The 72,089-nt window shown below is 41.2% G+C and overlaps 1 protein-coding gene across 1 annotated transcript; it reads left to right on the top strand.

The window, feature by feature from the left end:
* The first annotated feature begins 20,322 nt into the window (after positions 1-20,322).
* On the top strand, positions 20,323-41,754 carry slitrk6 (SLIT and NTRK-like family, member 6). Its single transcript, XM_085399079.1, has 2 exons — positions 20,323-20,885; positions 37,543-41,754. The coding sequence occupies exon 2, from the start codon at positions 37,558-37,560 to the stop codon at positions 40,093-40,095; it is 2,538 nt and encodes an 845-aa protein (XP_085255205.1). The 5' UTR covers positions 20,323-20,885; positions 37,543-37,557; the 3' UTR covers positions 40,096-41,754.
* The last annotated feature ends 30,335 nt before the right edge of the window (positions 41,755-72,089 follow it).

The raw sequence follows: 72,089 nt of genomic DNA, 5'->3' as shown, positions 1-72,089 counted from the left end.
GCATTTATTTAAGACAGCTCTCTGGAAAAATATCAAGCAAATAATGTTAAGAGACAAGTAATTATTTCATCCCAGACAGATAATTTTCAGATTGTTTGGCAGTTTGAAGGAAAGTGAGGCATTAAAGATGACTGCAAGGTCAATCAATGGTTTGTTGAAATCATGTACGTCTGTATAAACAGAGTTTGCTATGGTTTATGTTCAGGAATAAAAATGTTCCATTGTCATTGCCTGCGCCTGTCTACAGTATTAATTCAACACTGTCTATCCTAGAGACTCACATTATTTTTGCCTTGTTATCCAAGTATAAAATGAGGTTATTTCATTGCTATTTAATGTTATTCAGTGAACTGTTTGAATGTGGTTCAGAATGTGAATTGTCTCATCTGTCATATCTGAACTGGACTGATATTTTGATTTCATGCAAACAAGAGCATAAAATCCTGCAACACATTAGTAATTGCTTTCCAACATTTGCCCTCCGTCCAAACTAAAAGCATGTTATGGCATTTGTGTGCATAGAATGTCCCCTGTTTACAGTTATAGATACAGGATACACTGACTGGTGTGAAAAAGTATTTCCACATTTCTGTTTGTGTGCATTTCTCACACTTACATGTTTCAGATCGTCGAGGAAACTTTAATATTCGAGAAAAATAACTCGATTAAATACAAAACACACTTTTTAAATTATGCTTATGTCAAAAAATCTCACACTGGCCTGCCCCTGGCAAAAGTAAAGAAGTCCTTACTAAATCATTATAAATGATGCCAAACCTGTGGAATCAAGAAATCACTTTAACAGAGCCTGTTTGACACATCATTAACAGAGTGGAGAAAACTGACATCTATCAGATTGGAAAGACTTGACAGTCATTATCCACAAATGCAGAAAACTTCAATGGCAGTGAATCTTCCAAAATTACTGCCAAAAACTACTCCAAGAACATATCAAAGAGTCATCGAGTCATCCAGGAGGTCACAAAATAATGCAGAACAACATCTAAAGGACAACAGGGCTCACTTGTCTCAGTTGAAGTCAGAGTTCATGAGTCAACATTAAGAAAGAGACTGGGTAAAAATGGCATCCATTGGAGAGTTTATGTGCTTTTTGGTCACCAGTGATTATGGCCTTCAAATACTCGTCTCGCATTTACCAAAAAACGTCTTGATCATCCCCAAGACTTTTATAAAATATATTCTGTGAACTCATGAGAAAAAAATCTGAACCTTTTGGAAGGTTTGACCCCCATTACATCTGGTGTAAAACTAACACACCATTTGATAAACAGAAGATCATAGCAATAGACAAACATAGTGGTGGTACTGTGATGGTCTGGGGCTTCTTTGCTGCTTCAGGACGACTACCAGAAAATCCTGAAGGAGAACATTTGGCCATCAGTTCATAACCTGGAATACTGTTATGCAGCAGGGCAATGATCCAGAATTCCTCAGCAAGTCCACCTGCCTCAAAAACTTAACAAATTAAAAAAATAAGGTTTTGGAATGGCAAAAAAAAAGTCTTGGCCAAATTCAGACTTTTTCACAACACTGTAGATAAGACAGATGTAGCCACCTAGCATCAGCCAGTGGTTAGAAACCTGTTTTCATGCCCTGTTTTGGCTGTTGCCACCTATTTTAGCCAGAAGTATCCCTATTTTGGAAAAACAAGTGGAACTCTAACTGATCAGTTAAAGCTAACTTGTTTGGTTCTAGCTAGTTTGGTTAGTAAGCTGCAAGCAAAAACTGTATAGGTACCTTTGCTACCAATTAAACCAATGTCAGTTTTTACAGATATAGTATAAAATGGGTGCACAGATTTACAAAAGCCACCAACAGCAGAAAAAAATCTGAAAGGTTCAGTTTACTGATGACTGTGCTGGGATATAGCTTGACAATTGAAGGCCTTAATAATCGATAACTTGAAACCTAAAAGGCATTTAAACTCGTGACTTTTGAAAAAAAAATGTTCTTGAAGCTCAATCACCCTGCCCTTCTTTTGATTAAATTGCTAGCTCACTACATATCGTTGGAATCTCAGCCCAACTATTTATTTATTTTTCTTGAGACTCCATTTGCTTGAATCACCTTAGTTTCTCTCTCCCATGTTTAAGAAAGTGTAGCCTACTCTAAATGACTCAATGTAAAATGCTTAAATAAGCAGAAGGATTGATGTTAGGCATTTTCCCCAGTAAATAAGAATCAGAATAATAATAAAACCACAATACTGATGTTAACACCTCCTTAACAACAATATTTACCGTGTGCAACAGTGTGTAACCAGAGTTCACTGTACTATAATTACTAGAAATATTTATTATGAAGCAGTATGAAGCCTATAATATAAAGCTGTTGACAGAAGAAATGCAAACAGCCACATCCCTGCCAATTATAACATATTTGTCTCACCCACTCTATATAATAATACCAAGAGTCAAATCACATCCAGCATAACTGTTGACAGACTAAGACTTCACCACAGCATAATTAGCTTTGAGGTGGTGGCTGAAAGTAAACAGATAAACTAATGGAAAGATACACAGCAGCTATAAAGAGCTCATTTCTGACTGATCAGGGTAAAACGGGTGACTCCAATGCTCCCCTCAAACAGAGGTTTCACATTATGTTTTGCTTGCTGGGTAATTAGGTGCCAGATTGTGTGTGTGTGTGTGTGTGTGTGTGTGTTTGAAGTATACAAAGCTTGTCTCCATGTGGATAGCCTTGTCTTCTGTGCATGGTTCTGCATGTGTTAAGCTCCATGCTCATCTGTCAGCTTATATGTACCTGTGTGTGTGTGCGTACTTTTGGGCAAATCACCTTCATTATAAATGTGTCTCATTACAGTAATGAGACGATTTCATTATCACTTAAACGACCTTGTCCCTGGTGCTAAACAAGGCCGGCTGTTACAAACCCAGTGGGCTTCTTGAGTTGAAACGCAGCAGGGCGCCAGGCAGGAGGGCGGCTAGGCAGGTGCTGCGAGCTTTAATTTGAACGGAGAGATCTAATTGAGGTGCATGAATGCATGCGCATGTAAGTATGGGTGCATTTAACTGTCATGTTAAAGTTTTTCTGAACAATAAAGAGCAATTGTGAAGTACTATGGTGGCCTTAATGTGCAAAACACAACAAAAAGAATAAGAAATCTTAAAAGCCGACAAATATTTTATTTACTTATTTTAATATGTTTTTAGACTGTTTTCTGAAATAGTGTTAAATACTATTAAACCCCCTAAAATACTAATATTTTAGGGGGTTTTCTTTATTTGTTTTTCTTATCTTTGCACCAGTAAGATACCCTATAAATAAATCTCTTCAATAAATTAAATGATTAATTAGTGCTGATCAGAGAAAAGGGTTAACTTAAACTGTAGCCATGTTCTATATTTACATGTTTCTTAATGAGTAGAGCCAAAAAAAACTGGGAACGTAAGTGGTACCCATTGACTATAGCACAGACAGCTAAATGTTATGCCGGGTTTGTTTACTGTTGTTTTTATGTTGCCATGGTCTTTTTAAATGGTTTTTGTGTTTGTTTGTTTTTTTGCTTAGTCAATGTGGTTTCTGAAATGTCATCATTTAGTGTTGTTTTTTTTTTTTTAATTTGTGTAATTTTTCTGTATTTGGCACCTCCAGGACACCATACTATGATGTTCTTTAGGAATATTTAGATTAGCTCAGTAAGTTACAGTAGATGAAACTATTACATCTAGAAAAATTTGCTTCTCGTGTTTTCTATCATTTTTCCAAAGTTCTCATATTCCAAAGAGAATAGAAAGTAGGTGGTTGGTGGTGGTGGGGCTGGCTACAGTAACAACAACTGAAACATAATGTTTTATAAAATGTTGTAAGGCTTTTAATTGGGTTTTTTTTGTGTTTTGTTTTTGGTGTCGTGTGTGCCTTTTCAGTTATATTTTTTTTGTTGTATTTTGTTTAAACTATTTTTTTCAGCACCTTTGGGACCCCATACTTTTCTGTAGGCTAAGTTACATAAAACCTGAGAGAAAAAAAGTTAACATCCCTTCACTGACTTCTTTATTTTATTCCTTTTTCATTACTAATGCAATAAAATGAAGGAAAGTGCGTTTACCTTGACAGCTGTAGCACAAATAGCTAATTAATGTGTAAAGAGTCTGTCCAGGACTCGGAACACCATGGTTTAAAAAATTTTTAAACTCCTTAAACAAGTCATGACTTTGAGTTTTACAACTTTTATTATAAAATACTGCAGTCTTTGTAGTAGCCAGGTATAAAAAAAAATCCCTATTTATAAACTCATATAAATACATGCACACCGTGGACATACACTTTCTCTTTCCTATGCTCTACCTGGCTCCCACTAAGATCTCCTCTCATCCTTGCTAAGCACTCAATCTGTTTGGTGAGTGACCTTTAGTTGTTGGAGAGCTTATCTCCTGCTTTTAAAGCACCCTGCACCCCTGAACTAATCCTTGGAGCCAAACACTGCCGCCCTAATCCCCAATCCCCGAGGTCCTCATTCACTATTTGCTTTCACTCTAATTGTCTTCAAAGCACTCCAAGACTCATTCAGGTTTGTTTCCCTATCTGTCCGTGTGGGTGTGTTGTATATAAGTAAATTTACTTATCTATGGGTGTATCCTGGCATCATTACCTCATTTGTGTATATCTGTTTTCCAGGTACTAAAAGCTTGGTCCCAGTCATGCTATGTGTGGATCTTGTCTATCCGTGTGTGTGTGTGTACATGTCTTTATGCATTTGACCGGTGACCACGAAGCCATCAGGGTGCATTTAGGAGGATTGTCACTGTGTAGGAAGGGATCAAGACCAGAGTCAGAACCAAAGCTGCACAGGCACAAGCCCAGAATCAGCATTCAGCAGGTTAGTGGTGTGTGTGTGTGTGTGTGTGTGTGTGTGTGTGTGTGCGTGTGTGCGTGTGTGTGTGCGTGTGTGTGCGTGTGTGCCTCAAACCCAAGGGTAACAGTTCCTGGTCACAGTCTGTGGATGAAAGTAATTGCCAGTGGAGGGCAACCTGCAGCTGAGGCCCAGAGATGGTGTGTTGGTGTATGTGTGAATGGAATAGAGCTTTCGTGGAAGCAGAAATGCACAATCATGCAGTGCTTGAATTAGACCACGAACCTGTGTATAGTTCATCCTTACTGCACAGCCAATAATGAACTCAAATATATTTCTGTTTTCAGCATCGAGTTTGATTGCTCACCTTTCAGAAATGCAACACACCTTTGCTGCTGCTACAGTTGGAGTAAAGTTTCTACTCTTGGTAAATGGTAAATGCCATCACAGTGCAGTACTGACAGTTAGACTGACAAGGTCAAAGTGGGCGTGGTGGTTGGTTGGTGGTGGTTTCACGGCTGACTTCATCTCTTCCGTGGACGCCCTGAACATTCCACTTGAAGTCTCTTTTGGTCTTATATTTTAGGGCAAAAATAAAAGGAGTGAGAAAGATTTAAGCTAATATTTTTACAGTAAAAAAACATAGGAATAGGAAAAATAAATATAATATAATAAAAATGAGCAAAATTACATACAAAATAATTGGTTTTCTTACACATATCATTACATTTGTTGTTGTTTTCCGAGCTCAGTAAGCTATAATTAGCAGTGAAATGCAGGCTCCATGCACTTTTTTTTATTTCTTTATTTTTTATGCTCCTCAACACAAAGCAAACAATTCTATTATATTTACTGCAAACATCTGAAAAGTAATTTTAACAGTCCAGACCAGGTTTGACCTCATGCAGAAAAGTATAATGAAACATAGATATATTTATCACAGTATATTGTGATATCAAGAGGAATGAGTGAATACACGTTACATCACGCTCTAAGTTCAAACTAACTTTCATAAACTCTCTCCTGTGTCAGGTCTCTAGTGCACAAATATAATATTTTCCCTTATCTACAAGCAGCTCAGCTCCTTGAGGCTTATCGAAGAACCAAAATACCAGGCACCAGCCAGCAGATAGAAGTTATATGGAAGCTAGTAAATAGTGATAGTGTGCTAAATTGAGGGGCTAAACCTAAGAAATTCCATTACAGGTGTACAATACAAGTGATTGATAACGTTACTTTATTTACATTTTTGTAATCAGGTTTTGGTTTATTTGGGGAATATACGGTTTTCTATTGGCAAATTGGATCCCATTTATGCCTAGATGACAAAACTGTGTTACTTTTGTCACGATACTCATCACACCTAAATGACAGAATTGGTCAATTGGCAGTGATTTCCTACACGTAAGATTTTAGCTGCGTAGCGCTAGTGCTAATAATTTAGTTCAGTTTTATTTATATAGCACAAACTCACAACAGCAATTGCCTCAAGGTGCTTTATGTTACAATCATACAAAGAAGACACCAACAATCACATGACACCCTCCAAGCAAGGACTTGGCAACCGTGGGAAGGAAAAACTCCCTGTTAATAGGAAGAAACCAGGCTCAGGGAAGGGCAGCCATCTGCCATGACTGTTGGGGTGTGAGAGGAAGAGATCATTCACCTTTATAAATGTTCTCTGTGTCTGTCATGTAAAATAATTAACAATAGTTCTAAAAACCCTTAAATGAGGACATAATCAATACAAACTGGAACTTTACACTACACTACAACCTTCCCTTTATTTGGACCATTTTGATATATAAACAAATATCCTTCTATACAGTGTGCATATATAAACTCAGATTACAGAGTGTTACAGTCAGGGCAGCAACTTTATAACATAAGTTATGTGAGTTATGTAAACTGATGTCAATTCCTACTGCATTAGCATGTTTATTATTATTATTATTTTATTGTATTATAAAGACCCTACAATAATACAAAGAAACCCACAAAATCAAAAGTGGGAAGCAAAAAGTCCCTTTTAACAGGAAGAAACATCCGACAGAACCAGTCTCAGGGAGGAGCGGCCATCTGCTGCGACCAGCAGGGTGTGAGGGAGATGAGATGAAAAGAGGATTGACTTTCAACCAGGAGATTTGAGCTTGTCTGCTGTGCAGACCGCTGAAGAAACCCAGTATGTTATAGACATGGCGGTCCACCGTGTCCATGTCACACTTGTATTGCTAGCAGGTGGGGGGTGGTTGGTAGTGAACAAACATACGACGTACATGTTTGTTGATGTGTAAATGTAAATGTGTTGATAATGTCTGTTTAAACACTTTCCCGTGATTTTTTTCATGTTGGCTTGAATAAAATATTTCCTTCTGCTGTTACTGCAACTTACTCCACTTTGACACTAATTTTAACCATATGCAATCAAAATAATCAATAGTATGCTTTATGTAGACAATACCACAATTCCAGAAAAATTCTTACATCTAATGTAGTTCAGATTTTCTCTCTCCCACTCAGCCCTCTCGACTATGTACCTTATTATCAGTCCTCAATTCATGTTCCACTGTCTATGGAACTGGCAGCTGGCACATCTGGAAAGGCTCTATTAGTGCTGATAGGTTTTAGAATAACATAGGTTTTAGCTCCCATTCAGATTTATTCCAGACAAACAATGATGAAACTGCTAAGTTTTATTCCAACAGCATGGTTTTTATAGTCAAGTAATCAAAAGTTCCCACATGTTATAGGAAAAGATGATGCTGCACAGTAGTAAACATGGCCTTATTATAATTTTTTTAAGATACGGTGCTTCCAGAAAATTTAAAACGACCTATTTTTCTATGCTCTATTGTGAATAAAGTATTGCTTTATGAGATTTGAAAATCAATATATTCTGTTTTTATTTACATTGTATAGTTTGTGCACTTCTAGTTATCACAGTAAAGTCAGTAGTAACATGCTGAATAAAACACTGTTGGTGGTTGAGGACCCTAAAGGCTGGATAAATGTCAGTTTCGTTAGCATAGACAGTCACTGAATGCACCACGAATGCTGTTTGCAGTTTTGTTTAAACCTTTCTTTTGGTGTTACTGCTATTGTCTGAACCCTGAAGCCAAGAAGTAGCAGCAGTGCCAGTAGAGTGACTGTGCATGCAAAAAAAAAGAAAAGTCCTGCAGTAAAATGACTGAGCTTGTATTCAAGAGGCCATTACAGACATCAGCAAAGGTCAGGGGTGCTTGTGGAATTTAATTATTTACATTTTGTCATGATTATAGTTTTTCCAGGTTCTGCGAGAGAGACACAAGGACAGTCATAAAAATGTTTTGGGGTGAAAAATGAGCTGCTGCTTTTAATCCACAAAGCAGCGGTGCAAAGCACTGCAGGGTGTGCATAATGCACAGTATCCAAATGAAAAACTGAAATGCATGCACACACATAGCATCGCTACCAAAATATATTGCTTCTGCCAGGACCCACTGCGCTCCTTTTATGTGTTCTTTTTAGTATGTCATCTTTTATATTAAGGTATGCATGCTCTCTTTATCAAACTCCATTTCTCAATAAATATTTCTCTTTTTCTGAGGGGACTGCTTAATGCAATCCATGTAACTTAGCAGTAAGAATTCTGTGCTTTAGAAACGACATGATTTCATAACGTGACAGGACCTCTTTGACTCAAGTGCTGTTATGTGAAATGACCAGCAGAGGGCCACAAAACCCAATAATTGGCAACTCTCATCTCAGATCCCTCCCAGCCTGCAATGGTCTACTGAAGTTTAATTTGGGCTTTTGGGAAACACTGAAAATGAAATTTCTTCCCTCTGAAATGTTCCAGAATCTCAAGACAAAAACACATACCAGCTCATTTTGTCAAAAAATCGCATTCCCCTCATTTTATACCGTCTGAGGTTTGAATCCAGCCATGGGTATCCCGATATATTTCCAATTCTAACCATGTTATACTTTGTGCATCCATGTTTCAGCAATTAATAAAAACACTGCCGCTCACTTTCACCGTCTGCTGCTGAGACCCCTGAACTAAAATGGCCACCAATTACACGTTGACCCAAACTGTCTCTGTGTTGCTTCAGCAGAACATGGGCAGGAATTCAGGACAAGAGCAGACACACACACACACACGCAGAAAGAGACCGAGAGAGCGAGTGTAGAGGGGCAGACATGCAGAGCGACAGGCACCGCGAGCGAAATAAAACAGAAAATCAGAGAGCAATAGACCGAGGGACCATGTGGCAGAAGGCTAGCGCCCCGAGGCTCTTCCAATCTCTCCCAGAGCTACTTCATCAGCAAAACAAGCTGTCCTCTTTCACCAGAACTTACGTCAGCCGCACTCACGGGTCACGACGGGTTCACGGTTTGCTGTGTTACCTGAAAGTGTCTCACAGATCACCAGTCAATAAACGCGAGATGAAGAGTTCTGGACACAAAAAGCAGAGGTGCACCCCGACCCGATCACAAGAGTGCCAGTCCCTTTGTTGAAAACACAAAAGCAGTGTTAGGTTTTAATTAAAAGCTGTCCCAGGTGAACAATAGGCAGGATATTGCCCAGGTAGTCATCTTTTGTTGCAGTTTGTTTGGGGGAGGAGCTGGCGAGGAGGAGGGAGGGGGGTGCACATGAGGATGACTAAAGTAGTGTCAAATGAACATCTCTGGAGAGCAAAACAGGTGTTCAAAGGATGGAAAATTATGAGACCAATGTTATCAGGATCTTTCATATTGCACTCATGACTCAGGCAGGACAGGTAAGAGAGGCATGATGCTAAGGGGAAGGGCACTGGATGACAAATGAGATTGGATTGCTAATAAGATTTTTCTTTTTTTTCTTTTTTTGGCTCAATAATAGATCAATGGGATTCAGGCAGCATGAGTAATGCATGTGGGAGACGAGTTTTCTTGTCTTCCACTCAAGGACAGAAGGTTTCCATGCACAGTGTATTTTATGATGAGGGTGTAGTTGATGTAATTTAAAATGGTTAAACAGATCTAATGGTGGAATGTCGGAGTATGTCGGCTTCATTTAAATTAATCAAATTGTTAGTGCGTGAAGGTTAAAGGGATGTCAAAAACACATCTTATTTGTACCCTGCTGCTGTTTTCAGAAGCTCCACTCACTCCTCCTTCAAATAGATTATGATTTGCTATCATAGCAGGATAGCAAGGACCCCATTAGGCCCCACTGTTGCATTCCCATGTAAATACCATTTTCCTTGTTAAAAAATAAAACAGCTTGGAAGGGATCAAACTGCACAATTGATATGTATCACGGAGATCCTTCTAATTAGTCCTAAATAGCTTACAATCACCTGTTAGCTAGCTAACCAAATGTCACAGAAATGCTAGCTTCCTTTGTGATATACGCTTGCTATAAATTTTAGACTGCAGCAAAGTGCAAACACAAAACTGGAGCAGAGACCTCTTAGAACAGCTGTTAATATAGTTAACCTAATAGCAAGCCCTGTTATTTGTCAGATAAATTGCACCTTAGACTGCGTATATACAGAGTTGTGTTCTCAAAATTGAGATACATCTTTGCAACAGTATAGATATAAACACTGCTGTCTTTCTTTGTCTGATTTTTAACAGCAGCAAAGAACTAAACAGTAATTATGACTGTTAGCCTAGCTGCCATATATGTTAACATTAGCTGTGTAACTTTTAGCAAATACCTAACCACCACATTAGCCATCTAGTAAGTTATTACTAAGTAGCAGCTAGTGGCTAGGCAGCAAATAGTATCAGTCCTGCTCTTCTGTAATGTTAATAGACAGTATTAATTTAACTGTATAACACTATTACTTATGTCTGAAAAGTGCCATGTTGCTTGTAAAATAATACATTCTTATTTTTTTCATTTCCCCTGTGGTATCAAAAATGGCATTGGGTACCAATGTTGGGTACTTGTATCACAATGCTAGTATCGTGACCTTGTCAGCACCCTACTCAAACTGGTTGTTCCAAAACTAAGCAACGCTAACAGAAAGTATATGACTCTATGTTAAAATATCTCTGCAATGTAAAGATATCTACTGAAGTTGATCCAGGGTCACGCTGTAAATTTGTGTAATAAGCCTTTTGAAGACTTGAGGGCAGGGCTTAAAAGATAAGCAGCATACATCCAAAAATATCCCAACACATTTATGAGTGAAAAGCAGACCCCAGGTGTTCAGAGGTTTTGACTAATTATATTAAAAAAAAATATTGAATGGGTAATTAAGCTATATCGTGCAAAACCTCAGTGACAAACCAGTGGGTGATGTAATTTGATTTAGCTACATCCATGTTTTATACCATATATAGTGATCAATATAGAAACTCTAGGTTTTGAACTATAGTGTTGATTTTTTAAGGCAAATAAGAAGGATGTTGTGGCAAAAAAAAAAAAAAAAGCTTCACATGACGTTCGTAGAGGAAATGATGCAACGTGGGTTTCTGTCCTTTCCTGTCAGATCTTTATATTCACCAAGGTAGCCATTGGAACCTGTTTTCTTACACTCTGTCATACATTTGAAGTGTGTCGCCCAAAGGGGAATGGGACCAAATCCAACACCTGCCATGTTTCCTGTCCTGGTATGCCTTTGCATCTGGCTGCCATGCATTCACCTTTGCTCTCTTGTCACAAATGGTGTAAAACTAAAAACTGAAAACAGAGCACCACACATACTCTGAACATATCAAAGTCTTGTCAGAATTAATGATTAAAACTGTCTGAAAGTATATGCTGAAATGAAAGGTTTACACTTGAGCCATGACTTGTAAATCCACCATGCTAGGCTTCCAAACCATCTGTGACATTTAGCATAAGAAGATACAGCGGGAGCTATGATAAAAGTACGAACAACAAAGAGGCTTGAAAATTAACCAAGTGGTTAATTCCTGTTGTGCTCAAAGCAGTTGAGGTTCAATGGCTTGCAGCGCTGCTCTATTATGTCTTTGAAATTCTTTTCTTTTGGACGTGACTCAAGCAAACAATTACAGTATGCAGCAAAGTGTCTCATTATAGACTGTAAGTCATGCTAAACACTTGAAGAGGTAGAAAACAAACTCGTCAGCAACGGTTTAACAATCGCATGCTGAAGGGTGAGGCATGCTTTTTTCAAAAATACATGCTGTGGAACGTAGCAAGTATCGGATGTGGTGAGCATAGTAAACTACTTGGGTCATATCTTAATTAGTGATCTTTGTGACGATGATGATGATGTGAAACAAAAGTGCTATAAGCTGTACATGCAAGCTAATATCTTGGCACATAAATTTTACATGTGCACATTTTTCAAGCCTATTGTACCTCTTTTTACACGCATCATTTGTGGTGCAATTACAGTAAAGCCATAATTTAAAAAAAAACTGCAGGTGGCTTTTCATGATGCATTTAGAATTCCAAGATGGACACCTGCAAGTCAAATGTTTGTGACGAGTAATTTTCAAACTTTTATGCGAATGCAAATTTATGTGCCATTCAAATGAGTCGAAAATTTCAATTGCAAGAGTTTTGACAGTTACGGTGTTATGGTATACACAAAGTATGCGTCAAGCTTTCATAAACATCGGAACAAGTATCTGTATATTCTGTGATAGTTTTGCTTTTTGATGTTTTTCTTCTTTTGTATGATATGGACTAATCTTGTCTGAAACAAAAGTTTATTTCTTTTTTTGCCTTATCGTGTCAATAAAGCTGATTCACCATCAGTGTTAACATACCTTTAATGACTCTATGCAACTCAATTAAATGTTAGCCAACACAAACCCTTGAACTATTGAGATGCTGCAGGGCAAAACTGACTTTTTTATTTTTAGCTTTCATTCACAACATTCTAGTCCGCCATTGCATAACACCACAAAGACAGGTTGGACTGCCAGAGTATAGCAATCAAACATCCTACAAGCCTGGACCTGAGACACATTAGCATGCTCTCCTCTACACGGCACAACATCGTACTTGTTTTTTCAAAAAGGCAGGGTTTGGAACTCGGCAGTATTAGTTTTCGTGACACTGCTAAGTCATTATGCTAACATAAGGCAAAAGTAGCTGAACGGGCACTCAGGTGATGAAAGGGCCTGTCATCAGACAGCTTAAACGCCAGCCTGTGTAAATATAAACCAAGTTTCACAACTTGGCCTCAACTCCATTCTGTTTTCATTTTGATTGATGACCTGTTTATTATGTAATTCATGTAAATATCACTCCAGTTGTTTATGTCCAAACGAAGTCACATTGATTCTTGATTTATCTTCCTTTCTGTCTCTACAATAAGTTTCCATCATCCAACAAGTCTAACCACTAATGAAAAAGTACATGTCTTGCTTTGGTTAGAGGACCATGAACATGAAAGGATACTTTTTAAGGGGATAAGAGCAAAACTCTCAATGTGTTTGTGGGTTCATTGGGCACTCCACGCTCTAATGCTTCAAGCGAACAACAGCTGAGTGATAAGAGACAACCAGCAATATCCAAAGTATAAAGAATGACTTCTTGTCTGGACTGAGGCACCTCATTTCTATTGCACTTCCCCCCCGGGAATCACAGTACAGGATCTTTAACATCAGGACAAGACCATAATAGCGTTTGAGATTATCAAAAGGACTCTTGGCTTTGGGAAGATTCCGGTCGAGTAGTTCTGACAAAGTAGCAATCAGGCTGATAACAAGGACACTTCCGTCGGACTAGCGGCTCTGCAAGTACTCTTGTGGTTAGTCAGAGGGGTACTCTGGGGCACTCAGTTGCCTCACTGATTAAATATGCAACTGTCACCTTAGGGCCTAGGTAACAGTTCAGGCTGTGTAATGAAAATAGGATTGCTTCTGCATCCACAATAAATTATATTTAGCCTCTGTTCTCTCCACGAGGAGAGCAGTCGCAAGACCTGTTGAAGGAACAGAGCAGGCTTAGCTAACTCGCTGCAAGTGTTTTCAATATTGACTTCCTGTTGCCAGTGAAGATTGGCAGTAATGACAACACTATGCAAGCTAGATAAAGACTAACTTATCTTCTGCTTTGCATTACATGCAGCTAGCAAAGCTATTTCCAGTGGATCTTCTGTGAACTACAAACCTTTCGTAACCATGTGCAAGTCAGTCATCACATTGTTTAATCACACAGAACTTATACTTCAAGCATAGAAGAAAAACTACAAACTTCTGTTTGACTACAGGGAGTAGGCCAAACCTGAAGATTATTTTACTGAGTGTAAATATCACCAGGATATTTAAGAAGTGGAAGTGTGGATCAAGATAATGCACAATAGGTAATACTGTCAGAGAGGCTGGAATATGATTATTTCTGTACAAATTTTCTTGGGAAAAAGTATCTGTTTTAATCAAAGGAGAGTGCACAAGACTCTCGAACATAAAAAAGTCCCATTTGTATTTTCTGAAACTTTTAAAATGGATGTTTTGAGCTCCAACAGCATGCGATGTTTACTGACCCTAATCCCACACAGCTCTCGCCTGCAGACTTTCGCTTACATGACCAGTTTTTCACGATTGAAAGCTTGAGGTGAACTACGAAAAAGAGTTGATGGGATTCTGAAGTTTTGGGTTGGAAGGCCTGTTTCTGATGGGTCTCCTTTTTGACAGGAGAAATGGCAAGGAGCAAGACTAAATTTACCCAGTCTGGGCCTGGCAAGACTTTTTTTTCCCTCCTCCTTTTCCTGATGCAGAGCATGTGAGACATCTCAGACTGCAGCACACAATTTGTGCAGCAGAGGACTGTGGGTGGGCCAGCTCCTTGGGCCAAAGCAAAAACACACACAGATGCAAGAGGATCTTCATTATTTGTGGAGAGATTCTCGTTGCAGATAAGCAAAAGCCACTCTGTCTTTGGAATCTCGTCACGCGGCGGGGTTTTTTTTTTTTACTCTTGGCTTCTTGGGTACTGTGGGCCTTCTCTGAGGATGACTAACAGTGACATCAGAAGTACTAAAAGGTATATCCTGCTACAAAATAGATATGCCTTTAGGTCCAAACAAAGCCACGAATTCATCAACCGTATAATATGAGTTTTCTACATTGCAGCAGAAAATATGACCTTGATAGAAAAGAGGTGGGTGGGGGGTAGAGAAAACAAACAGCTGCCGAATACATTGATGATAATTTTGCATTTTGTTACAGAGCTATTATGAAAAAATTATGTAAATTACAAAAAGTGCTGCTCAGCAAAGGAAGGTTTTTCAGAAGACACTCAAGTTTCAGAAAATAGCTCGAGAAAGCTGTGAATTAAGAGCTCTTAAATTATGCAGAAGGACAGTTGTAGCTAAGAAGTGAACACAGCCAAATATTCACTAAATAACTGAATCCCCTTAAAAAAAAAAAACAACCAAAAAAAAACCCGCCACATGTTTATTTAGTTTTCAGCCACATTTTCAACCCACGTCCGATGTGAGGCGAGTCAGATGAAGTCTTGCTTTGCCTTTGGCTAATGCCACCATGCCCTCAAATATCTCCGGGCTGTCTTTCGGCTCACATTCTCTGCTGCTCCATCAGACTAGTGGGAGGTATGTAATTGCATTGATACTATGTTGGATGTGTCCCCCGTCAATGTGGTAGCAGAGACGTAACGGAGACGTAGCTTTGCACTTATTGCTGATGGAGAGCTCGGGGGAGGTGAGGACACAGGAGCCCGCTGTGGATGACAACTATGATGAAGATAGGACAGATGTTTTGCCAGCAGACGCTTCCTTTGCCAGTGCCATCCCAGTTTTCTGTTTGTAAGTTTTTAAAGGATTGTTTCCAGTACACAAGCTGATACACCAGAGTCTGGAGCTCCTTCTACAGCGGGGAAATCTTGGGCAACCCATGTGTGGCGGGGCGTGGCCTGCGATGTCGTGCAGGTGCGTCCGCCCCCTCTGCACTGCACCGCAGGCCACGCCCCGCCACACCGTGGTAAAAACAAACTTTAAAGAAAACCAGTGTTTGGAGAGGGAGAGAAGAACCCTGAAATGGAATTAATTCAGCTGGTGCAACAGTGTTTACAGACAGAAAACACTACTGTACTACCGACTAATTGCCTTCTGTACACTGCTACACACCAAGGAAGTCTGATTGTATAGACGTCTATGTGAAGACAGCCCTCTGCTTCTTTTACTGTGTAACCTCAGTAAACACTTTCCTAATGGGCTTATGAGCTTGATCACTAGATCTAGGTTTTGTTCCAAGTCTTACTGAATAAAGCATGACATTCGTTTTGGCATTAAGTTATGGTACAGAAGGACAAAGCAGAGTATGCTACCTTGTGACTGACAAGTCAGTACCTTAAGAAGATGCAGTGTCCCTCAGCCATATCTACATCACACTCACGACATCTTGTTTTGAAAATTCTAAGATGGCAACAATGAGTCAATTGATGACATCATGGTGGCTGCATCCATCTTTTTTATACAGTCTATGAGCTGCTTGGCAGATTTCCGCAGCAGAAAGGAACTGAAGTATTTTCAGCACCATACTGAAGTGCCATTTACTTTAATTATATTCAAGAGAAGACAGACATCACAGCCAAACTGGCCAACTCGCATCCAAACTAACTATCACTAGCACCACAGTTAAAGTGTTTCACTTATTTTGAGCACTTATTGTTTATAACCTCAAACAAACCCCAACAGCAACACACACAAACTAATGAAATAAGAATTACACCACTGAGTTCAAATGTGAAATTTGTAACACAAGCACGAGGTGTTGTTTGCATTGTAAACTTGGCTTAGTGAATAGTACCGTTGAGTAAATGTATTCATGCACATGTTCTCTCCCTCAGCCTTCTCACATTTCAGTGGAAGTTAGGTGGAAGTTTCGTAAAGAGCATTAATTTTACTCAATGGGGTTTTACATAAAGCGTGCCACCGACTGATGCCCCATCTGCTTGATGGGGCTCGTATTTAATTTGATTATGAACAAAAAGTACCTCATTCTGTGATCAAACAACAGATCAGTGAAACAGAAGTAAATAATTCAACACACAGTGCCCTTGTTTAAATGACAGCTCTGTCAGCACCTAGTCTGGTGTTCCAGTCTCAGTCCACTAATACAAATAAAGATACGCATCTTATCGCGGTTTTTGTTGGATATTATTGCCCATATAATACAGCAGTGGAACTACTTAGGAAGAGTAAAAAAGGAGGTTCTTGGTACAGACACATAGTGGCTTTGTGGCTTAAATTAAAGGTACAGTATTATGATTTACGTATTTTTCCTGTCACTTATGCTATTACAATGATGGATCCTCATATTAAATGCAGTCAGTGTTTTAATTAGAAATAGACATAGAAGAAATCTCTGTGAGCCATAAACTCAGGTTTTAGACTGCTCTAATTTGTTGTGTTTTTTTTTTCATTTTTGGTTCTGTATGACATCACTGACAGGGGATGTTCCTAATATGGTAATATGGTCAACACAGTGATGCAGCTCTGGCTGTAAGTGCTGAAGCCCCACCAACCCAACTTTCTGTTCAAGGGATTTTATTTTCTATTTTTAAAGAGAGTTGGGCTATAAAAGAAAACATAAATGGTTTATATTAGGGCTGTCAACATTAACGCATCATCATGATTAACGCAATTAAAATTTTTTTAACACATTTAATCCATCTGGAGCACAGAGTGGACAAACTTTGGACAAACTGCCCGAAATGCATTGACAGAGACATTTCAGGGATTTAGAGTCATTCTGCGCTCCAGATGGGTTAGTTGCAATAAAAATTTTAATAGTGTTAATCGCGATGACAGATTAATCTGCATTAACATTGACAGCCCTGTTTATATCAGACTGAGGGCAGAATAAGATGCTGTACAACTGAAAATCATACAAAGGTGCACCAACAGATTTCAGCAATAAAAAAAAATGGAGATGAAAACATAATCAGTTAGTAAAAGATGGATGCAGCCATCATGACATCACCTCTTGGTGCTGGACATTTTGAAGCCTCAAATTTAGTCTTCTGGACTCCAGTGCCAACCGCTGGTTGGAGTGCTAAGTTATCAGCTAATGCTAATATAGGAGTCCAGTCCATAGACACATATGTCTGCTAATCAGCTCTAAATAATGTGCTTATTTATTTTTTAAAGTACTTATGTGCTTGAAATAGGACCATGCACAATATTAACATTAGTCTTGACATTTGATAGAATTTCACTCATTAAAACTGGAGCACAGACCTTTTGAAATGTGCTGTACGTAAAGCAGTTCTAATGAAAAATACTTTGAATAGACATTTACACTGGAATTGCTGTACATGCAGTAGTTCCAATGAACTCCAATGAACTCCAATCGGCACAAACAGATCGGTTTAGTGAGCTGTATTAATGCACTTGAGTGGCTGTCCACTGTAGATAGATACATGCATAGATAGATCTATTTATCTACATTCACATGGCTATAGATATGTACATATGACAATAAAAATAGAAACCAGTGCTATCCAGAGGACCAGAATGAAAACTCAACAAAACAAAAAAGCCAGGTGACTTATTTACACGCTCATATTCACATATTTTTTGGTTTGTTTTTATATTTTTTCAGCGAGAAACAGATTTTCATTGGTTCTGTGTTATAATTTCCACAATATTAATCTCTTGACTGTAATGCTGTAATATGTATTATTGGTTCTTACAGCCAGTTTATTAACCATATAGCGTCCTCTCAGTGCTGTTTTTGTCTCACTTGTGATAAATTCTGAATATTTGGGGGGAATGTATGTTGTCATTAAATTTAAGGTCATTAACTTGAAATGTTTACTATACATTTACTACTATATATTTATTATGAAGTGGGTGGTGGGGTGGTGGGGGCACTGTCCAAAATGTCAAGAAAAGGTTTTGTATCAGGTTCTAAACAAGCTTTGTAATGGTCTAAATTTAAGAATTTGATTTTAAGTGAGCGTAAATGATTTTTGCTTTGTTTTTTTGTAGCAGGGCTCTGTGAACAGGACACAGAATATTTACTCTACCAGAATGAAATATTAGGCTGGGGAATTATTTGGAGAGTGACTTTGCATTTTAAGATACACCGTACTCTCTTGTTGTCACTGCCATTAGCGCACTGTTTAATGTTAATTTTGTTTTTGTCTAAATGTGTGAATGTGCTTGCAAGGTATCATTAAGTTGTGTAAATGAATCACACTTTTTTTTCTTCCTGTTTTACATCTCATGATTAAACTCTACATTACAAGTTCTTGGGTAATTTTTTTAAAGGTTGTAATTTGTCACTCCTGCATCTTTAATTCTCTGACCAGGTCCTTTGAGATGATCTGTCTGGGATGGGTCACCGATGAGGTCAAGCAATAGATGACTGCTCCAGTCTGTGATGTTCCAGATGGGAGTAAAATTTTCTCTAATTCCGTGACAAACCCACTTGGCTTTGTGCAGCAGATAGACACAACCGATTGCATTGGGGCGGGGGGCAGCCCATCTGAAAGTGATCAGCGAGTAAGCTGCAGAGAATTACAACCCTGGGTTTGATGCAGATGATCAGTTGGCATTCCAAGGTTATTTTCAGCGGTTTTGATCTGTCTGATTCTTTTTTCATCACACAGGAGCATGATCTGGAATAATAATGATCTTACACCCTATTAGTTCTTGCACCACAGGGAGGTTAAAGGTCAAGCCCAGCCACAACTCATCTGGAAGTGGTAGCACTTCAGTGTCGTGTTCAAGGGCACACACACACACACACACACAACACACACACACACATAAAGACCAGCTTGCAGTTTGCTGTGTGATGAAAGGTGTGTTAGTTTGCCACTGTGCAGATCCCCTCTCTCTCTCTCTCTCTCTCTCTCTCTCTCTCTCACACACACACACACACACACACACACACACACACACACACACACACACACACACACACACAGGAAATTATTTTCTTCTCTCACAAATAAGAATCAACACTATTATGTCAAAAATGCTATACTTGACTTATGTGATTACAAGACCTTTGCATATTTTTATGCTACTATTTTAGTTGCCTTATATGGCTGATATAGGCATTCTTTGGTCTTGGTGCTGCAGCCAGGCTATTTAAAGCCTATCAGTGTAAGAGTTTTTTTTTCTCGGTCTATTGTGAGAATCTCCAAGAGGAGGAGCTCTGTATAGCCGTTTCAGTGCTTTCCCAGTTGCATAAAACTGCCCGATATAGAGACACTAAAGTACCGGAAGTTGCATGATATCCCTTCGTGAATAAACGTTTTTTTTGTTTGTTTGTTTGTTTGTTTTTTTCTGGTTGGCTGGCAGTTGTTGGAAAGAAATGAAAAATATTTGTATGGTCATTTTTTAGAGTGATTAAATTTAAATTATGTTTTGTGATAGATAAAAGTCGTAAAATTGATCAAAACATTAAAGAGGCTTAAATAAAAATAAATAAATGCATTTGATCTACTCCAGGCTTTTATTCTGAAAGTCTGAATGTCTCCGGGAGAGCCGCGTGCTGCGGTCGCCTTGACGCCGCCTTGCCTCCTTGTAGTCCACCTCTACAACATGCAAATTACCGAGCAACTCCAATATATCGCAGATTGGTTAACTACACAGAGCGCGCGGCGCAGCGCGAGAGCAGGGTACGGCACGCGCTGGCATTGTATTTTTATTTTATTTTAAGTTGACCGTAGAAGCATAATTAGAAAAAAGAGAGATTAAAGAATAGCCCCGCTTTAATGGCAACAATGTTTTAACACTGTCGCCTCGAACCTGCAACTTAATCCTAATTGACTGTGGAGAGACTGGAAGGAGGAAGGCTGCGGGCTGCTCATCATCCCGGGACCGGAGTGAAACCTCACCGCAAAGCGTCCTGGTGTATCGGAATAATTAAGCGTGTGAGAGTGTGTGTGTGTGTGAGGAACCGCAAAGGAAAAGGGAGAGGACTGACGGAACCTGTGAAGTTTTGTAGTGTGTCAGCCTGTTTTATAAGGAGCTTCGTGGACTGTAGTGAAACTGTTAGCCTGCGCGTCCCCCCTCTCCTCTTTTTAAAGGTGGTGGGTTACCCGCATTAACTGATGGACCAAGTACAGTGAAATTTGGACTTAAACATCGTCTTTCTTCAACAGTTTTATCCGGTAAGTGTCACTTTACGGTGAATGTAAATATTTTTCTGTCAATGTTCTGTCAGTTATGGATCAGATGTGATTTATGGAAAGTTTATTTCTGTTTCATTGCAATTAAATAACTGCCCCCCCCCCCCCCCCTTTTTTTTTTTTGTTTTGTTTATTGGGGTTAGCTTAAATGATAAGGAATCCGCGTCCATTACGGGCACGTTCTAACTAGCTAAAGAATGTTGCAGTGCCGTAACCATCCAGTTTTATCCCCCCTTAAAAACCTGCTATAAAACAGAGGGTGTAGATTGTCAGAAAGCACAGGCAGAAAACAGCTTTAAAGAAAAAAATAAATAAAAAATAGTGCCTGGACTTGACAGGAACAGAGAAGGAGCTGTGAGTTTTCCTGAGGGGGCTCCATTACTTCGAGCACACCTGGCTGTCTGCCACACACAGTTACTGTATCCTACGGCGCTGTTCTCCCCTATGGAAATTCGGACTGGTGTGCCTGTGCTCTGCTTTGTATTACATACAAGGAAAAATATATTTAAAAAAAAAAAAGACAAAACTTTGGAGTGAGTGGCTCATTTTTAAAAGAGCTCTGCGCGGTAACAGATTGAAGCTGCCTCACACTTCGCTCTTCCCTCCTGGCGTTCGGCCATCACTAATTATATCTGTGGCGTATGAATATTTATTAGTGTTAGTGGTCACAGGTGTCTTTTAATGGGCGCTGCGTCATAAATTCTGACAGAACCGAGCCAATCAGGAAGCAGAGCCAGCCAATTAATCTCATTACGTTTCACACGGCGCTGTTATAGCGTGCATGTTCACACTCTAATCACAGGCAGTTCAATAGATCTGCACTGCATTTGTGCCTTACTTCTAATCAGCTTTCCCCCTTCAATTAGAGGAAGTGCAAGTTAATGGGGAAAGCCCTGTCTGATTATCTTTAAGTTTGCTTAATTGAGTCTGGACCCCAATTTTTTGCTTGGATGAATAATGGTTAATAAGGTAATGCCCCAGTTATAGGCCCTGGATGGCATAACATTTGATTATTTATTTTTTTAATCACAACTTTCCTGTCTGGCTCTCTAGTGTTAAGAGTTTTCTTTTGTTTTTCCCCCCCTCCAGCTTTGTAGCTCCATTGCTATAATACCTAAATAAAAAAAGTCACCCAGGCACAGGGAATTATAGAGAGAGGGGAAACAAGAGCTGATGTTAATCGTGGATATCAGGTGGTGCAGTCGTGGTTAGTCCCCTACAACTGAACAAACTGTTTGCAGTGAAGGGGAAACACAAATATGTTTGAATAGGGTAGGTGTTGTCTGTAATGAGTTGAGTAGCCAAAAGGAAATTGGCCACAGGTGTGAGTGGTCTGCGGATTTCAGAGCCAGCTCTGGGTCGAGGGTAGAGCTTCTGGCCATGGTGAAACTATATTAGTGTGCTGTTTGTCAGATTGAGAAATCCTGCAGTTATGTATCAGAGAGCGGAGATGAAGTAGGCAGCGTGAGCCCACGTAATATTGAATCAGTCAAAAAAAAAAAAAGGAAGAAAAAAAAAAATGCTGGAACAAGGGGCAAGGGAGTTGAACTATCTCATGCCTGTTGAGTGGGTGGATGTCATAATTATCATTTCTCCAGGATTGTGGTGAAGGAGGGCCGCGGGCGCTGGCAGAATCTCTCACTGATATGTGGGTGTAGTGGTGGTGTCGACCCTGTAGGGGCAAGCCGCATCACTTCCAATCCAGAGGAGGAAAGGGACAAGTCCTGGCGTAATTGGTGCCTGGGAACACTGCAGGGGCGCTCGGGGAAAGTTGATAGACGGTCAGAGCGAGCGCAGAAACAAGGCAGCGCAGAAACACATACGCACTCTGAAGCCATGGACTGCTAGGGTGTTTGGGGGTGGGGCTCTAATGTGCTATCCCATGTCGGGCTGAAATGAAACAACCTCTAGCCTGACGCAACAAGTCAACTGTCTCGCATTCTCCGGCCCAAACTCCACCTCATTCTGTTTCAGCCCCCCAGGCTAAAAGCCGCCTGACTTTTAAGTAGTAGACGCACGCAACTGTTGGTGGGAGACCTTCAAGGGAAATGGGGAGAAAAGCCTGGGAGTAAACAAGGCTCTCTTTTCCTTCAGTGGAGAAAGGTTTCTGGCTTTTCGTGGTCGTGTGTCACAGCAGGAAGGTGTAAATTAGCAGGCAGGACTTGTCATAACACGATAAAAAAGTTCTTAAAATACTTTGTAATTGTAAGAGAAAGCAATCAGGAGCAGTTAAAGTGCATGTTTATGGTAGCACATTCCTGAGTAACCACAACATAACAAAGGAGTGACTGAGCACAAACACCTGTAAAATTCACTTCAGTTCAGTTTTATTTATATAGCTCCAAATCAAAGCAATAGTCACCTTTAAGGCACTTTATATTGTAAGTTATTGTCACAGTCTGGCTGAGGCAGACTGTATGTGTTTGCAAGAGAGGACTCAAACGCAGACCAAAAACTGAACGTGACATGGATTTACAAAAAACAAGCCGTTTATTGAGGCTAGGAAACAAGGTACAAACAAAGAGCATAGGTGAAACTAAACAATAACCTAAACTGGGTGAACTAAAACTAAACATGAAAAAACCTTAAACATGGTGAACTGACATGGATACCTGAAGTTGTGACGTGCATGAGCAGGCGACCTGACAAGGAATGACTGAAGACACATGGACTAAATGCACACAGGAGGATAATGAGGGAAACGGAAACACATGGGGAAACAGCTGACACACATGAACATAAGGACATCACAAGAGGAGAGTAAAACTAAAAACATTGAACATAGGAACACAGGACCCCTTCAAAATAAAACAGGAACCATAATGAGACGCAGACATGACAACATGAACTTGACAACATGAGACTCTCAGACATGAAAGGGCAGGGGGGACGTCACAGGGGTTGAAAACACAAGGGGGAACTAATAAGCAAATGAACATAGGAAACCTAATGAGCTTAAACATACTATAAACATCAAAATGAACTAAAAGTCAAAACACTGGGTCATAAGACCAGTGACCAGTTGGGGCTGAGGGAAGGAAGAGAGGGATTTTCTTTCTTTTTTTTTTTAAGTGCTTCTTGCTACACATAGTAAACACATCTGGGTCTTATCTGGGATCTTTTTGGCACTGACAGCTCAGATGTTTGGGCCAGACATGGTATTAATGTGGGTTATAATTAGTGTAGTGTGGACCAGATGTGGCCCAAATGTTGTAACACATTTAATATAAGAATTGTTTAAGGTGGACCAGTGCAGTCAGTCAGCGCCAGATATGGGCAATAAAAAAGTGCATACTTTGGCCACATTTTGGGGAAAACATTAATGTCTAGCAGGGATTAAATTATATTAGAGCATATTTTACGCTCTAAAATATGTTTATATATTTATGAGAACGGAGCTTGGTCCCCATAGATCTCTCGTAGTCTGGCTATTGAGTACTGCATATTTTCAACACACCTCAAAAACCTTTACAAGTTCAGCATTGTTCATTGTCTTGACACCAAACATTATCGCCAGCTGTTGAGCCTTTACCTATCCATCTTTATATTTTGCCAAGCACTTTATGAATATTGTAAAACCTTCTGCTGGAAAAGTAGCACATAGAATTTGATGGGCTGCTGCTAGCATTCTGATGAAATGCTCAGCGAGCAGATTATTTAGGACAATAACACCCCCCCCCCACCTTTGTTTGAAACGCAACACTCCCTTCTGTTGCAGCAGCGTCACGTGTGATGTGTACACATTTCTTGTGGCAGACGTGCAGCGTGTGCTGTGCTGCCTGTATATGCATTTAATCTGCAGTGTCTGTTGTGATTCCGGGAACTTCATTTGGCTCGGAGTAATCCATCTCAAAAACAAACAGGGAATTATGGGTGGCGTTGAGTCTTATATTTGACTTTGAAGCTTTTGTTCTGATAACAGGTTTTAGCAGGAGCTTAGAATGCTGTCCAGCTTCTTTAACTTCCCGCTGTGGCTCTCCCACTTAATTGGTCTTGAAAGGTCTTGTTTAGCTGGACGGCGCAGGTCAGCTCGAGTCTCTGCAGTTAAGTTGTCACACACTCAATTAACTGACAAAAAAAATGCACAGGCTGAAAGCAAGACACCTTGAACTTAATCTGCATTGAATTTGCTGTCTTATGTGTCCAGACAAGAATTATGTAAAAATATACCAGCTTTATCTTCCTTTTAAAAAGACATTACACCTTGGTGTTACTGATGCAGTCAAACAGACATAACATCTATCAATCTTCTCATCTAACCATCCACTCTTGCTCAATGGTGCCAGTCTGAAAATGTTTTTGACTATCGGTCCGTAAGCTCTGCCTCTGTCTGTGTGTACTGCTTAAGTCTGCTGCTGCATCTGATACTGGCAGCTCCAATGAGTCTTCTTATTTCCCTTGACCATAGACTGGATTTCCTTCAGGCAAATTTGCATCAGCCAAAGTGTCAGATAGGGTGGAGTTTTAGCTCTACTGGCTCTGCATCATAAAGCAAGTTATACTGATTCTAGTATGACACAGTAATGAATTATGGAGGCGCCTGGTGAATAAACAGGGAAAGGGCAGAGCAGAGGGAGAATCAGAATTGGTGGTGGGGGTGTGTGTGTGTATGATCCATCTCCATGTTTCCCAAACAGTAAAAGATAAATCTGTGACTTTGTGCTAATCCTATTACCTTCAACGTAGCTAAAAAAGCTGCGCCGCCATCTTTCCATTTCTCCCATGAACACACATGGGCTCAAAGTTTGCACCCATATGTGAAAATGTGCAGTCGCTTATGACAATCATAGTCTAGATCCTGTCAGGTAAATATAAAACACATACAGGCAACGTTTACATATGGCTTGTAGATTTTTCTTCCCTCTTTCTTTGCTTTTAGTAGGCGTCTTGATGAATTGTCACTTGATCACATACCATTCAGCTGTTACTAATGAACAGAGCCACTAACAGATGTGGTCATAAAAAACAGCTTATGACTTTATAATACTTTGTTCAGTTAGTAAACTCGTCATGGTTTTGCTGACGAACAGTAAGCTAGAGTGTAGTACGTAAGGCTGAATATCAAACTGATAAATCAGACTGATTACATCCTACCAAGTGTTGGATAATGTCTTGTTATTTGATACTAAATTTTAGTATATTTGAAGTAAATCTCATCAGTGTTAAAGAGCCAATCAGCAGACAGCATACTAGTGCGAAGATCTAATGATCTCAGTGACTGGCTGTCTAACGTGTAGCAGAGTTATACAGAGAAAATCTATGTTACAAGTACTTATTTGTAAGCTGTGTTTTAAAAAAATAGTTTCATATCTTCTCCGAGTAACTAAAGTCTAATTACCAAATGTGAAGAAACAACTGCTTTGATTCTACATCCAAAAAATGTTTGTTTTGTCCTGATAGGATATCCACTGAAGTTGAACTTGGGCCAGTCTGCACTGTTGTGCAATAAACATTTGCACAATATTTTAACCGGGCAAGTCATTATGAATACATTCATATTTATGGTGGTGGTCAAAAACTGGGAGGTAGCTAAAAAAGTTATATAAAGGTTAAGAACCAAGAGACATCTGAAAACACATACTGATAAACCACTACCCCAGGGGTGGGCAATTCCAGGCGCACATGCATCGATTGTTTTTTTTTTGAAAGGCTTACATCAGATAGCAGGTGGAGAAATTTGTACAAAAATTATTAGATTTGATGCCAATATCATAAAACTGCAATGCATGCATTAAAGAAAAGGCAACTACCAAGGCCGACTGTATGACAGATTTGATGAAACTCTTGAAATAATGGAGCAAAATAAGAGAGCAGGAAGCTGCTCTGTGTTTGACTGTAAGAACAATTAATCAGCCAGGACCGGATTTTCGAAAATCATTTCACATTTCCCAGAAATAGCCACATGCCCAATTTGAGGACGACTGTTAACTAATTGTAACATTACTGCAATGCGTGTGGTGACCCCCTTTAATTCCTGGCTTTTGTGCATTTTTAAATATTTGCATGAATATGTTGTAAAACAGCTCTGAGTTGGATCTCAAACATAAATGCGTAAATGGGTATGTTTTTATGTTCTGAAACTGCTTCTATGTGTAAAATGGTAAAATAACTTTCTTAATGGAGCTTTTCTATCCTAACGATCAATTTTAACAGTGAGGAAAACATATTGTTTAATCCTTGCTTTAAAAATAATCGAAGACTCTAGTTTTTGAATGATACCAGTCATAATTGCACAGTTAGGATATCCAGCGTGATCACAGTACATGACAATCCATCATGTCATATGAAAAATGTACTTACAGCTCGATTGTGTTTGACAATCACTTTATGTATTTGTAGTTTTTTTTGGAAGGAAGTTTCTATAAATTCAAATTGAAAGTTTCAAAATAGACCAGTATTGGTATATTGCAGATATCTAACTAGAATGCATATGAAAATATAAAAATCGTTTTTTGTTGCGAGTTAGTATTTTTAGAGATTTAATATAATTTAAGTTTCTATTTTCAGATTTTCAGGTTGTCTATGAACTTGCCTGCATTTTTGTAGACCACAGAAACCAAGCTGTGATTAACTGACATGACAGAATGTTCTAGGTGGTGCCCTTTCTTTTGTTTATTCTCAGTAGCCAGGCCTGTCTACCTATAATATGTGACTCCTTTGAGAATGAAGTTTTTGTTTTTTTCCAAGTGGCTGATCTACACCTATTTATGGAGCGAATCATAAGACCGTCATTACCATTACCCTGTGGCCCTTTTTTTTATGGAGGGCATGCTTTAAAATCGACATTAGAAACAACTGAAAGGCTGAAAGGACTAAGGATGGTTACACTGGAGATAGAAAGATATGAAACACTCACTGAATATTCTCAAAGAGCTATCTCATAATGATATAACACAACAATCTCTATTAAAACTGTTTTCTACTTTATTTAGAGTATTGGCTTTGCTTTCAGTTGCCTGACTTTCCAGGTAGCACTGAAACTAGATTGAGCATAGTGAACAAATGTATCTACACTTTGCCAGTCCTGCTGGTGAGTCACTCCTGAATAGAAAGTGTCCTTTTTTTTTTTCTTTTTTTTTTTTAAAGCGACAGTAAGGTATACAGAAACATACATCTGTTTGGTGCAGATGGGTCTTTTTACAAAACATACCTTGATCCTACTATACAGTGGCGTAACTCGCCTGCTCATTTCAGGAGAACTAATTACTGCGCATTAGTTAAACAGACCATTGGAAATGCAGGCCTTCTAAATCAAGCTTGCCAGGGGAGCTGAGCCACCCCCTCTTCCCTCCCTATCCCACACTGCCTTTGTGTTTCTATTATTAGTTCTATCATGCATATGTTCTCTATCAGAAATTAAGGCCCACCAGCAGAGAGCAGAAAGTGAGGAAGCTATGCAGTTACACAAGGTAGTGAGTAAGCAAAACTGTGGCGTTAACTGTGTCAGTTAATGGCCATAAAGATGTATTAGGTCTCTATGCATGATGAAGTTCAGTATCTGCTTATGACTTACCATAGGGATGAGCTCCCAGCTGTTAGAACTACTGAACAGCATGAGAAAAGCAGAGAGCCAATCGAATTTCTTTCTTTTCATTTTTTTTTTCATCGGGACACTGATGATGTTTCTAAAGATGCAATCCTTGTAGCAGCCAGCAGAGCGTGTGCTATCAGCCTCGCTCCCCTGATCACCAAGGCTGTGTGCTTCCAACACAGCTAAAAGGATCTTTGTTGGCCTGTTTGAAAGCACAATACTTCCACTAAAACCTCCACCATGCTGAAACAAAGGGCCAGAAAGTTCAGTCAGTGTTAATATATATATTTTATAAAATAGATGTATATAGACCGTTAACAGGTGGATGCACTTTAGTTAACTAAAACTAAAACTAGGAGCTAAAAAAACGTTTTGAACTTTTATTTTTTAAATTAAAATCTAAATCAGTCATACCTACTGCACTTACAAAACTAAAATCCAACTAAATATGTACAGCTGAAATGTCTTTAACATTGGTTTACTGGATTTGTTTTTATGCATGTTTGATTCAAATTTGAATAAATGCAATACAGTCACTTTCACTTGCGCTGGCACATGGAAAGTTTTGATAAACGTTTCAGCACAAGCACCGCAAGCAAAATGAAGCAATAGATCAACAATTCCGTTGGGAAACACATGATATCGCTCCATTCACAGGGACTTGACAGGCAAGAGCTCTGAAACCTGATCCTTGTACATGTGAATCCTCATTAACCATATGCAGAACAATACAATACATGTCAGATGTTGGCTCATATGTTTGAATAAAAGTTGTTTTGTAGAATCCTGATTCTAAACCTGCTTGGATTTCAGTCTCACGGTGCTGGTACAGATTATATTTACATTATTGCTGCGGGTGGTGAACAGGTGGATTAAACTGTCAGAGAACTTCAGACTTCAGTGAATTAAACTCTACTCTTTCAACCACCCTGTTGTCAGGATCCATTAATCATCGCAGCTGCAGGTAGCCTAGCAATGAGGAGGACTAAGGTCATAAAATGCTAAGAACCGAGGTGACTAATGCTTTTAAGAGCAAGTGAAAAGCCAATAATATTGTGAGATATCCACAAGACATCTCCATGATATGTCCAAAACACTAATTTGGAGTGACTTTTATCACTCTTGAGCGAGCTAAGAGAATGGCTCTATCCATCGGGGTGCCACTAGGGATAACAAGTCTTTCATGCTACATCAGGTTGCCTCCTGCAACAGAAGAAGGAATTATGCCTTATGGGCTATTTGTGGCTCTAGCGTGCTTTACTTTGACAGTGACGAGGACAGAACACGACTATGACTGTGTTCATATTATCTAAAAATAATGTTCGGAACTGTCAACCGGATGGTGTGCATTCATACTTAGTACAGTGCAAATCCAGGTCCTTGTTTTGTTGTCATATACTGTATCTATAGTGTGTGTGTCTTTGTCAGTCCACTAGAAACTATGACAAATGTACAGATGGTAAATAAGTGGTGCTGCAGTGTGCTGTCAGGGGCGTAAAGAGTGCAAAAATCAATGGCAAGCAAGGGCACACGAGCTGTTCAGTAAGGATGGCATGCTTAGTATGAACCCTGGCTTTGCAAAGGAATGCCCAATACAGTTGTCATTTTAAAGTTTGTCACAGTCAAGCTGTGATAAAGCCACATTCAGTCCATTCATACTGAAATGCTGTCAGCAGTGAGATGTCTTTGTCAGAATCCATAGCAGTGTGGATTTTTGGTGACTTTTGCAAAGGGACATGCTCCAAGTTTATCAGCAAAGGTCTGCTCAGCTGCATCGCTTTCTCACACTACTTATGTGATACATTAGATTACCAAGTAATGAATTCTGGACTCATCTGCCTGTTCGAAAGTGACTTGTCCTACAGAAATGTTGATAAGAATAAAACTTGATTGCGTTGTTTCTAGGGCTGCGTGATTATGGCAACCATATCATTTAGCTCAATTATTGAAATCTTGATGATTTAACACATTGGTCACCTGATCAAACATGCTGCATGTATTAAACTTTAAAGTTGGAGCAAATTTCATATAAGGAGAGGAATTTTTTAATTTTTTAGGTTCAGTGAGAGTGACGCATGGTTGTCCTCTATGGAGTTAGGCGTACACTAGCGGGTGTTATTGACCCTAAACCCAGTTTCGCAAGGGCAGCCAGACGTCCTGGCTTACAGCCTCCATTGGAGGATGTCTATGGGGGAAACAAGGGGCTGTTGTGTGCTTCAGGGGACCTGTATAGTAGCTATGGGGAAACAATGGAGAACTAAGACCAACAAATAACTGGCACCTCTGCTGAGCGCCACTGAAAGTGGACTGAGAGACCAGCAAAGTGTTTGAGGCAAAGGCAGCTGCAGGCAGACATCAGTGATCATTCCACAGGCTTTTTAAAACTTCCTTTACACTGATTAGAAAGATTACTTAGGGTCAAGATGAAAATGCTCCTGTGTAAAACAAAGGGATACGCTTCATTGATAACACACACAAAAGTGAGTTTCATATTGAAAATGCATGCAAAAAGTTTTTGGATATACTTATCTTTGGTTATTTAAAGTCATTTGGCTGCTTACATCATCTCAGATATCATGCGTGCACTTGTCTGAATGGACACACTAATGAACATATAAAAAGACAACATTTATTTACAGCAGTGCTGTAAAAGTCTGCGTGGAAGATAAGCATTTGTGTATTCATGGCTTTCTGTGTGAGAGTGCTCGCACAGTCACATAGACGAGGCCTTGTCACTCTGACATATTATACCCACGGGGGGCAGTGGACTCACTGTGGGTGTTCCGTGATATTATGGAGTGTTTCACTGCACTGGAACAATACAATTTATAACCGGTCCAGCAGAAGCATTAACAGGGTGTTTATTGGTTTTATAAATGGACAAAGCCTCCTGTGTATGTTCCAGCGATGGTAAAGAACCCGGCCTATGATTAATATTCCATCAACAGACTTTTTCCTCACTTTCTCTCTGATGTCTTACTCTCCTTCGCTCCATGCTGCTTTTCCTTTTTTCTTTTTTTTTCACTCATCTGATTCGATTTTGGGTGATGAGTTGGCTTCGCTCGCATGCATGAGGAGCGATCTCATAGGGCTTCAGTAGATCTCTAATTGAATTGTCTGAACAGCACGAGATGAACATTTGAATGTGTAAAAAAAAAAAAAAGAGAGTGCAGCAGAAGACTGGCACTGGAAGAATGTTTCATCTCCTGCGCCCATCACACCGACTTCCATGCAACATTGATTGCTTGAAAAATGGATCAGTTGAGAGGAGTCTGTTTGAAATCCAGTAGGAAGAGAGCATCAAACTACTGCCGTTCTCTATCTGCTCTCTGCAGTGTTATCATGCAGCACGCGATAACATCTGTTAATAGTCTTTTTTTTTTCCATTTCATATTATCCTACAAGCCATTAGGGTCACAAAGGTGAGCGCCTTGGGTCCCATGACTTCCACCAGACTCCTGAGCAATCAAATGTATATAAATAATAAAAAGGGAAATGCTGCAGTTATTATTCAGCACTAGATTTGGGAGATGTTGTCTGAATATTATCGCTGTCTAAACAATGTAAATTTAATAGGTTTGACGAATGAGATTTTTGTGTCTCATTTTGGTTTGTCACATTATCTTTAATTGCTAAACACGAGTACATAGTCACATTTCTCAATGTTCTGCATAGAAATGCTTGAAAATGATTATTGCTTAACTCCCAGTGATGTCTAACTGTATAAATGTGGAAGTTGTTCACAGCTTAGAAGTTTTGCCAATGTTTGATTTTACATTAATATCTTCTTTTCGTATATGGAATCTGTGAGTATGTCTTTTCAAATACAGACTTTAAAAAGTTGATTCAAATATTTTCTTTCATTCTTGTTGCTTTTTGCAATAAGAATTCAGAAGCGAAAGACTGATTTCTAAAATAAATGCCATGCCTTTCCACATGGACGTGGGGGGGGCAAGCAGCTGGAAAGGTCTAAGGGCAATTCCACCACTCAGAGAAAATTTTGGCTTTGAAAGCTTAAATTTGGTGGCCTATAGCCAATTCTGATACCTCTCTTCCATCACTTTACCTCCTCTTTTAATGAGTTTGCTTAGCCATCTGTAAATATAAATTATTGCAGAGACCATTAAATGATAAATGTCTATTGATTCTTAATCTACGTTTTTATTTATTTAGTGACCGCTTGACTGCAGTGTTTTGAAGACATGCCAACGTGATGTTAATTAGAAACATAAACAGATATATCCATGATTAATCCTTAGCAGGAAATTACATTGACCTGGCAGGTTCAACACAGATATGACACCACATATCCCAAATAGCAAAACAATAACTATTCCTAATAAAGTTCTCCTGTATAAATACATAAAACAGCCAATAAAGGGTGCAGTCCCTTTGGCTGATTTCAGCTTCAAGAGCAGTCTTCTGTCCACCACCTGCTGGACTCTCAAATTCACGCCAATCCATAAAGTCCTTAATTCTTCCTCAGTTTCCCTCCTCCTCACCTCATTTGAGCAAGAATCATAAGAGGTGAAATCATAGAAACCGAGCCAAAGATTATTAAGATCACACTAAGTAAAACTTAGACTGCAGAACACCAGAATGATGTGTTATATTTGGGATTTTATAAACTGCATTCAACTATTACAAAGTTTAAAACTACAACACATTATTCAAATCTATTTGCTTTGTGGATTGTTGGTTGGACAAAAGGGAAATAATAATCTGACATTTTCAATTCTGTACGACATACCGGATAGATGACAGGAACATAAATGCAGAATAGTCTACAGTTTAAAAGACATCATCACTGTTTGAGAGACATTTTCATCCTTTGTGTATCTAAACAGTAGCTCAGTGAGTGATCTATAATGAGCAACTTGTCTTTCTCAAAGAGTGGTTGGTCTCCTTATTGTTGTACTCCTGTCCAGTCAGATTCAGAGCGCCAGATTTCCCTCGAGGCAAGAACATTCAACTAATTATTCCTGTGCATTCTGCCTGATGTTGTGGTGATTCCCTGTAGAAATGAGTAAGGGAGGGGATCACGAGATTATTAGTGCATTCAGGACCAGATTTACTAAGCAGGTCAAATTAACAGGAGACTGTAATCTGAGAACAACAGGAGTTTAAAGGTCTGCTGTTGATCTGCTAACACAGAAACAGACAGTGTATTTTAGTAATATCCAATTCAGAAACTTGTGTAGGGTCACGGACGAGAAGAACAGATGAGGGTGTGAGGAATTGGCTAACGATGCAGGTGCGGTTTGTTACCTGCAATCTGCAATATGTTATTAGCATGGGTTTGAAAGCATTTGTTTCTCTCAGTAATCAGCATGGCAGGGAAGAAGTGAAGAAGAAGCTGTTTTCTGTGGTAGAATCAGAGGTGTTATTGGAGGAATGTAATATCCATCCAGCCATCTTTTCTTTCTCCCCTTCAGGATCTCCCACATGCAACCTGCTCACTAAAGGGACACTTGTAACAGCATTGAGGTGCATACATTAGCAAGAAAGCTTGCTTCATGGAGGAAATTTTTAAAATGACCTGAGGAGAAACGTTTGTGGACTACTACGGTTGTCTCACCTGTATGCCGCTTGGGTTTGGTATATCAAAAATTTCCACTTGTGGCTAACCACTGTTGAGCAGTTGCACTTTTACTATAATTAAAACAACAGAAATCACTCAGTCGCAAAAAAATACCATCAGTTAAAAACTTGACATCGAATATCTGTGTTCGTTAGACTACGTTTTTCTGCTTGGTGGGTTGATGGGGTTTTTTTCACCTCCCTCCCCCAAACGTTGTAAACTTGTCTTTATTAAGCACTGCAGGAATTATAGGTGTTGCAAATTTTCTGTGCCTTTTATTGAATTGTTTTTCTTTTTCCAAAGCAATGTAAGAATACCATTCCTTGGCATTCAGTATATCGCTTTTCCTTTCATTCCCCCCAAAAAAATGAACACATCTTTTCACCGGCACACTTTGTGTTCTGGCCTGCTCACGGTTGCAAGTGTTACAGTAAAGTGTAAAATGCTGCAGCAGAGGACATGCTCAACTACTGTAATAACATTACATTATGTGCTTTAATTTAAATACTTCCCAGGCCAGATTTTGCAGTCTGAAACAGAAACTTGTCTAAATAGATATGCTGTAAAGCTAGCCAAAGAAAAAACTGTCCACACATTTCCTTTTACTACAGCTTCCTTTTTGGCTCTTTGTGCACTTATGAGAGTTGAAGCTGGTGCCATCTGAGTTAGGTAAGAGTTCAGTGACATTACCAGTAATGTATTACTTTGGTAATGTAACGAGTGTCTTAGGGTTTTTATATTTCTTAGAGTTCTCGCTATTCAGTGTTTCCCGGGTCCATGGAGTGAGGAGTGTAAAGTCTCTTATCGGTTATTGCAGGTATGTGGAGAATGACCTTGGGGTATATGCCTGAACCTCAAAGATGTTGAAGATGGAGTTGTCTTGGTTTTCATCAATACTGTTGACTTTGCCCTGTGGCACCAAAAATGCATGGAGGCATGGTGAGGGAGGCAAAAAGTTGAAAGAAGGAAAGAAGAGGCACGGAGAGGGTTGGGGAATAACTTCAGAGATGTTTTAGCTTCATGGAGCTGATATCTTCTCTCTGTTGTCTCCCTGGGTTAGGTGTGTGTTGTGTGAAGATTGCTTGACTTGGTAAACAGAACAATTGTTATATTTATAGTCAGACTGTAGTAAGCATTTAAAATCTGAACGTCTGATGTGTTTCAGAACAGTAATTAAGCTAATTGGTACATGAATGCCTGCTGGTCCCTTGGTCTGTATCTCTAGGCTATATAGAAAATGTAATTTTCTAAAACTTTACAATTAGAGGACAAAAAAAAAATTGAGCATCCAAACTGACACATCAAAAACTTCACATTTTTTTTAAAGTCTTTTTGTTGTTTTCCCCAAAACAGTAGTGTGGTTTTTGATGATGAATTCACAGGGTGTATCTCTAGTCTGCACACCAAAAAAGATATTTTTTTCTATTACTGCTTTAGGGCACAGGCAACTGCAAACACCCCCAGAAAATATGCCCCACATGTCTCTGACTTTGCGTAAAGGGGAGATATTTCCTCAGCTTTGTAAAGAGAGACAGTTGAGTATTATTTCGATAGATATCTTGAGTCATAGCTTTCACTCTCTGACAAACACAGGCTGGATTGGCTTGCCCCGTCTTGCCAGAATGAAGCTTTCCAGTTACTAATCGCATTCGTTAACAAGAACGGCTGTCATCTCTCACGTCTTTCCTCTTTGAAGAATCCCATTCGTTAACAGTGAATATCTAGATGATTCTTGATCTAGGGAAGATGTCTACACTTCTGCACCAGTCCCCCAAGAGTGATTTAGCCTTTGATCCATCGGGATTTTAGTCGACTTAATGTAATAGATTTCAATGTGGTGCGCAGGCTGCTCATCATTAAAATCAGATTTCAGCTTTTCCCTTGTCATTCAACATAAATCCTACTCACAGTTTGATTTGGTTTTCAGTGGACCGAGCTGCCCCTCCACACGCTTCGGTTTATTGCTTTAATATAGTTTGTAAAATAATACAGTCAAGAGTATTTGAAAGAATTCAGATGTATGAATACAGGGTTGGCTCAGATTTAATTCTCTTTGAGTCCAGCCTCATGTGAGTTAGCTGGTTTTGCAATAAAACGGGGTCATTTATTTCACGTTCTAAATGTAGAATGCTTGTTCTAAATGTTGCTTTGACATGGATTGAAGTGACTTCTGCATTTGCATGACTCACACTACGTCTTTGTTCAGACGAGCCTGCATATAAAGGGCAGAGAAATCAGTCAAATGAGTCTCTCTCTCTCTCGCTCTGCCTCTTTTTTTTTTTAAATAATGTACCATTATCCCACTGAGTCACTGGGAAGAGTTGCTGTCTGATCTCAGTCCTCACCCTGTGGAATTTATTTACTCATCGGTAAAATGCAGTGCCCCGGGAGGGAGTCTTAATTCTGAAGTGTTTTATTGGATGAATAGGCGTGCCATTAGCTAGAGATGATGCTACATATACTGAGTAAAGGCAACATAGGTGTAAACATTCAGAAAGAAGAGAATACTTCTTAGAGTTTTCACAGTTGCTAAGACATCTCCACCCCTTTTTGTAAAACTGTTAACGACACCTTACTAAACCTCTGACAATGCTGGCGAAACCAGTCGCATCAAAACAGCTTTGTCAGAGCTCAAAAACCACACAGTGTTTTCAGATCACACACACACTCACAGCCTGCGAAAAATAAGCCCACTGCTGTGCATTCATTACACACTAAAGTGAAAGAAAAAATGATGAGAACATGAAGCTCCAAGATTTTTTTTCCAGTAAAAATAAAGTGTGTGAAGCTGCTTCCAATTCCACTAAAATAACAAAATATGTACCTTTGCTGTGCAGTAGATGTTGGATTTTGTGATGGCCACGGATGATCAACAGAGATCTGGTTGTCCTGTTTGCCTCACAAGTTTGCATGAAATTCATTCATGTATTGTATATCTCATAAGAAATTAATACGATATAATTTACTCACAAAGATGGTCTCTTTCGTATTGCAGCATAGTCATACGTTAAAAAGTCAATAAATCAAGAGAATATTCGCAAATAAATCAGAGTGTGCAAGTATAAATCTAAATATAGGTAAAGCATGCTGACTATAAGAGGGAGTGGGAAATTGTATTAAAACTAATGAGCGTTTCATATAAATTGAACACAATGTGTAGAGAATACTGGACACTGTTAGCATTGTTTTCTAGTCTTATATATTTTTCATGCAATTAAGGCTGTGCAAGGACAGTTCTACACTACATAAAGGCTTTGACCCAAGAACTGTGTTACTCGTCATGCATATGATGCACTCATAAATATAATTTTACACTTTTACACATACATAACATAAACTTGCTGTTGTAACATATGAAACTTAAATGACATTTGGATCACTGACAATGAGACTGAATATAATTTTAATGCTACGTGTAAGTGGCACAGTTATTTAGGACATCGTGTTTGAGTTTGACCTTCTGCAACATAGTTGCTTAACACTTTTCTTTTTCCTCCCCACCCCTTCTGCCCATCCTTTCTTCACAGATTTCTCAGGCCGAAATGCTGCCTTGTGTCATTTTCATCGGCTTGTTTCTCGCTGCGGTCCAATCCCAAGATATCCATCCCTCAGAGGCATCATCCTCCATTAGTGAGTCTTGTGACTCCTTGTGCTCTTGCGAGAGAAAAGACGGCATCTTTCATCTTAACTGCGAGCAGAGAAACATCAGCAAAATCTCCCAAATCAAAGTCCCAGCAGGTGTGCCCTTCCACCTGAACCTTTACAAGAATGACTTGGTTGAGCTCCGTGCTGAGGAAATGGAAGGGCTTAAGAGTGCCCTTTCACTGCACATCGGGGGTAATAGTATACAAGAGCTGGAGCCAGGGGTCTTTAGCACTTTCGGTTCGCTGAAAAAACTCCATATAAATAGCAATTTCCTCGTCACACTGAAAGAGGACACTTTTCAAGGCCTGGTGAATTTGGAATTTCTCCAAGCTGACACAAATTTCATACGGGTCATCGAGCCAGGGGCCTTCAACAAACTGATCCGCCTCAAGGTCCTCATCCTCAATGACAATTCCATCGAGTTTTTACCCAGCAACATTTTCCGATTTGTACCACTCACCCACCTGGACCTGCGTGGCAACAAGCTCCAGACACTGCCCTATGTCGGCTTTTTGGAGCATATTGGGCGCATAATGGAACTCCTCCTAGAAGACAATGACTGGGTCTGTAACTGTGACATTTTACATTTAAAAATCTGGATGGAGAACATGAGAGCCCAATCATCAATCAGCGATGTGATCTGCACCACACCACATGACCTCAAGGGGTCCATTCTGGCAAAGGTGAAGCGGGACATCCTCTGTCCATCCCACGCCAATATTCCCTTGGAGGAGCCGTCAAAGTCACTGGATATGGTTGTTACTCCCTCATCCAAAGTAGCTCAGATTCCCAAGTTGGTCAATGCCAAGGATGACGGCAGAATCCTGACACCATCTCACATTCCCAGCAGTCCTTGTGTGGAGCATTGTTCTTGTCACAATCACCCCGTGGCTGGGTTTTTGATGCATTGTCAAGACCGAGGAATTCAAAAGGTGTCAGATATCGGAATACTTAAGGAAAGCCCAACTAAGCTCGTTATGACGGGAAATATGATTCAGAAACTTCTGAAGTACGACTTTGTAACATATGATAGTTTAGAATTGCTCAACTTGGCAAACAACAGAATCGATTACATTGATAATGAAACTTTCCTCAGCTTAAGCAGCTTGAAAAAGCTCTACTTAAATGGCAACAGAATTGAAAAGCTTTTCTCTACCATGTTTGTAGGACTGCACAACCTTGAATACCTATATCTGGAATACAACCTCATCAAAGAGATTGCACCAGGCACATTTAATCCCCTGCCAAACCTGAAGCTGCTGTCATTAAATAACAACCTGCTCAGCTCTCTTCCAGCGCAGATATTTCGCAACGTGCCTCTCGCCAAATTAAACCTGAGAAAAAACCTGCTTATGCACCTGCCAGTGAGCAACGTGCTCGATCAACTCGACTCGCTGGAGCAGATTTATTTAGAGGACAACCCCTGGGACTGCAGCTGTGACTTGCTCAGCCTCAAACAATGGGTAGAGAAACTGAGAAAGGACACAGTGGTGGGCTCCATTTTGTGTCACATGCCAAAGAAAGTGATGCAGACCGACCTGAGAAGCCTTCATCATGAGGTGCTTTGTCCCGGTTTAGGGACCTACCACCCATTGCCCTCAAATGAAGAGAGTGTGACAGCCACCCTGGGGCCCAACAGCGATGAGAGGAGTCTCCTCATCTCACTCACAGACACTATCCCACTGTCTGTGCTCATTTTAAGCCTTCTTGTTTTTGTCCTCATGGTCATATTCTGCTCGGCTGGGCTGGTGGTGTTCGTCGTGCATCGGCGGCGGCGGAGGGCGAAGAAAAAAGCAGCAGAGGAGCAGCCGCGAGAAAACACCAGCAGTAGCTCCCCCATTCACTTGCATTACAGCATGTATGGGCAGAAAACCACTCACCACACTCTGACACAGAGGACGGGGTCCACCACTCTGTACGAGGACAGGTCGCACAGTCCCATCGTGCAGATCTGCCGCAACCCCACCTACTGCTCTCAGCACAAGGAGCACGACGCCGATATGGATTATAACCTCGACGAGCCCAGCTCCAAGCATCACCTCTGCCGGAGCATCATGGAGAAGGAGAACACGTCGCCCCTCACGGGAAACCCCAGCTCAAAGTTCAGATCCATGCCCGGAGAGTGCCCCGCGGAGTTTGTCACTCTCAGCAACCCCAACTCCTTGTACAGGAACATTCTGGAGAGGGAGAAGGAGCTGCAGCAGCTGGGAATAACAGAATACCTGAGAAAAAATATGCCTCAGCTTCAGCCTGCTGTAGACATGCAGGTCCCAGGGCACCAGGAGGAGGTGAAACTAATGGAGACAATTATGTACTCAAGACCGCACAAGGTCATGCTTGAGCAAACAAAAAACGAGTACTTTGAACTCAAAGCTAACCTGCATACTGAACCAGACTATTTGGAAGTTCTGGAGCATCAAACTGCATTTAACTGAGCTTATGAAGTTATAATAAATATATATACATAAAATGTTTGATCTAAGTGCCTTGTCCTTTTTGCCCTCTTGTACTTGCCACAGTGTAAAATATAAATATAGATATATGATGGGCACATCTCTTAAATTGTAGCACAGAATGTAATTGGTTGATTCTTTTGTTATGTTTCATCTGTTGACAGCCATGTTATGTAGCTGGTAAAAGGTGTCATTATTTATGGCCAAATATAACTTAACCGCTTAATCTCCACAGGACCACTGAGACGTCATTTGAAATATAACATCATCTTCAAAGATTCAGTTTGCTGTGGCCAAAACAAAACCCGAACCTAACGCGAGATGAGCGTGTGCTGTCTAGGGTTGAGTTCAGGATTAGGGTTAAGAGGAACACACCATTCACACACAGACTGTTAGATGAAAACTACAGAGCTTCATTTAAACAGCATCAGCTTCTGCTTTATGAAAATACCCTAAACCCCAACCCTAATACGAACCCTGTTGGATGTTTAAGAGGTTAAAACTCACAGTCTGTTGAACAGACCTGTGTTGAAACCAACTTTTTTTGTTTTTTTTAAATGATTAATTACATCTCTGCTGTGTTACTGCAGCCAAATGAATCGATCCACATAGCACCCTCCCCATCCCCCTCACGCTCCAACATCCCGACGGAATAAAGCAGATGTTTGGGAAGAAGTGAGTGAATTTCAATCATCACTTGACCCAGAAATGCTGTTTAATCAGTTTACCCTGACTCTGGGTATGACCTGATTACATCCTCTGTCAACATAAGCCAGCTGGATTGCCGCAACCAGAATGCTCATTGTGCCGAAGAGTCAGCAAATTGCCAACATGTACATAAAAATATATATATATATATATATAAAAAAAATACAGGGATAGGAGTGCAGTTTGAAAGCTATCCTTCTGTCAGTTAATTGACACGACATAGGAACTTTATTTATTTTTGTACAAGCTACGTCTTTATTTCTTGAGTCAGTAAGTAGAGCACTTCAAGTAAAGTATATACACCACTGTAATGTTGTAAAAATGCATTGCACTAATCAAATGCCATAAGATGGTGCATGACAATCAGAGTCCTGCTGAAATTTGTTTTGTTTTGTTGTTTTTTTTAAGCTTTTGATGAAAAAGCCACTAATGTGGAATATCATTGATCTGTGTGTGTCTGAGTGTCTGTGTGTGAGACGTGTGCCACTATTTTCTGTCTGACAACAGCATTTGGGAACATTGTTCGTTCCTCGTGCTGACATTTATTAACTTCCTGGAATATAACATTGCCCGAAAGCGAGCGAAGGTCCAGTTTTCCACAGACAGCCTGATAGAAAACAGACTCCAGCCGACTTCTCTCTGTTTCCCAGCTCACATTATAAACAGCTGACGAGTTGGCGAGTGACATGTGCAATGTAGACATTGTCGTTATTCTGCATTTATACTGTTTGCTCTTCATACTCTTGGAAACTCAACATTTGGAACGGTTCATGTAAGCACACACTCTGTAGCTTTTCTACTTAACTAGAGTTAATTATTTATTCTGTATATTTTGTATATACTTATGTTCCATTATATCTATTGTTTTTTTGTGTGCCTTCAGTGCTGTACAGACTATAAACAGAACTTGTAATTGAAAGAGGAAATAAAGAATTGCAGTATACATATGGTTTGTAAGTAATTTATGGCTAACTCATGTATACATCCAGCCTGTTTTACCTTCAAGATAAAAGAATTCAAAGCTGCTGCTTCTCAACACCGCACCCTATATGCGCTAATTGCCACACCAGGCACTCGAAAAAGACATTTTCTCTCATTGTGCTATCAGTCCTGCACAGCATACGTGCGAGGATGTACTTGTGTAAACAACATTTGGGTTTTTTTTTTTTCCAGCTATGTGAATAATTTACCCCCCCGCAATGGCTCAGACCTTGTCCTTAATCACACAACAGTGGCGGCAGGCTTTTTGTCCAGCCATGCTCTACTGCATTACTTTTTTTTTTTCTTTCCACTTGGGGAAACAGTGGATCTTCTGTAATTCCTCTACTTTCTATCATAACTGATGTATCCGACACTGCTTTCCAAGAATACACACGTAACACAGACTGCCACTGACATCTAAATACATAAACTCTGTATGCACGCACATCATTTAAGGTATGAAAACTCTCAGAGGCACACACAGACATGCACACAGCAGGGAAGACAAATGATCTTCTGCTGCTTGATCCTATGAGACTCATAAGCAATATGCTCCTCTAAAGGTGAGACATTAGCAAAGTGCAAAACTGTGTGCAGGATGCTTTATTTCAGGGGACGACTTCAAATAAGTGAATCCAGTCATGTGAGTAAAGTTCACCAAGGAACCAGTAACACAATGGAATAGTTAGTAGGCGAGGTAAACAAAACAAAATCTCAAACACATTTTACATTGTAAAATGGTCAGCGAAATTCTTCTTTGTGTCAGTGTAAAGAACTTTAAAAACACATTTAATCCCTGAGATTATTTTAACATAAGAAATAGAAGCGCAATGTCAACAATACAGTTTTTCTATGGGGTAAAGAAATGCTGTTGAAGTCTATCTGTATGATTCTTTGGGCTTAAATTGTAAAAAGTAAATGTGTACAATGACAGAAAAAGTTCTAGTATTTCATTGCCCAGATTGTAAAGCTGCAAAATTTATGACAAAGCAGTTAAAAGCCCAAAATTTATGCCCATCTTCACATTTTCTAAAGCTGCCCAGTGGGCTAGAATGGAGCAGGCTGATCCCGGCCCCCAGGCCTTATGTTTAACACCCCTGTTTTACACTCTACAGGCAGAGTAAAATTAAAGTATTCAAAGTCTTCTGTAATTTACCCAGGACCCAGGATATTGCAGTATACCAAAAACAGTATACCAAAAAAAAAAAGAAACCTAGAAAAATACGGAGTATTTTAAAGAGAACACTGAGCAGAACAACGACTCAGTTTCAAACATTTGTTTCAATAAATGTTTTACGTATCCTGTATAACATAACATCTTCCTCTGAGACTCTGTGCATTCAAGAACAACAATATGTGGAAAACCTTACATCACAAACAGGTTCCTCCCAGTGTAGGTGATGAGAGGACTTTTTGCTGCACTTAGCTGCATAAATTTGCACAATAATGATGAAAATGGTGGTACATTAGGGCTAAGTACCTCTTGCATCAGTATAAGCTAACCTAGCTCTAATGACTGTGGATGTTCATGTTTAGATGGAACGCCTGCGAAGTAACACTGCTGTTCACACACCAAGTGTAATCACATGTAACGCAATTATGTGGAAGCGCAAACAATGAAGCCAGCTGTCGGACTCGGAATAAGGCTGGAAAATGGAACGGGAAGCAGTGGTAAAAGTTAAACATGAAATGCATTATTTACAGGCTTACACACATAAAGCACACATAGGCTAGACTCGTGGAGGCAAACAAACACAGACCTGAACTTGAATAATACACCAGTAACCAGCTGTGACTATTTGCAGTTCATTTTGAACAGTGCATATGTTTGTTTTGCATCACAGCCGGAAAAGAATAACATCTTGTGACCTCAGATGCAGATAATACACCAAATATCACTGTGTGAGTGCAATATTAGTATTTGTGTTCATCCATTAACACAGCTCAGTTAGGTGGTCTTACCGGAGTGTCCAACGTCTCATTTGTAGCGCAGATGATGTATTAGTTTTATTAGCAAAATGTTTCTAAGAGAGGCTTGAAAAATCCATATCATCTCACCCAGTTATTATTTATAAAACGGTCGATCTGTTACTTCGTACCTCCAACCACAAGTCATTAATATTCATATCTGAGAGCACAACAACAGAACATCTCTTCTGGGCAACAATATCGATCGCTCTTCTGCATCCAAGAGATTCACCAGGTTCTTTGTAGTGAACACCAGTCAATTAATGCCTCACATATTACATTATTCATCCTGCAGGGCTTTCTTGCCTTTAATTCCTACTGACATTTAATGAACAGTAAGTGGCAGATATACGGAACTATCACACAGTTGGATATAATTGCTAGAGGACCAAAATGGTTTTAAAAAGCGAGAGGTGAAAGGATATAGGATATAGGAGAAATTAGCTCCTGTTCCTCAGGGGTGGAAAACGTACTGAGAAACTATGCAATAATTCAATGAAGGCACATGCATTTAAATGTTAAATATCAAAATTGAGCATAAATTGTTTTAGGTGCAAAACAACTTATGAATCTGGTTATCATTTAAAGGTAAATGTGAAGATGTTAAGTACTGTATAAAAAAGATTAAAAAAGCAATACAGTGTACAAGTCAAAGACGTGCTTTTTTTAAACAATATAATAGTTTACTGTTCTTTTTAAAATAGAACTTAATACCATAAATAGCAATGCCATTGAGGAAAAAAATTAAAAGCATGCTAATGTGGGAATGTAAATTTATTCGTGAAGGTTATTTCAGTTGATTTGCGATTTGTCTCTGTTGGGGAAAGGCAATTTATTTTGCAGCGCTTGCATGTCTAAGAATTATGTTAAGGTTTAGTTATCAATGGAGCACCATGACTGAGCCTTCTGTAATAAATTAATCACTTTGAGGCAGCATTTATCTTGGGGGTATTTGTTAAAATGTTGAACAAATCAGATGTCTCATAATAGTGCAAGGAGTAGAGCACTGAGACAAAAGCTGGTAGCCTGACATAGTTCATCTGTGCTCTCTCACATCATTGAATACCTTTTCACTATGGCAAATGTCTTTATACTGTATGTGTAAACAATGCCCTTATCTAATTTAAATTACCACATTTAAGTTATTTTGTGTTGTTTTGATCACTTTCCTTAACTTCTATGCACTTTTTTCATAAATGTCTACAATATCAAGTGGAAAAGCCATTCATTTACTAGTATTGTGATTTTTCTATAATTATTTATTGAGACTTTAGCCAAGAACAATGTTTTCACATGCCACTGTGTTGTAGCGATGAGTGACTTTTAGCCACTAATCATTTTTAAGGTTGTTTATAGTGTTTCTATAATTGTGCGGTGTATAGGGCACAAGAACTAACATCTGTCTGTTAACACATCAGGTAACTATGTATCGAGAGAAGTAAACTTAACCTCATCTGCCAAGTTACTGTTGAGTTATTATTGCCAAAACACTTCACATTCCCCATGAGGATTGCTGGAGCAGCTCCTGCACTGAAATGCTGTACTTTCCTACATAGCTCCGCTGGGACTGCAGGTCTTGGTCGGACAGTAGGACAATCAATTTTCCCGATGAAGTAACTATGTATTGAGAGAAGTAATCTTGATATTGTTTGCCATATATAGTAACAATTTCTGTGTATATTTATTGAAAATGTTAATGATTTATTGTTAAAATTATTTATCAAAGAAGTTGTGTTACAGCAGCCAAAACAACTTAAACGACTAAAATAAATACAATATCACAGAATATAGCTAGGTCAAAAAATATACCAAAGAAAGGGTTCATATAAAATCAAAATTATAAATGAAAAAAAGAGCTCAATAAAGTAAAATCTAAATATGATAAATCTAACAAGAGTGTGTGTATTGTGTTAGAAAACATTTTCTGTAAAAAGCATCAGGAATCCGAACAGTGTGCTGATTTTTACTGGATTCTAACATCAACAGCAATGGCAGAGCCCCTCAGTAAGTAATATAGAGATGTTTAGGCAACAAAAATGTTGTTTCACAGTATTGTCTGGGACTACACCACTTTTCAGTCATAGCTATTTACATTCCTCTACATTTTATCTTACCACTCAAGTTAACATCCCAGTCCACTCACACAGTCCTGAAGCTATGCACACTCAAACTGTGGTCCAGGAAGTGCGAGTATGGCAACGTCTTGCTGTGATACTCTATGATGCACTAGACTGTGTTCCCTCTGAGTTTTAATCTGCCTACTCAGTTATTATTGGCCAAACACTTCACATTCCCTATGATGATTGCTGGAACAGCTCCTGCACTGAAACCCTGTCCTTTCCTCAATAGCTCCACTGGGATTGCAGGCCTTGCTCTGGGCAGTAGAACTGTCAGCACAGTCAGCTAGTGAGGATTCTCCATTACCAAGAATATAATGAGAAAAACACCCACTAGTAAATACTATACATGTAAGCAATACATGTAAACAATCCAGCAGGGATAAAGTTATTTTTATGATTTTTTTTATGTTTAAGAAGTTCATGCAATGTGTTACATACTCAAAGTAAATTATTTTAACTCAAGTATTATTTTTATTATTATTTGCTCTTGCCTCTTGAAGGGACCTTTTTTTTATTTAAAATCAACTGGGAAACAGTCTTTCATGAAGTACAGTACATTCAAAGTACAGCCATTATTATTGTGGAAAATCAAGAAAGTTTGTATGGAAATTTAGCTGCCAATACTTTGCTGTGATTTATTGGTGAATTGTTTGAATAGTAAATACACTTGACTTTAGGTGCATTAAAATTCTCCTCATAACGTCTCTATCATTTGGTTTGAGTCCACATGTGGTCTTTTTAATTAATGGCCCAAGATTTAGAATGAAGCCCATGTCTATCGATCCACACAACCATCCATTTTCTGTACCCACTTTTTGCTTGTCAGGGTCGTGACAGGGGGCCAGAGTCTATCCCAGCATGCACTAGGGTAATGGAAGGCAGACGTGCGTGAAATGCACTTGTTTATGTAAAGTGATAGAGACTGAGAATGTTGGAGCAGAAAGATTTGTCCATTAAAATGTCAATTGATGCTGTAATTACTGCCAGGTGATGCATTCAGTATTCAATAAACATTACTGGCACGGCTGAAAAACATATTCAGAAATCAAAAACTCTAAAGTTGAAAAAGCAGATATAAAAGGGAATGCGTTAAATGCACTGCGGTGACATTAATACCAATCAAGTGTCCACATGCTGTATTTAGTAGCCCCAATCATGAATGAAACCCCATAATAAGGGATGACTTTGTCTTTGCAATTCCTGATTGTTCTGTACTCTGTTGCAGAGCTTTTCCCTGGGGGTGATCTTATGATGCTGCCTGCCAAGCAGAGCAGCTTGCTATGAAGCTATGGACATTGAACCACTATCCTGTTGTTCACTTGGCACACAGTTTAAACACTCCGGTGACCCAATTTTGCATGAAGTATTGAGTCATGGGATGCATTGTATTAAATCTTTTGTTGTGGGCAGCCTCTCAGGTAAAGAGGATAAAAATGTATATGAAAAGAGAACTCGCTCAAACCAAACACCAAAACCATACACTGACAATATATTTTCAAATTAACTGGGTCTGTTTTGCTGTTTGTTTGTTGCAGAGGACTGTTTCTTGCTGTGTGGAAACAATGGTTTCCCTACCACCCATAACCTCAATAGAAAGCAATGCAGTGCAGCACTGAAAGACAATAACTTTCAAGGGCCTCATTTCATCCAAACATGGGGGGGAAAGTCTCATAACCTTGTTTCACATTTATTTCTAGTATTTTTCTCGTAATGCAAATGCCAGAGCTGTATATTTTAGCATTTTCTCCAGTATTCTGGGAAATGTAGTCACCATGTCAACTAGTAACCAACAAATCTGAGAGAAAGTAGAGGCCTGAAAAAAGTAAATTGCGACACTTCATCACCTAATAGCTCTTGGAATGTGCTGCACATCCCAGATTGATGATATGTAAGAGTAAACGTATCTAAGGGTGGATTTTCTACTTTTAATGGATTGTGTGCAGGATTTTATTAGGCATCACATAACGCAGCAAAGCAAAATAAAAAAAAAAAAAAAAAACGAGAGAGAGATGGAAAGTAGTAATGGAAGAAAATGTACCGTGTGACCAATTGATGGATTAAATGGTGGGTGACGTTGGGACAAGAACAGAAATATATAGTGTTTTATGAGCATTGATTTGTTCTCTTCTCTTGAAAGGACCTTTTTCATTTTAAATCAATTGGGAAACGGTCTTTCATGAAGTACAGTACATTCAAAGTACAGCCATTATCTCTTATTGATTAGGCTCTGTAAATTCTTACAGATCTTTAAAGAGGTGGTGTAGATTGATTGGACTGTACTGTGTTAGATTCTTAGGCTACAAAAATATCCTTTACTTTATAAATATTTTTTTATTATCATGCTTCTTTTTTATGATACAACTTAAAAGTAGCAGTGAATAAATCAAATACACACTTATTTTTTTACTCATTAAAAATGTACAAATGAATGTTAATTACATTGACTTTTTAATTTGTTTGGGAATGTATCATATATGTGTGGGTGAATGTAAAGAAACTTTATTTTAAATATACACATGTGTTCAAAATTTAAGCTACCTGATAAGTCCCCATTTTTTTCTTTAAGTGTATCCTTTTTGTAACACATTTTACCTTTTGAGGACTTTTGTGCTTTTTGTTGTTTATAAGAAAAAAGCTCAGACAGCAACATTGCAAGCACTATGCCAATATCAAGGATTTTGTAAGGGAACAGAACAGAACAGAACAGAATAGAATAGAACAGAAATATTCTTCATTGTCCCTCATTGGGAAAATTCAGGTGTTCAAGGAGCAAAGTGACAGGCAGATGGAGCATGCAAATTCACACAAAAGTAAAGAATATAAAATAAAAACAAGAAATAAGAGACTGTACAGCGCAAATTTACAACAAAAGAAAAAAAATACAGTTATTAAGAAATGTATTCAAAAAATGTGTTCAGCTGGCAGCAGTCCACAAAGTCCTGAATCTACTGTCTGCACTCCAAGTTTGCCTTACCTTTGATGAGGCTAACTATGGCAGAGACATCAGAGAACTTTTGTAGATGGCATCCTGGGTAGTTGATGGAGAAATCTGCAGTTTTACACTGCATTGGGACAGATGGTGGTCCACTCCTGACGGCTCCAGCTTGTCCCTCCGAAGTCTGGGCTGGATGATATTAAAAGCACTGAAGAAATCAAAGATCACAATCCTCACAGTGCTTTCAGGTTTCTCCAGATGGATCAGAGCTTGGTGCAGGACGTAGATGATGGCATCATCATCTACCTGATGCCAACCTGCCTGAATCCAGGCTGGTAAACAGCAGCAGATTTAATGAAGACCTCACCAGGGAGTGGGGATGTTTGACGAACAAGCCTCTTGAGGGTCTTCGTCAGAAGTGAGGTCAGTGCTACCGGCCTGTAGCTGCTATAGTCCTTCGAATGTGTTGGTCTTATGTTGAACATGTATTCCATGATGCTAAACAGTTGGTTTGTGTAGCATTGCAGCAGCCTAAAGCTGATGCCATCCGGACCTGCAGCCTTTCACACCTTGATCTTTTGCAGCTCGTTACTCACCTGAAGTGCTGAGAGATGGGATGATGGTGAAGGAAGAAGGCTTTGGGATGAAGTCTTTTGAAGCAGAGGGGGTGGGTGATTGCTGAGGGCTGAGAGGTTTGAAGTTGTGGGGGAAAAAAAAACAGGCACTGGTCAAAGGTAGGGGGGTTTGCAGCAGAGGTGATTAGGCTGCCGAAACAGGCTGCCTGCTGACGCGATGCTGTAATTTGTATATTTGGTTTCAAATTATGTTTTCAGTGGCTTTAACCATGATCTCTCACTTTAACCGATAGACATCCAACAATATGTTTATAATCTTTGGTTCTAAAGCCTTGCGTTTAGCACTACACCCACTGCCATCAGGGTTTTTGAACAAGTTGTCTAACACTATGTATGCATCTTTCTAACCAGGCTTACTAGCCTGTATGCATAGACACTAGCTAGTTAATGCTAAGTGGTGAACAAATACTCGATTTTCACTTGTCAAAACCAATGCACGAGTGGTACAGTTAAATTTGTCCCAGATGGTACTTACATCAAAAATACAGCTGAGAGGGCCAGTTTGGTAACTAACTACCCAATGTGACACCTAGCCTACAGCTAGTAGGCTATAAAAGATTATAAAGAGTATGACTTTTTTTTTCTTCTTGCAATGCTGCAAAGATAGTTCCAAGAGAGACCTGGAAATAATGAGATTTTTAATCTCAATGATATTTTTACCTGGATAAATAAAGGACTAATAAAAAAATAAAAATAAATTCTGCTCTGAAGTCGGAAATTTTAACATGGGAGTCTATGGGCATTGGCTCACTTTTGGAGCCAGCCTCGAGTGGCCACTAGAAGAACTGAAGTTTCTGGCACTTCTGCACTGGCTTCACTTTTACGCTATGTAGCTGGCAATTGCTTCAAACATTAAGAACTAAAGTAAATCAGTAAAAATTAAAAGTTGCTAATGATTCTGGTTGTATTAGAGGAATTGCTGAAGAATTATGAATGCTTATGAGTAAAAAGCACTGATTGTACAGTTAAAAGCTTAATATATAATCCAGTGCATAGATGCAAGTGTGGCATCTCTCTCTCTCTTTGCCCTTTCTTTCCTGGTTCTTGTCATTTTAAGGTACTTAAATTTAGTTTGGTGTCTCAGATCTAAAATCCTCTGAGCTGTGGCAAATTTCATGTTTATGTAGGACCCTGAGGCATTCCAGTATGACTTACGCCTGAATATCTGAGGTCATCAGACGCAGATGTTAAAACAGATCCAAATACTGTGACTGCTTCTATTCATAGCGATATATCAAGTTTACTACTGCACACCATCAGTGCAAATTCAAGTTTTTATGCACAAGAATACATAAATTCTCCCTTCAACGTTTCTTTCCTCTTTGCTCTTACATATGTGTATATGTTCATTCTGCCCAGTTGGCAAGTTGCCACAAGCCGAAAATGAACTGAGCCACAGATGTAACACATGTGAGAGTCCACATATGACCCTGTCTATGCAGCACCATGAGGAAAAAAAACACTCTAAAAAGAAAAGGTCAGTGAACCTTATCCCTGGTGTGGGTTGTTCCCTCTGTATGGATTCAATAAAGTGGACTTCACAGGCAGAGGAAAACCTCATTCATGCAAATGTAATATGTATGCTGCGTGTTTGCATGTCCCATAAGAGAATGCTGCCGGGTTTGTCTTGGAAACACGGCTCGAGCTCGTTGAGCATGAAGCGAAGACAGGCCTGATAGGACTGACTGCGACACAGCAGACAGAGAGAGAGAGTAATACCCTCAGAGACAGAGAGAGAGTCACAAGTCACACTTGTGCTCGCCGCATTAGAACAAATTTCCTCATGTGATCACACTGCAGAAATATGAGATGGTGGCCCAAAGTGTTTCTAATAATATTACAAGCTAATGATCCATTTCGGAAAAAAAAAAGGGCCTTGCCCGGCCCACTTGGAACATCGAACAGGATCACTGATGGGCTTTCACGGCTTGAGAAGACATGCAGTCAGAGCAGCAAAAGCCATCGTTTCCTTCCTCCACTGAATGATGGTGCAATTAAATGTTTCATAGTGTGCCAACGTCAGTGCTACCACTGCAGTGGCTTCCAGCTATCTTGTTCTTTTTCCTCAAAGAGCTGTCATGCAAAGCACAAAGAGATGAGATGTAAGTCTATTTCCTATTTCTCCCTATTCTGTTTTCTTCTGTTTGCCTAGTTTTAACTTTGTCTAACTTTCTCTCCTTTGTGTCTGCCGTGGAAAAAGCACAATTAAGTCAAACAGAGGAGGAGACTTTAAACCTTGGTCCATGGAATTATCCCAATCTCATTTTGCCGAAATCTTTCCCCTCTTTGCTTCTTTTTGTCTCGTGCGCTCCATAAGGTGTGGATGTAAGACCAGTCTAGTGAAAACCTGTTGTGAAACAAATGCATTATCAATCAGGATGCTTTTCCCCCCCATCACAACATAATGAATTCAAGAGTGCTGAAAAACACCAGCACTTGAAATAACAGTGCTGAAAAGATCCCAGTTTTTCGCCTTTGTTCCTTTGAAGAATTCTGAGAGAAGAAGGTAAGCAGTCAGAGAGTCTGTGATCAAAAGCGGATAGTTAGATAACGTGGCAAGACAAAAAAAGGAGGTAAAAATACATCTTGAAATGTACAAATTTGTTGGGATAAACAAGACGAATGCAATTACAGAAGACAATGTATGAAAACATCTGGACCTCTACTACAAGTGTGATTAAGCATGTAGTGTTTAACTATAAATTTATGCTCATTATATCTACATGAACATCAATCTTAGGCCTTAAACACTCACTGCTCAAACGCGCCAAAGGGCAAAGCAAGTGCTTGTTGACCTTCGTTAAACATATGCTACATATACTTAAAGACAAGGTGCGTGAAGGGCCATGAGCTTTAACCATGTTGCTATTGTACACATATGTAAAGTCAAGAGTAACACGCTAGTGCTTTTGGGACTCAAAACGACCAAATATACATACTTACCCTTTGACTGTACATTAAGAAAGCGTTTAATTAGGAGTTATCACAATACTAACATTAACTTGGTTTTAAAAATTGACAGTGCTTCAACATAAGCAAAAGTTGTTTTTTTTAACAGAAAGAAGACAATGTAGATAAAAATATCTTAAAAGGGTTTAGACTGGACACACAGATGGGCAATTAAGAGACTGCTAAGGCTTTGCAGCTGAATGACAACTTGCAGCTGCACAGCTGGATAACTACATTATCACTTCAAGGGAAATCCAAGTTGTTCCCAAATTTAAATGTAAAAAAAAGTGTTTGTGTTTGTTGGTTTCTCTGTTCCACTATTTCCACTATTATGTGACCATAAAGACCAGAGGCTTAGGTGGATTCACTTCCAAAGCTGTTTTATTGAAAACATTTTCTTATGTACTAACCTGCCAAATATAACCATGATTCTATCATTTACATCAACACCATTGTTGCATCCATTTTTTAACTTGCATCATGTTAATAGTCAATGTTGCCAAGGCTCATCAAGTGGCAAGCAGAGCTAGGCCTAAAAAACAAAACTACGTGTGAAATGCAAAGAAATTAAATGCAGTTCCCTCAACCACCACTTGAGGTTGTCTCCCAAAGTCAGTCAATCCTCAGCCCAAATAAACGTGTTTAAAAGCTGTTACAAATAAATGTTTTTTAACTCAGATTTTACAGTCGTGCTATCACTAACCATGCGATGCTAACTTGTCCAACATGTTGGACGTGATAAAATTAAGTGAATAAGACTCCAGTCACAAAGACCTAGAGATTGCTAGTGGAGTCTTCGATTAACTGACAGCCAATGGTCTCTGGGGAGAAACGAACATTCCCCAACTAGTTGGGGAAAACCTCCATTGGATAGCTTTGGTCACTAGCACATTGCAGCAGTTGCCCATAGTAGCATGGGAGACCCCAAATGACTGGTAAACACTGGGTGTGGGTCTCAATCAGCCAGAGTTTCGGATGAGCTCATTTTGAAACCTGGCCACACCTTATCGTGCGAATTCCTGAGGTCAAATGGCCCAGGATGTGAGTGGGCGTTAAGGCGTCTGGGGAGAGAACTCAAAACTGGATTATAGATGGCAGAGAGTTGGTGTCGTAAACCACCGCCTCTGTTCAAAGATGGTCGCTCACAGTGGACATAGATGGCTTCTTTCACTCCTCTTTCAAACCATCTGTCCTCTCTGTCCAAAATGTGAACATTGGCATCCTCGAAAGAGTGTCCTTTATCCTTAAGATGCAGATGGACTGCTGAGTCTTGTCCTGTGGAGGTGGCTCTTCTGTGTTGTGCCATGCGCTTGTGAAGTGGCTGTTTGGTCTCTCCAATGTAGAGGTCTGAGCATTCCTCGCTGCACTGTACAGCATACACCACATTGTTAAGTTTGTGTTTTGGCGTTTTGTCTTTCGGGTGAACCAGTTTTTGTCTGAGCGTGTTGCTGGGTCTGAAATGCACCGGGATGTCATGCTTGGAGAAAACCCTCCTGAGTTTTTCTGATACACCGGCTACATAGGGGATGACAATGTTGTTGCGTCTGTTCTTCTTATCCTCCCTCGCTGGTGTCTGGTCTTCTTTTCTGTGCCTCTTTGCTGACTTTAAGAACGCCCATTTAGGATAGCCGCACGTTTTGAGTGCTTCCTTTACATGTGTGTGTTCCTTCTTTTTTCCTTCAGGCTTAGAGGGAACATGTTCTGCCCGGTGGTGTAGGGTCCTGATTACTCCAAGTTTGTGTTCCACAGGGTGATGGGAGTCGAACAGGAGGTACTGGTCCGTGTGTGTGGGCTTCCGGTAAACTTCGATGTTGAGTTTGCCATTCTCTTCAATGTGCACGGCGCAGTCCAGGAAAGGCAAACAGTTATCCTTTGTGTCTTCCCTAGTGAACTTGATGTTTTTATCCACAGCGTTAATGTGTGCAGTGAAGGATTCCACTTCTTGTGTCTTGATTTTGACCCAGGTGTCGTCTACATATCTGTACCAGTGGCTGGGTACTCTCCCTTTGAAAGAGCCAAGAGCCTTCCTTTCCACTTCCTCCATGTACAGGTTGGCTACAATAGGTGACACGGGGGAGCCCATGGCACAGCCATGTTTTTGTCTGTAGAAGCCTTCGTTGTATTTGAAATATGTAGTGGTGAGGCAGAGGTCTAACAGTGTGCAAATCTGATCGGGTGTGAAGTTGGTCCTGTCTTCCAAGGAGCTGTCTTCTTGTAGTCGTTTTCTGACAGTCTCCACGGCCTCCGTGGTGGGTATGCAAGTGAAGAGAGAGACTACATCAAAGGACACCATGGTTTCATCTGGATCCAGGGTACGTTTCTGGACCTTGTCGGTGAAGTCGGTGGAGTTCTTGATGTGATGTTGGGTGTTCCCCACGAGAGGAGCAAGGATGGTAGCAAGGTGTTTTGCAATGTTATAAGTGGCTGAGTTTATGCTGCTGACTATGGGTCTGAGTGGGACAGCTTCCTTGTGGATTTTAGGAAGTCCGTAAATGCAGGGTATGGCATCCCCTGGGTAAAGGCGGTGATATGTAAGGCGGTCAATGATTTTGTCCTTTTCAAATTCTTGAAGGCAAGCTATAACTTACTTTTTGTAGCTGCTTGTGGGGTCTCGCTTTAAGGCTTCGTAGGTATTGTTGTCACTGAGGAGAGTAGTGATCTTTGTATGGTAATCTGTAGTGTTTAGGACCACGGTGCATCTTCCTTTATCAGCTGGTAAAACAGTGATGTCCTTGCTCAGGGAAGCGACGGCCTTCTTTTCCTGTATTAGGAAAAGTGTGACACTAACAGGAAATTGAGACAATTAACTTTCAAACTAAAAGTTATGCCTTTTGAATCATGTTAGCTGCAGTGTGGAGGCACGACTTGTGGTTAACTGCACCATCAACCCATACAAGAAATTTATGCTCCACTTTTGGTAACAATTTTAGCAATTTAGATAGATATCTGCTATTAGTGCTAACTGAAAACAATGATTGATGCAATAGTTTGTCACTGGCAGGGATAGTGTTAAAAAAAATCATGGCACCCTTATGGAGATGACCATGATCTACGCTTAAAGTCTTTAAAACAGAAGTTCAGATTAATGTTGTTTTGTTGACTGATGCTGTGGTGGCTACATCCATCTTTTATATACAGCCTATTACACTCAGTACTTTGGTATGACAGTAACATTCATAAAGCCTGACCTGGTGATGATGCCAAAAGAAAAACTGAAGAAAACATCATTAACAATTTGCCCTCTGGGAAACATGAATTTAATGGTTATCAATCAAGTTGGCTTGTTAGCCTCAAAATCCCAAATGCTGTGTTGCTAATAGAGAATGAGTGAAACATTGGGGTATGGTATTTTTTTTGTGTGCCAACATCACTGTCTTGGGTTCCCAAGACTTGGGTAAACCCTGGTTTATATTTGAAAAAATGCGAAAATAATTGAAATCTAATATAGCACCAGAAACACGGTAACTAGATCTGTTAAAACAGCCATAAAACAATCAACAATGTACCAAATAAGCAATGAAAAAACCTGATCCAAACTCCATCCACCAACATGAATCAGATGTGACTCACTGACTACACCCCCCATACGTCTGGAGTTCCCTACTGTCTCAGCGTTAGAGACCCACTTCTACTGAGTGTTTGGGGCTTAAGGCCACCCCCCGGTGAAATCATTAATTCCCTGAAGACTTTTATGTGGATTTCTGAAGCCTCTTATTTGGAATTATAGCCTGTCCTTAATCTTATGGATTTAAGACAAGCAGATTGCTCTCGAAGAAAAGGAAAATACTGCACATTGTAAGGAAAATGCATTTCAGGATGATTCCTTTTATGAAGCCTCTAGAAAACATCGTCCTATTTTAAGTTATTTTGACTCTTTTTTCATGAAAAAGGAAGCAGTGCTCATACATGAAATCTGCTAGACCAACCTATCCCAGCTTTCACCTACCATCTTTGAACTTGAATCACTTTCATCTCTTAACTTAAGGAGTGCAAATTTAGCATGCCTCTCCCATGAACTGCAGGATTTCTTTCTTTCTTTCTTTCTTTCTTTCTTTTTTTTGCAAGGTTTTAAATCCATACAAGAACATTTGAGCATCCTTGGCTTTGGGCTGCATGTGTTCCTGCTGTTGTATTCTTGACGCTAGAAGTCAAAACAATTAAGTCACCCTTCACCCATAGGCTTGCGCAATATAGGGGCTGCAAGAGCTGAGAGAGGAGGCAAATTTAAACGCACGCATGCATATTTTCACACACATAAGGCACAAAGGCACATTTTGTAGCCTTTTTGTTTTTTCATGAAGATCTGGAACATATTAAATATTTATTCCTGCTGTGGTTTTAGAATCCATGTTGGGGTTGGTTTAAAACAAACCCTCATTAGCGATTGTTTTAAGCGTATGTATGTATATATACAGTGGGGCAAAAAAGTATTTAGTCAGCCACCGATTGTGCAAGTTCCCCCACTTAAAATGATGACAGAGGTCAGTAATTTGCACCAGAGGTACACTTCAACTGTGAGAGACAGAATGTGAAAAAAAAATCCATGAATTCACATGGTAGGATTTGTAAAGAATTTATTCGTAAATTAGGGTGGAAAATAAGTATTTGGTCCCCTCAAACAAGGAAAGTCTCTGGCTCTCACAGACCTGTAACGTCTTCTGTAAGAAGCTTTTCTGTCCCCCACTCGTTACCTGTATGAATGGCACCTGTTTGAACTCATCATCTGTATAAAAGACACCTGTCCACAGCCTCAAACAGTCAGACTCCAAACTCCGCCATGGCCAAGACCAAAGAGCTTTCGAAGGACACCAGGAAAAGTATTGTAGACCTGCACCAGACTGGGAAGAGTGAATCTACAATAGGCAAGCAGCTTGGTGTGAAAAAATCAACTGTGGGAGCAATCATCAGAAAATGGAAGACATACAAGACCACTGATAATCTCCCTCGATCTGGGGCTCCACGCAAGATCTCATCCCGTGGGGTCAAAATGATCATGAGAACGGTGAGCAAAGATCCCAGAACCACACGGGGGGACCTGGTGAATGACCTGCAGAGAGCTGGGACCAAAGTAACAAAGGTCACCATCAGTAACACACTACAACGGCAGGGGATCAAATCCCGCAGTGCCAGACGTGTTCCGCTGCTGAAGCCAGTGCATGTCCAGGCCCGTCTGAAGTTTGCCAGAGAGCACATGGATGATACAGCAGAGGATTGGGAGAATATCATGTGGTCAGATGAAACCAAAGTAGAACTTTTTGGTATAAACTCAACTCGTCGTGTTTGGAGGAAGAAGAATACTGAGTTGCATCCCAAGAACACCATACCTACTGTGAAGCATGGGGGTGGAAACATCATGCTATGGGGCTGTTTTTCTGCCAAGGGGACTGGACGACTGATCCGTGTTAAGGACAGAATGAATGGGGCCATGTATCGTGAGATTTTGAGCCAAAACCTCCTTCCATCAGTGAGAACTTTGAAGATGAAACGAGGCTGGGTCTTCCAACATGACAATGATCCAAAACACACCGCCCGGGCAACAAAGGAGTGGCTCCGTAAGAAGCATTTGAAAGTCCTGGAGTGGCCTAGCCAGTCTCCAGACCTCAACCCCATAGAAAATCTGTGGCGGGAGTTGAAAGTCCGTGTTGCTCGGCGACAGCCCCAAAACATCACTGCTCTCGAGAAGATCTGCATGGAGGAATGGGCCAAAATACCAGCTACTGTGTGTGCAAACCTGGTAAAGACCTATAGTAAACGTTTGACCTCTGTTATTGCCAACAAAGGTTATGTTACAAAGTACTGAGTTGTATTTTTGTTATTGACCAAATACTTATTTTCCACCCTGATTTACGAATAAATTCTTTACAAATCCTACCATGTGGATTCATGGATTTTTTTTTCACATTCTGTCTCTCACAGTTGAAGTGTACCTCTGGTGCAAATTACTGACCTCTGTCATCATTTTAGGTGGGGGAACTTGCACAATCGGTGGCTGACTAAATACTTTTTTGCCCCACTGTATATATATATATATATTTTTTAAACAGAGCACACTCATGTTCCTTTCTTTTACTACTTCTTTATTTCTCAGGCCTCCAGGGGGTTTCAACATGTAATCAACTACACTGATTGTTGTTCCTACATCTGCAATAAATGTCAGCGTCCTCAGGAGAGCAAAGTAAATAGTGAGATGTTGACATGCCTTTAGACTTTGTTTGACAATTAGAGGAGGATACTAAGGAGGTGGGTAGGCTGGCGCAGTAAATTCTGAGCATCAGACACTTACGTTCATGCATTCTGGTGAGTTTTTGATCCACTGCAATTCATTTTTTTTCTTTAGTTTTTATGTAAAGTAACCACAAAAGCACAAGACAGTTGAACATATGATGGACTATAATAATAATGGATTGGATTTATATAGCGCTTTTCAAGGCACCCAAAGCGCTTTACAATGCCACTATTCATTCACTCTCACACACTGGTGGAGGCAAGCTACGGTTGTAGCCACAGCTGCCCTGGGGCAGACTGACAGAAGCGAGGCTGCCATATCGCGCCATCGGGCCAACCGCCCCTCTGGCTAACACCAGTAGGCGGTAGGGTAAAGTGTCTTGCCCAATGACACAACGACCAGGACAGAGAGCCCAGGGATCGAACCGGCGACCTTCCGGTTACATTTTTCCATTGACTTTTCTACCTTGGCTGAACAGGCGAAATGGGGGGAAGAGGCCCTTAAAAGTGCATTGCTCACTAATCAAAGGAGCTTGCAAAGAAAAGCGTCTGGACTTCTTTAAGTGGCTTGAAGACGTTTCACCTCTCATCCGAGAAGCTTCTTCAGTTCTAAGGTCAAATGGTGGAGAGTCCCAGATATAAACCTAGTGGGAGAAACCCCCCACAGAGGGACAAAAGGACCCCCTGGTGATCCTCTAATCGCCTGAGCCAAGGTGTGAAACTGGGTGTGGGTCCCAATCAGCCAGAGTTTCGGGTGTGTTCATTGTGAAACCTGGCCCCACCTTATCATGCGAATTCCTGAGGGCAGATGGCCCAGGATGTGAGTGGGTGTTAAGGCGTCTGGGAAGGGATCTCAAAACTGGATTATAGATGGCAGAGAGTTGGTGTCGTAAACCCCCGCCTCTGTTCAAAGATGGTCGCTCACAGTGGACATAGATGGCTTCTTTCACTCCTCTTTAAAACCATCTGTCCTCTCTGTCCAAAATGTGAACATTGGCATCCTCGAAAGAGTGTCCTTTATCCTTAAGATGCAGATGGACTGCTGCGTCTTGTCCTGTGGAGGTGGCTCTTCTGTGTTGTGCCATGCGCTTGTGAAGTGGCTGTTTGGTCTCTCCAATGTAGAGGTCTGAGCATTCCTCGCTGCACTGTACAGCATACACCACATTGTTAAGTTTGTGTTTTGGCGTTTTGTCTTTCGGGTGAACCAGTTTTTGTCTGAGCGTGTTGCTGGGTCTGAAATACACTGGGATGTCATGCTTGGAGAAAACTCTCCTGAGTTTCTCTGATACACCGGCTACATAGGGGATGACAATGTTGTTGCGTCTGTCCTTCTTATCCTCCCTCGCTGGTGTCTGGTCTTCTTTTCTGTGCCTCTTTGCTGACTTTAAGAACGCCCATTTAGGATAGCCGCACGTTTTGAGTGCTTCCTTTACATGTGTGTGTTCCTTCTTTTTTCCTTCAGGCTTAGAGGGAACATGTTCTGCCCAGTGGTGTAGGGTCCTGATTACTCCAAGTTTGTGTTCCAAAGGGTGATGGGAGTCAAAGAGGAGGTACTGGTCCGTGTGTGTGGGCTTCCGGTAAACTTCGATGTTGAGTTTGCCGTTCTCTTCAATGTGCACAGCGCAGTCCAGGAAAGGCAAACAGTTGTCCTTTGTGTCTTCCCTAGTGAACTTGATGTTTTTATCCACAGCGTTAATGTGCGCAGTGAAGGATTCAACTTCATGTGTCTTGATTTTGACCCAGGTGTCGTCTACATATCTGTACCAGTGGCTGGGTACTCTCTCTTTGAAAGAGCCAAGAGCCTTCCTTTCCACTTCCTCCATGTAAAGGTTGGCTACAATAGGTGACACGGGGGAGCCCATGGCACAGCCATGTTTTTGTCTGTAAAAGCCTTCGTTGTACTTGAAATATGTAGTGGTGAGGCAGAGGTCTAACAGTGTGCAGATCTGATCAGGTGTGAAGTTGGTCCTGTCCTCCAAGGAGCTGTCTTCTTGTAGTCCGACAAGGTCCAAAAACTTACCCTGGATCCAGATGAAACCATGGTGTCCTTTGATGTAGTCTCTCTCTTCACTTGCATACCCACCACGGAGGCCGTGGAGACTGTCAGAAAACGACTACAAGAAGACAGCTCCTTGGAAGACAGGACCAACTTCACACCCGATCAGATTTGCACACTGTTAGACCTCTGCCTCACCACTACATATTTCAAATACAACGAAGGCTTCTACAGACAAAAACATGGCTGTGCCATGGGCTCCCCCGTGTCACCTATTGTAGCCAACCTGTACATGGAGGAAGTGGAAAGGAAGGCTCTTGGCTCTTTCAAAGGGAGAGTACCCAGCCACTGGTACAGATATGTGGACGACACCTGGGTCAAAATCAAGACACATGAAGTGGAATCCTTCACTGCGCACATTAACGCTGTGGATAAAAACAACAAGTTCACCAGGGAAGACACAAAGGATAACTGTTTGCCTTTCCTGGACTGCGCTGTGCACATTGAAGAGAACGGCAAACTCAACATCGAAGTTTACCGGAAGCCCACACACACGGACCAGTACCTCCTCTTTGACTCCCATCACCCTTTGGAACACAAACTTGGAGTAATCAGGACCCTACACCACCGGGCAGAACATGTTCCCTCTAAGCCTGAAGGAAAAAAGAAGGAACACACACATGTAAAGGAAGCACTCAAAACGTGCGGCTATCCTAAATGGGCGTTCTTAAAGTCAGCAAAGAGGCACAGAAAAGAAGACCAGACACCAGCGAGGGAGGATAAGAAGGACAGACGCAACAACATTGTCATCCCCTATGTAGCTGGTGTATCAGAAAAACTCAGGAGGGTTTTCTCCAAGCATGACATCCCGGTGCATTTCAGACCCAGCAACACGCTCAGACAAAAACTGGTTCACCCGAAAGACAAAACGCCAAAACACAAACTTAACAATGTGGTGTATGCTGTACAGTGCAGCGAGGAATGCTCAGACCTCTACATTGGAGAGACCAAACAGCCACTTCACAAGCGCATGGCACAACACAGAAGAGCCACCTCCACAGGACAAGACGCAGCAGTCCATCTGCATCTTAAGGATAAAGGACACTCTTTCGAGGATGCCAATGTTCACATTTTAGACAGAGAGGACAGATGGTTTGAAAGAGGAGTGAAAGAAGCCATCTATGTCCACTGTGAGCGACCATCTTTGAACAGAGGCGGGGGTTTACGACACCAACTCTCTGCCATCTATAATCCAGTTTTGAGATCCCTTCCCAGACGCCTTAACGCCCACTCACATCCTGGGCCATCTGCCCTCAGGAATTCGCATGATAAGGTGTGGCCAGGTTTCACAATGAACACACCCGAAACTCTGGCTGATTGGGACCCACACCCAGTTACACACCTTGGCTCAGGCGATTAGAGGATCATCAGGGGGTCCTTTTGTCCCTCTGTGGGGGGTTTCTCCCACTAGGTTTATATCTGGGACTCTCCACCATTTGACCTTAGAACTGAAGAAGCTTCTCGGATGAGAGGTGAAACATCTTCAAGCAACTTAAAGAAGTCCAGACGCTTTTCTTTGCAAGCTCCTTTGACTACGATGACCTGGATGACTGAGAACCTTCACAGACATTGCTCACTAATATTAAAGAGGAAATAAGGAACGAACTGATGCTCTGTGAACTGCCTTCCTCCCTAGATGCGCTTTTGGCTTTGTGTATGTGGGTGGACGATCAGGTGAGCGCACATCGGAGCGCGCGCGTTCGGGGCATGCCCCGCTGGATTTTTGTGGGACCTCTACTGCTGCCCATGGGTCGTGTGACGCCGACACCGGGGATGGGGATGAACCCATGCAGCTTGGGCGCTCACGGCTGTCGCCCGCGGAGCGCCAGCGCCGCCTTGCCTCCAGTGAGTGCGTTTATTGCAGCCGTAAAGGCCACTCTGTCTCCTCCTGCCCGACGCTGGCAAAAGGGCGCGCTCACCAGTGATCGTGAGGGTGCTGGTGGGCGATCTGTCGAGTGAAAGCCCTCTCCCCAGACTTCTTTTGCCGGCTACACTGTGTGTTCGGACTGTTTCTCATTCTCTCTCCATTCTCATTGACTCTGGGACTGAGCAGAACTTTATTGACACCTCACTCGCCGCCAAACTGAACATCGCCTTGGAGCCTCTGTCACGCCCTCTCCGCGTTCACGCACTATCGGGTCAGCGCCTGCCTGACATCACTCATGTTTCTGAATTTCTTTCATTATCTCTTTCAGGCAATCACACAGAAAGGATTTGTTTTTTTTTCGTTTAAGGCTCCTCTCACTCCGCTGGTTCTGGGTCACCCCTGGCTTGTTCTCCACAACCCGCATATCGACTGGGAGAAGGGTGCCGTGCTGGGTTGGAGTGTGGCCTGCCACATGAACTGCCTCCGAGCTGCGGCTTCCCCCGTTCCGCTCCCGCCCACGGCCTCGCCGTCGGACGCCCCGGACCTCTCGATGGTTCCGCGGGTTTATCATGATCTGCGGGATGTTTTTTGTAAGGATCGTGCGCGGTCCCTTCCCCCGCACCGCCCGTATGATTGTGCCGTCGATCTTCTTCCTGGAGCTTTGCTGCCATCTAGCCGCCTGTACAGCCTCTCCCGGCCTGAGAGGGATGCTATGGAGAAAGTGTGGGCTGTGGTGGAATGGCCTACTCCTCCTGATCGCCGCCAAGTGCAACGTTTTTTGGGATTCGCCAACTTTTACAGACGGTTCATTCGCGATTTCAGCAGGATCGCTCTCCCTTTTACTAAACTCACCTCTCCCAAAGTTCCCTTCCAGTGAGATTCTGCCGCTCAGCGAGCCTTCGCCCTGCTCAAGGACAGGTTCACCACTGCTCCCATACTCCGGCAACCGGACCTTACACGGCAGTTCGTTGTGGAGGTGGACGCGTCGGACTCCAGGGTTGGGGCAGTTCTGTCTCAACAGACGGACGGTAAGCTGCACCCGTGTGCCTTTTATTCTCACCGTCTCTCTCCAGCAGAGAGTAACTATGACATCGGGGACCGGGAGCTTCTGGCCGTCAAGCTGGCCCTGGAGGAGTGGAGACATTGGTTGGAGGGAGCAGCACAACCATTCATCGTCTGGACGGATCACAAGAATCTGGAGTACCTGCGCTCGGCTAGACGTCTCAATTCCCGGCAAGCCAGGTGGGTGCTGTTTTTCACTCGTTTTGACTTCATTATCACCTACAGGCCAGGAACACGGAACGTAAAGCCAGATGCCCTGTCCAGGCAATTCTCTATCACTGAGGAGGACTCGGACCCCGAGCCTGTCCTCCCGGCCGCCTGCGTAATTGGAGCCATCTCCTGGGAGATCGAGAGGCTCATCCAAGAGGCGCAGGAGACCGAACCGGATCCTGGCACTGGCCCATCTGGTCGCCTCTTCGTTCCTTCAGCCATCTGCTCTCAGGTTGTCCAGTGGGCTCACACCGCCCGCTTTTCATGCCATCCTGGGGTCCTCCGCACCTGCTCGTTCCTCCGACGCTACTTCTGGTGGCCCGCTATGGCTAGGGACGCCAAGGAGTACATAGCAGCCTGTTCGACCTGCGCCCGGAATAAGCTTTCGAACCGCCTTCCACCGGGTCTTCTGCAGCCTCTCCCTACACCAGCTCGACCGTGGTCCCATGTTTCTTTGGACTTTGTCACGGGCCTGCCGCCCTCCACTGGTAACACCGCCATACTTACCGTTATCGATCGTTTCTCCAAAGCTGCACACTTTGTCGCCCTCCCGAAGCTCCCCTCTGCCTTGGAGACGGCCCGGCTCCTCACCTCCCATGTGTTCCGTCTTCACGGGATCCCAGAGGACATCGTCTCGGATAGAGGGCCACAGTTCACGTCCCGTGTTTGGAGGGAGTTCTGCTCCGCACTGGGGGCCAAGGTCAGTCTGTCTTCCGGTTTCCATCCACAGAGTAACGGGCAATCGGAGCGGGCCAACCAGGAGCTGGAAGCTGCCCTCCGCTGTGTCGCTTCGCACAACCAATCGACCTGGAGTGAACAGCTTCCATGGATCGAATACGCCCACAACAGCAGCATGTCCTCTGCCACGGGCAAGTCTCCCTTCGAAGCGTCCCTGGGCTATCAACCGCCATTGCTCCCGGCCATCGAAGGTGAGCACTCCGTTCCTTGAGTGCAGGCTCACCTCCGCGGGTGCCATCGTGCCTGGCGGGCGACTTGGGCTGCCCTACTCCGTACTAAGGAGCGGAACAAGACCCTCGCTGACCGTCGCCGGACACCGGCCCCCGAGTACACCATCGGTCAACAGGTATGGCTGGCTACCTGTTTTGTGCCGTTACGGACTGAGTCGAAGAAGCTGTCCCCTCAGTTTATTGGCCCTTTTCCCGTTGAAGCCATTGTGAACCCTGTGTCTGTCCGCCTCAAGCTGCCGCGCAACATGCGTATTCACAATGTCTTCCATGTGTCTCAGGTCAAGCCGGTGCTCTCCAGCCCGTTGTGCCCTCCCTCCAGGGCCCCACCGCCCCCCCCCGGCTCGTGGATGGTCAGCTGGTCTACAATATCACCCGCATCATGGACTCCCGGTGCCGGGGTCGGGGTTTTCAGTACCTGGTTGACTGGGAGGGCTACGGGATAGAGGAACGGTCCTGGGTGCCTCGAGCTGCTGTCCTGGATAGGGCCATGCTCCGGGACTTCCACCGCGGGCATCCAGGTAAGCCTGGTGGGTCGCCGGGAGGCTCCCATTGAGGGGGGGAGCCTCCCGGTCTGGTCTCCGTGCCTGCCTAGTCGGCCCCACAAGGCTACATTTGCTGTTTCTGTTCTCTCCCTCTCTGCCTGGGCGGAGCTCACTGTGGGCTCCCGCCCTTGGCCCACACACACACCTGACAACAATCACCTGTCATCACCGGGAGCACTATTTGAGGCTGGAACACAGATCCTCTCGTCGCTGGATGATTGTACTACTGACGTTAGTGTTCTCACAGCTCCTGTGGACTTGTGCTTCATAATTCGTAATTCGTGATTTGTGATTAGTTGGTGACTTTCCTTCTCTTCTGCCTCAGATCTTCCCCCCCCCCCGGACCTGCGACCTCCCTGCCGTGTGAACGTGTGTGAGTGTGAGCAAAGAAGACGTGAGCGAGTGTGAGAGAGCTACCCTGTGATTTCCCCGGAGTTTTGGATCCCTTCACTGTACATATATTGCACTGGCACTGTAAATAAACTACACCTTGGAGACACCTAACCGCTCTGCGTTTGAATCCCTGTAACCAGATCGTGACAAATGATGCTCATCGTGCAGAACACTTTGGTCTACATATAGTAGGGCATTCATTTTTACATAAGTCACAATTTATTTTTGTGCCTTTTTTTTAAAGATCATGTTGAAAAATATCTGTATATTTAAAAGGCACTGCACATATCTGTGGTGATCCTAAGGAAAGGTTGCTTCACTTTAGTAAAAGTGATGACAATTTAATGTAATAAAAGCGATTTTAGGAAACTTGTGAGTCAAACTGCCTCGTCCTTTTTCCTACTGGTTCCACCTTGGCTATCACCAGTAAAAAATACAGAGGTCGCTACTTTGACTCACCCATTAGTCTCTGATGTATTGTTTTGAAGCCAAAAGCGAAGCACTTCCACTATCGCCATCTTGGTTAAAAAGATCAAGTCAAGTGATTGGCCAATGACCAAGCAGTTTTAAACCACAGACCATCATTTTGAAACATGATGTGACCTAGACTGAAGAAATATACCTGCAATGTGTAACTGAACCCATAAACTCAGCAGGAAAGTGTTTACAGAGGTGAAGACAGAAAGCCATTTTCCCAGACTTCCATAGGACCTGTAGGCTTTTTGCAACCACAGCTATCGCCATCTGTGGCCTTAAGATAAAATGCAGCTTTAAGGCACTTCCAAACTGGCTTCATTTATAATCCAGAAGCTATGCCCATGTTTTATACTATCAACTTGCTGACATGCCGACTACACTATAGGAGAAAGAGGAGGCTGTGCTGCTGTTGCTAACAGAGATCACGGCATTGTGCTTGTGAGGCTGGGACAGTTAAGTTTACCACAAAAGTTCCAACAGTTGTTCCAAGTAATTTCTCTGTGTCTTTCATGTTTTGTACCAGAAGAGAAAAGCATGTGTTTTTATATAGGGGAAGGGAACTTGTCCCCTGCTTCCCCCCTGAAATCACCACCTATGGATATTGAAGCCACATATATATGTACACACACACTCACACATTCACACATAATCAGAAACATGAGTGAGGTCTGTGGTTTTTAGTTTATGTTGCTGTTGCTCAGCTGAAACTCAGATTCACATGCTTAGTGTAGACCTTTGTATCACACAATGCTCATATTAAACCACTCGCACATGCACAAACACACACACAAAAACAGACATACACACACGTGCATACAAGTCTCAGCTTGTTTTGGAATCATTGCTATGACTTGACGCTACATGGCCCAGTACACATGGTTGCATATGGCATGAATGCAGGATTGTGTTGGTGTGTCTGTCTGTCTCTATATAAATGTGTATGTGTGTTTGTGTGTAGGCCTCCCTCTGCCCCCCCCATTAGAGTTTGCTGTTTCCATGCCTATTGAAGCCAGCATGTGCTTTTTCGATACCACCCACCGCCAAATTTCACAGCCGTGGCTAATTTGTCCCTGATGACGACGTCACACACTCCTACATGCCCACATTCACAGACACGCGTGCACTCCACCGGCTTTTTAAGCGTTCAGTCTGGGTGTGTCATCAGAATGCGGTCCTGCACAACGCGTTTGCAGTCACCAGCTCAGCTGCCACAGATCAATAATCAGTGTGAATGCAGGGCTTCTGCCTCCGTGAATCATCCATCAGACACGTGTGAACTTTGGATGAACACGTTGCATGAACACCCTCCCCAGCACTTCAAATGCACACACACACCTACACACCACACACAAACATACAAATGTGAGTCTAAGTGACACGGTGAATCATGGCTAAATCCCTTGGAGCTTTTTTCTTCTTTCTTTTTAGTGGGCTACATGATGTGTTCAAGGGGTGAGCAGGACACTGTTGGGGCTTTTAACACTGCATTGTCATGTACCCTGGCACTAGTGGGCTCCAGCTCCAGTTATATCCGCTGTGAGTGAGGTCGCACGCTTTGTCCTCCCCACACACGTGCACATCCAAAAAAGGTGCACAAGCACACAGGGGGATTTGTGTAACGGGATACACACACTTTTTCTCGGCAGGAGCTTGATCTTGCTGTCGGTTTGGAGAAAAGAGGCGGGGAGCCCCCGGAGTTTGGCCTCTTCTTTCCTCTCCTCTGCCGGATTCTTCCCAATTCTCCTCGCCACTGGTTTCTCAATCCTGCTACCCGCCCCCCCCACCACCCCCCATGACTCTTCATCCCTCATCTCTTTTTCTACTTCCACGCAACCTCCCTGCTCGCTCGCCTCCCATCTTAACGCAGAATGCTGTGGCGTGCCACTATCTGTCCTGCGCTTCTTCCGAGTTGCAAGCACATCTCACATGCAGCCTCTTTTTTGCTCCGTCACCCTACACGGCTATTTTTAGCCGCCTTGCTGCACCTACACAAATGAGCCAGAGCCTCCTCCAACTTAACGGGAATCTTATTATGCGCCGTGCATCACCCCTCGGAAAGTTAGACGAGAGGAGTAAATCTTTCTTTGATACAGTGAGCTTATGCCGCAGAGCGGGTCCCCAAATCTTCATCAGGATAATGTGACTGTTGTACCTCTGCGTTGTCCAGGTCTCCATCTCCTCTCACTTGGCTCACACTTGCTCTTCTTTGTGCATTAAGGCACCAAAATCAGCCAGGCATTTAAACTATGTCCTCTTATCTCTTTGCTGTCAATCACTGTTAAAAAGCGGAGTCTGCTCGTTAACCCAGAGGGAAGGGTTTAGGACATTCTCTCTCTTAGCCATGCTGTTTTTATTACACGTCCAGGCATTTGTCTGTTTTTTAACATGTGTCGCAGGGGTGCCAGCACCTGAGGGCATGAATGAGAGGATGACCTTTTGTTGCTGTCTCACTTTTATTTAATGTTGCTCAAGCTCCTCAGCGTTATGTATTTTTGGGTCGCTCACCTCGTTTGCCTCAGAAAAAGTACGAGCCTCGCGCTAAAGAATTTGCATAGGCCGACTTCACGGGTGGATTTCAATGAATGAATCCAGTGACCTAGAATCTCAAACACACCCAGAGTGCACAAATGAGGAAAACAAAAAGATATATCACATTAACATTCTGTTCATTCCGTACCAACACTAATAACAAGCTAGATATTTTAAGGCATCTTGGTTGAGGCCTGCCAACAGACGCTTGTTGTTCTTGGGGATAAAAGAAAATAATTGCCCAGTGATGTAAAAAGTAGGAATAAAACTGGTTCAAGCCTGCTTGGTGTTTCTAAGGGTGGTATAGCAGTGTTTCTCAAAAGTAAGACAGAATAATTTTTTTGCTAACAAAAACGTAACATACAATAGTTTGTAAATGATAAACTTCAGTATGTGAATTTAATTATACAAAGAAAAAAAAATACTAAAATTGGACACCAGTCTAATAACTAATGTGCTAGCATGTGCAAGAACAATGCTAATATCAACATATGATCTTGATGTAAATGGTACTCTTTGCTAATGATATGCTAGCCTAAAATGTAGCACTTTTCAGTGGTAAGCATTGCTAGCTTTGTTTTAGATTTACTTGCTGCCTCGTTTTGACTCAGTATATAAGTAAACAATCAGATATTTAACTTGGAGATAGTTTGACATACTTTGATGTTTATGACAAAATCTGACCATCCAGTCTTCATCCAGTCTTATTTTGTCCAGTTAGGTAGCCTCCTTTTCCTGTTCTTATTTGACGGGAGTGGACTTGACATGGTCATCTTCTCTTCCTTGGACTATTCTCTGTAAACCCTATAGATGGTTGTGCAAGAAAATCCCAGCAGATCAGAAGATTGTGAACAACAAGCCTGTATGACACCAACAACTATGCCAACATCACTTAAATCACCTTTCTTTTCCATTCTGATGCTCACTTTGACGGTCAATGGGTTTTCTTGACCATGTCTATTTTTGATTATTGATCATATTGTGCCGTACATGGAAGTTTATGACCAGAGCCTATATTCATGAAAATCTGTCCATGTTTCATGGTAAGTGCAATGGTAGCAAAATATCTTCAACATGGTAATGGCTAATTGTAATGATGCATGTGCTACTTCTATTCAGAATATCAAGGTAGAAAGTAACATCATATTAAGTTACGAAAATATTCTTATTTGTAATTAGTAAGAGGACAAAGGTTATTGATTTAATAAAATAATAATAAAACTTCTGGTTGCAAAAAGGTTACATATTATTGTTATTATTATTATCTCAATATAAAAAGCTTACATCAAGAATGCAACATTGATTCTGTTGCTTTTTGCGTCTTTCTCTTGGTGAAAGTTTCTGGACAACCCAGGTAAGCAAAGCCACTGAGACAAATTTGAGTGCAACATTATCAAGGGTAGAATAGCTTACAAGGAGCTGTCTCTAGACAGGCTCCATTCATTTGGCAGCGTGCACTGCCTCTCTCTACCAGCCTAATTAATGCATGGAGTCTGCCAGGCCTGCGACCAGCCGACAGTGCCGAAGTGGGTGGCCATGTCGTTGGACAAAAACACCTTTCACTGCGAGAAATCCAACAATAATTTCCTTTTGAAACATGAGTCATTTGTCGGAAGGGTTATCAAATTAAGTCACATTACACCGATGATGTGAAATTTGTACTGGAACAATCTTAATTAATGTTGCACATTTAAATATAAGTTGAGCTTGTATTTCAAAAGTAACCTACCTAACATTGTGTAATGGCTCTCTGTTGATTTGTTTGCCATTTCAATCATGTCAAATTGTAAAATATTAGAGGTTTTAAACTGTTGTGGCTGAGGCTACCTCATCAAAAAACCCACCAGACTTTAAATGAATCGGCAAAATGCTTCTTTAGGTGCTTTGATTGTGGATAAAACTGAAGGAGAATCTCATAAAAATGGCCAGCATTACATCCCCAATAACAGAGATATTGCCTATAAAAAAGTTGTCTTTGGGTAATGGCTTTGAGGAAAGGAAGATTCGCTCTTAATGGCTATTTTCAAGTGCAGCTCAGAACATGCAAAAATGAGCTTAGTTGCTACTTTTTTCTCCTTTATCATGCTTCTCAAGGACTCTGTCATTAAGCACAAAGGCACATGGAGGATTACATAATTTAAAGTTTATTACACAAGAACACAAGCTACAGGTAAAGAGCAGTCACTTTGACTTCTAGGTGGCTTTGTGCTAAATCATGGATAAAATGGAACGGTACAGTGATGAGCCCCATTCCCTTTTGTGTCAAGATAATGAGGCACTGCAAGGTTATGCATAGGATTACTTTAATAACACAGAGGGTGTTTTCCTATTATTCTGACTTCATAAAGAAAGCTGGGTTATAAGGCCATGCTTAAGGTGACTCTTTGGTTCGTCTTTCAGGGGCTATAAAACTTTGTGTCAGTGCGTGAAAATGTCAGCTGTCAATTAGAGACAAATGAATGAAATATTGGTGTTACCAGGTTCCCTCGCTGTGCACTCAGTACACAGTTAGTCAGTGAGATGAGGGGAGAGGGAAGCCAGCTGCACTGTAATATACAATTAAGAGCTTCAGTGTTCTGTGCCAAAATGTAAAATGAAAGATTGAATGGAACTGGGAAGCGTGTGAACCACGGTGTCCTAAGAAGGGGCTGTAATGTTCAGCCTCTGAGGTTTTGACACCTTAGCTGGCTGCCATTTTAAATAAAAATCTGCCTGAACAGGCTTTTGGAGCAGTTCAGTCACTGCTGTACTACTTTTGGCTTCTAAAAGTATGAAGGGATCCAGATGCCTGCTATACTTCAGCAGTTTTATTGCAAGAATTTGGTTCAAAAGATTTAGAAGTTGTTCAAAAAATGAATGGAACATTTTTTAATCAGAGTACAGCACCAAATCAGTTCAATTTGTGGGATATTGATCTGGTCAGCTAAGCAGCAGAGGGGGTTGTTAATCTGTTTCAGCTGCTTTGGTGTTAATGAGCAGGAGCACTAGTGGGGCAACAATGAGACACCTCACAAAACAGGAACGGTTTTACAGCTGGAGGCCACTGGAATTTTTCCCTCCTCATCTCTTCTGTCTGCCTTTTCACTAGTTTTGCATTTGGCTAATGTCAGTGTCACTGCTGGTAGCATGAGACGATACCTGAACCCTACAAAGGTTGCACAGGTAGTCCAACTCTTCCAGGATGGTGCATCAATACGTTTCATTGCCAGAAGGTTTGCTGGGTCTCCCAACACAGTCTCAAGAGCATGGAGGAGATTCCAAGAGACAGGAAGTTAGTCTAGGAGAGCTAATCAGGGCCATATAAGGCCCAAACCCATCAGCATAACTGGTATCCTCTCCTTTGTGTGAGGA

The sequence above is a fragment of the Rhamphochromis longiceps genome, linkage group LG23, assembly GCF_057381845.1.
Source record: "Rhamphochromis longiceps isolate RC_006_pf linkage group LG23, R_longiceps_female_GT1.1, whole genome shotgun sequence".
In the NCBI taxonomy this organism is placed as follows: domain Eukaryota; kingdom Metazoa; phylum Chordata; class Actinopteri; order Cichliformes; family Cichlidae; genus Rhamphochromis; species Rhamphochromis longiceps.
This window is presented reverse-complemented; position numbering and strand designations above follow the sequence as displayed.

Coding starts and splice junctions, on each gene's coding strand:
- slitrk6 (XM_085399079.1), top strand. CDS start 37,558: ATGCTGCCTTGTGTCATTTTCATCGGCTTGTTTCTCGCTGCGGTCCAA.